The sequence below is a fragment of the Urocampus carinirostris genome, chromosome 5 (genome assembly GCF_059441175.1).
Source record: "Urocampus carinirostris isolate Australia breed hairy pipefish chromosome 5, RoL_Ucar_1.0, whole genome shotgun sequence".
Lineage (NCBI taxonomy): Eukaryota > Metazoa > Chordata > Actinopteri > Syngnathiformes > Syngnathidae > Urocampus > Urocampus carinirostris.
This window is the reverse complement of record NC_142353.1, coordinates 18,286,952-18,344,489: the sequence shown is the minus strand read 5'-3', so window position 1 is coordinate 18,344,489 and position 57,538 is coordinate 18,286,952. Positions and strand designations below refer to the sequence as shown.

General features: G+C 38.8%; 3 protein-coding genes and 1 pseudogene across 6 annotated transcripts; 1 reads left to right on the top strand and 3 right to left on the bottom strand.

The window, feature by feature from the left end:
* Positions 1 to 782: 782 nt before the first annotated feature.
* qng1 (Q-nucleotide N-glycosylase 1) lies at positions 783 to 17,986 on the bottom strand. 2 transcript variants are annotated; one of them, XM_088336058.1, is made up of 7 exons: positions 17,831 to 17,986; positions 16,073 to 16,263; positions 12,329 to 12,479; positions 9,352 to 9,464; positions 5,808 to 5,951; positions 3,015 to 3,210; positions 783 to 1,119 (listed from the first exon to the last, which is right to left on the bottom strand). In XM_088336058.1, exons 2-7 carry the CDS (start codon positions 16,256 to 16,258, stop codon positions 890 to 892), a joined length of 1,020 nt encoding a protein of 339 aa, XP_088192184.1. In that variant the 5' UTR covers positions 16,259 to 16,263; positions 17,831 to 17,986; the 3' UTR covers positions 783 to 889. The 2 variants fall into 2 exon arrangements, with proteins under 2 accessions (XP_088192184.1, XP_088192183.1); XM_088336057.1 differs by having other exon boundaries at positions 16,073 to 16,295; positions 17,831 to 17,976.
* On the bottom strand, positions 7,539 to 7,698 carry LOC148365665 (U2 spliceosomal RNA; annotated as a pseudogene).
* Positions 17,987 to 18,991: 1,005 nt separating the features above from the next.
* On the bottom strand, positions 18,992 to 36,625 carry hnrnpk (heterogeneous nuclear ribonucleoprotein K). 3 transcript variants are annotated; one of them, XM_088336054.1, is made up of 16 exons: positions 36,538 to 36,625; positions 33,832 to 33,968; positions 30,143 to 30,240; positions 29,971 to 30,027; positions 29,251 to 29,294; positions 26,939 to 27,011; positions 26,752 to 26,865; positions 26,295 to 26,423; positions 24,932 to 25,254; positions 24,168 to 24,215; positions 22,713 to 22,752; positions 22,044 to 22,059; positions 21,856 to 21,888; positions 21,405 to 21,463; positions 20,966 to 21,135; positions 18,992 to 19,859 (listed from the first exon to the last, which is right to left on the bottom strand). In XM_088336054.1, exons 2-16 carry the CDS (start codon positions 33,884 to 33,886, stop codon positions 19,829 to 19,831), a joined length of 1,290 nt encoding a protein of 429 aa, XP_088192180.1. In that variant the 5' UTR covers positions 33,887 to 33,968; positions 36,538 to 36,625; the 3' UTR covers positions 18,992 to 19,828. The 3 variants fall into 3 exon arrangements, with proteins under 3 accessions (XP_088192180.1, XP_088192179.1, XP_088192181.1); XM_088336053.1 differs by having other exon boundaries at positions 18,992 to 19,638; XM_088336055.1 differs by lacking the exons at positions 29,251 to 29,294; positions 36,538 to 36,625 and having other exon boundaries at positions 18,992 to 19,638; positions 33,832 to 33,882.
* Positions 36,626 to 37,530: 905 nt separating this feature from the next.
* Positions 37,531 to 52,964, top strand: rmi1 (RMI1, RecQ mediated genome instability 1, homolog (S. cerevisiae)). The gene is made up of 9 exons (XM_088336052.1): positions 37,531 to 37,668; positions 39,202 to 39,380; positions 40,730 to 40,840; positions 43,802 to 43,951; positions 44,021 to 44,091; positions 44,176 to 44,299; positions 47,756 to 47,843; positions 47,920 to 48,139; positions 49,638 to 52,964. Exons 2-9 carry the CDS (start codon positions 39,225 to 39,227, stop codon positions 50,362 to 50,364), a joined length of 1,647 nt encoding a protein of 548 aa, XP_088192178.1. The 5' UTR covers positions 37,531 to 37,668; positions 39,202 to 39,224; the 3' UTR covers positions 50,365 to 52,964.
* Positions 52,965 to 57,538: the final 4,574 nt, after the last annotated feature.

Sequence of the window (57,538 nt, the reverse complement as noted above, 5' to 3'; positions counted from 1 at the left end):
CTTGGTATATGCGATGCCGGCTCATATGCAAGTTTGTTTTTGGAAAAAAAGGTGATTATATTTTACTTTTGTTTTATTGTACTATTTTTCTTAATTTTGGGTCGATTCCATAACACAAGGTAACATTCTAAAATGCAATAGGAAGTATGAAAACGCAGTAGAATTGCAAAGACGATCTAGTAGAGGGTTATATGCCATGTACATTATAGACAAAAATGCACTTTTTGTAACATCTATTTGATTAAAAGAGAAATCGAGGGCTTTTTAGCACTTATACCTATTTATACATGAGTCATTTTAATTATAATCATTAGTTATTAAATAAATAATTATTAAATTTATTACATTTTTTTAGTGTTTGTGTAATTTTACTTTATGTTGACAACATCTGTGTATTATTTGCCCTCATGTAGGTTTTACATCAGGGGATGGTGTCATAATAGTCTGTAGTTTGCAATAGTCTTTGATCTGTGAAGCCCTTTGAGACTCTGTGATTTCGGGCAATACAAATAAACATGACTTGACTTGACACCCTGGGAAGTTGGGTTGAATTAATACTATTGGATCCGTCTCAGCTTTGGATCCCTTAACCATTTCCTGAGGTGGATCTTGGGCAAGTAAAGCCTGGTGGCGCCCATCCCTCTCCAGGCCAACAAATGTTTCCACTCGGTCTCTGCAATAAAATGCAGTTTTTGCAGTGTTTTGCACAAAACATCAACAGGGTGGCACGGCGGGTCATCAAGTCAGAACAGTAAAGAACAAATGCTTTGTATCACAATAGGTTAGATAAGATTTGTAGATTTATTGTTATGACCAACAGTTAAAAGAAAGATTTGAATGTACATACAGGCTGCTGGCTTTTTCCCGGGCACTAGCGTCGTCTATCTCGTCAATAGTAAACACAGCGTGTGTGGTGAATGGGAATGTGGGCCATCTCTCTGTGGTGCCGCTTGGCGTATGGCCACAGGTAAAAGTCGATGAGCACCGAATTGATGCCGTGGCTGTCGCTGCCCTGTTGCCGCACTAGCTCGTCCAAGCGGGCCTTGATGCGTTCCACCGCCTGGATGGAACAGGCCCGGATCTCCACCTCCCTACGGTCTCCTGACGGCAAAAGCTCACCTGTGGGTTAAAAGCAGGATGTCAGCAGACTAGATGTAAGATCTTAAGCCTAAGCCTGAGCCCGAGCCCGACCCTAAATTCCGGCCGGGTCGAGCCTAAACTGTCAATGATTACGTTCGGGTTTGGGCCGGGCTTCTCTCTCGCTGACTTTTTCTATTTATTGTGCACCCGTCAATGTTCTTTGTTTTATTTTTATTTTTGCTGCGCATTGGAGGATCTACGCGATGGATTCAGTCCACCTCTCGCGCAACCCGCTTTGCGGCGCTTGGCAGCGCGCTTGGCATTCATCACGTGTATCTTCCTCAGCGCGACACAAAGAAAACGAGACAAAGAACAATGACGGGTAGAACATTTTATTAAAAAGTCAGCGAAAAAAAGACAGCCTGAACTTCAGAGATAAAATATGAAAATTTGGGTTCCCTTCAGACTCGATCCCTCATATGAAATTAATTGGTCGTGCTTGGATTGAGTCGGGCTTTAACACCCGCGAGCTCAGGTAAGGTTAGGCTGGATTCTACAGTGGAGAGAGCAAGTGCAGATTACACTGTGGCAACCTTAGACAATTGCTGCCCTTATTAATGATTGCAATTCCCCTTTTTAAGCCATAATAAACCTTCAAACACAAAACCGCTCTTATTTATTCACAGCAAAACATAGTATGCAGAATAAAAAAGATAACTTGTTTTAAGTTTATTTAATTAACCAAAATAAACAACCAAAAAAATCTTTCTTTTTACTTTCCCCAGGGTTTGTACACCTTTTTATGGCCAAAAATATTGATTTAAATGATTATCAAACATATATGAACTATCACATAAACATGTGGTTTTTAAAAAAACTGACAATCTAGAATTTTCTTTAACATAAAATGAGCCTCAGGCTGACATTATTGGCCACCATCTTGCTGCAAAGTCTTTTTTTCTTGCACATATTTTATTTGTTTTTTCATTAGTTCAAAAAGGTTTCAGTGTTTGTAATTTTTGCTCATTCTATTACTTTTGTCATTTTCTTTTTACTTCTTTTATTTTTCCCCTTTTCTTTGTCTTTTTCTCTCTTTCTCCTTTCCCCTTCATGTTTTTCTATTCATATTTTGTATTTTTCTCTTTTCCTTTTTTATTTTCAATATTTATCCCCTTTTTCTTTTTTTCCTTCCTTTTTTCCTTTTACGTTTTTCTTCTCAAAAGGCAAGGCGAAAAATAATGTTGTATTTTAGTCACATTGAGTCTCCATAGTTTGTATTCTTCGTTGCGCCTATTAGCACTCGTTGTTGCTTGCACAAAACCATGCAGAGACATGTAATAGTGAAATATTAACAATATTAAGGACTTTCAAAGCCAGATTTTCAAATTCTCTAGTACCATTATAGAAGAAATACGGAGTAAATCATGTATTTAAATGATACACAATTATATCTGCGATTTAATTTTGAAGTTTTTAATATTGCGCGTGCATTTATCAAGACATCGTTTTTAGATCTTGAGTAAATCGCAAATACAGTATATTTTTTTGGGAGACAAATCTCTCCCCATAAAGGTCTTGGGTAAAATGACGGTAATCTGTAACTTACATTTTCAGTTGCAGGAAGTTCTTATTACAATTTAACACTGGGAAACGCTACCTTCATTTTTGCATGGCTCATAATACATATGCATAATTGATATGAAATCCCTGCACTAATACATTTTTTAAGGTTTAGCATGCGCCTGTCCCCTTTAGAACAATGCCAAACAAACTAAAACCAGCTTCCGTTAATCACAAGGGAAGAAGATATGCAATGCCAAAGCAAAGCCACCAGAGAGCAGTGATGGCATCATTTTCAAGCAGACTTGTTGCGAAACAAGGTAACATTTTTGAGCATTATGGAAAATCAAATAAGTGGACTGGAATGCACGTACCACTTTTAAGCGTGCGCATCAAAGGATCGGAGTAGCGCAGTGCGCCCAAGTAGACGAGAGCCTGCGGGACTCGGTAGTCGGCGAACATAGTGAGCCAATCAATGTTGAGCACGTCCGCTTCTCCTCTGGCTGATGCCACGGCCCAGAAATCTGCCACCAGGATCTGAGCCCTCTTATACAATGAGATCTTCTTTTCCTTGAGAAAATTCAAGCGACAAAAAGCATCATTAAATATGAGAATTTACTTTGTATTTTTTGGTATTTATTTACTCCAAATGTTATTGTTACAGCGGGGTTGTGTTTGTCTTTTAAATCATATCCAATCTTTCCATTGCAAAATGTTAAGCCTAAAGCATGTAAAAAGTTTCACATTCCACGCAGCACCTTTAAGGATTATCCGAAGTAGAAGCAAAACTTTTTTCTATTTAAATTATTTTGGGGCAATGCTTGTTAGGTTAGGTTGTTAGTGTACTTAACTGGTTGAGAAGATAAGTAGTAGTAGTCATCACATAAAAATAAATAAATACAACTCCACAAGTCAACCCTCTTAAGTCTGTTTTAACAAATGAAAAACACTGGCTCTGGAAAATGTAGTTTAAAAAAAAAAATAAAAATCTTATGTATGGAACTTTAAAGGATCAGTGTGTATTATTTAACTTCAACTTTTATTGGGGGGCAGTGTTGGAGAGCAATGTCATGCTCGTCCTCACGGGTTTTGGTTTTAAATTGAATTGAATGCTCTTTATTGTCATTGAAATCAACATTGTGAAACACTCGATTTCACCAGATTGGACATGACACTCCAGGGTGAACATGTAATGAAGACTTTAAAGAGAAATAAAAGATAAAAGACCTTTAGGAAAAAAATATATTTACAACATAGAGACTGGCATAAGTTACAATTATAATGCAATGTTTGTCGATAAATAGTGCATTGTAACATTAGTGCAATGAAAAGAAGTGGAATAGCATTTACCAACAACAAAAAACTCAATAAGTCACAAGGTATATATTTTCACAGTTTTGTGCAATATCTTTTAGCAGCAACATTATTTCTATTTGTTAGCGCAGAATTAAATTGGTGAAAAAAAATTCCTGCTTCAATGACAGTCTAAATGCCAATCCAAACACCAAGAAAGCGGATAAAAAAGTCAAAAATTAATTACAGCTCTTTAATTATGCAATACGTGTCCCACCTAATTGAACCTGTATTAAGTAAGAATCCAAATTTCATTTTTTGATTGTCCCAATATTGTAAGAAAAAAACAACTTAACAACTTTGTTACTGTCAGCCGCCATCTACTGGCTTAAAGTCATGATTGCCGCCTAAGTCAGCTCATTCATGATGCGCGTGCAGTACTTGCATTTCTCGGACGCACTCAAGTTATTTTTCCTTTTTTCACATATATTGGAGTTTTGGTTGGACTGTACTTGAAGAAAGCCTCACTACTTTCACCACTTTAACACTACACAAAAAATGTGAGGACTAGCCTGACACTCTCTAGCACTCCCCCATTCCTCTAACCTAATGTGTTTCGCCCAGAACAGCTCTGACAAAAGTAAGATTAAAGCAGATAGGCGCACTGGAAAATAAAGCATAAGTGCTCTTTGAAGTCAGTTGGGCATTGTTAACACGTACCTAAGAAAAAATATTCAGATTTCAACTTTTTAAGGACACGTTAAATGACACACCTTACGTCGGCGTGAGAAAATACATGTGAAAAATAGGAATAAATGTTAGTAATATTAATTTATTGAATGAAAACTTGTAATCATGTGATTTGATTTAGATAGATAGATAGATAGATAGATAGATACTTTGTTCATCCCCGAAGGGAAATTCACATTTCCAGCAGCATCCCTGAGCTGAGAACAATCGAGAACAATCGAAAATAACACGGGAGCTGCTGGAGTGGCTGCCATTCGTGACGGCGCCGGAAGAAAAGATTCAATTTGAATCATGTACAAACAAACAAACAAAATATTCATGTTTCAATAAGTGGAGTGTTAATATGATTAGAAAAATGGTACAGTTTGGTCACATTGAGTCTCCGTACTTTGTATTTTTCACTGTGCTTTGTAGCAGACGTTTTCAGTAGCACAAACAATACAGCTAGATCTATATTATATTACAGTGTCACTTTAAAGGGGTAATTTTCTCTTATGCTCCGGTCCGGAGCCTTCGGGCTGAAAATGCTGGTCTACTGGTGATCCCAAGAGCCAAGAAGAGATCTGCAGGTTCGGCCCCAGTGCTGTGGAATGCTCTGCCATCTGAGATTCTATATGCAACCTCAGTGGAAATGTTTCAATCTAGGCTTAAAACACACTTTTATTTTACAGCTTATAAATGACCTATATTTCAGGTTGACAATATCTATGTATTATTTGTTATTGCAGCCTGGTCGTCCTGGTTACCTTCTCAAGGTTTCTTCATCATGTTGAGGTTTTTGAGTTTTTCCTTTCCCTCATGTAGGTTTAAGATCAGGGGATGGTGTAATAATAGTCTGTGGTTTGCAATAATCTGTGGTCTGTGTAGCTCTTTCAGACTCCTTGTAATTAAGGACTACACAAATAAACACGACTTGACTTAATCAATCCAATCCAAAATAAAATACAGATGTGGCCAGCAGATGGTGCGCTCACATCACAGACTCTCTACTTTAGCATGCTGAATAAAGAGCTTAATTAGTCATGTGCATCAAACCAAGCAGCTTCTCCATTGCGTCCCAATTTTATCTGTTTGAGAACAGATGCTAAACATAAAAACGTGATCATCCGTCCAACCATGGTCACCTGGTAGACGGCCTCATCTCGGTAGGAGGGTATCTTCTCCACAATGAGCTCCACCATCTTGCGGGCGTTGTTCTCCGCCTGGCTGATGAAACTCTGGAAGCTTCCACCATGTTGCAACAGCACTCGGCCGCCCTCAGTCAGCACCTGCGAAGACAGACGGACAAGGCATTTTAATTAGATCGGCAGAGCGCTTTCCCTGGCAACCTGTTCTTCCGATTGCGATATACACCTCATATCAACATTGCCTATAAATGGGTGGCAGAAGAGAGTACAGAGAATTATGGAGATGATAAAAGATCACGCCAAAAACACCAAAATGGGAATTTATGCTGACACAGTGCCAATGGGGAGCCCTAGAATTAGCATTCGAGGACTAAACCAGCATTAGATGACATCAAGCAAATGAAAGGTGGCATCATGGAAAGAATAGGCGACATCGTGTTTCATCGGTCAGAGCGATTACCTATAGGATTGCGCTGATTTAATTCCTTAGGCGATTAAAAAGCTGTGATGTGCTCTGATGTTCCAACATGCGCACGAGTCATTTCCTATGATGGAAAGACGACTCCCTGAGATCATCGCATGAGTCGCCGTATGTCATCTCTTGTTTTGATCGGTTTGATGTCATTTATTCTTTTAACACATTATTGACATCCATTTTCGGCACGTTAGTTTAAAAAATTAAATAGTTATGGTTATTCAATGTTGCATCAAAAAAGTAACTGAGTTGGTAGCTGAATTACTCTATGGCAAAAGTAACTAGTTACCGGGGGAACTAACTATTTCCGTTACTTTAAGTTGCTGTATGTCAAATAATTTGAAAGGTTCTGAGCAGTATTTGAGTCAGTTTAATAGAAAAACAGACCGGTAGTTATAGAGCCTTGTACTATGTATTGCACCTGTCCAACAAAAGATTTATCCAACACTTGAAGTACAACAAATATAAACAGTAAACAATATAATAAAATAACAATCAGCAGTAAATAATATTAAGTGAGTTTAATAACTTGAATGAAAAAAGAAAAAAAACATAAAAACAATAACAAAAGGAAAAAAGGAGAGCTAAAAGAAGAAAAAAAGAATAAAATTTTTTATATCAACAGCTTAACATTGAAAAAAAACAGGAAACATAAGATATGTATAAATTTACAAAAAAAAGATAAAATACCAATTTTAACCTCCTTTATGCTCATATTTATGCAACATATTTTAAGTCAACAATAGCATATTGACGAAAAAACGTCTCAAAGGGTCGGGATCCGACTCCCTTCGAGTCGGTTGCCGCTGCATTCACCAATCGCCTTTTCTTTCGGCGCATTAGTAAATACTGAATTTGTAATAGCCATCTAACTATATGATAGTCGCTATTTTGATGACATGATCCTAAAAGACGTGATGTAAACAACTCGGGGGGGAGTGAAAAATCACGCCGCCGTTGGCGTTCTGCAGCCAAAGTAACGCACCGTCAGTATTGGTCACGGCATTGTAACGGCAGATAAAATAACAAGCTAGATTACGCGGATAATGAGAAAAAAACGCCGTCACGTAATGGCATTATTTATAGGGGGGGGGTTTAGGGGTTTTAAGGGTTATTTAGCTTGTTCATAAATCATTATCCATTATCCGTTATCGGTCAGTTCATAATACGCTACAAAGCCTAGGAGCCGGGACACTTACTCTCAGCCAAAAGGCCAAGCTAAGGTCCTAGCCCTAAAGCCTTGCTGCGATCATTGCGAATGCACCGTTCCCGGAGGTACTGCAATACCGGGCCGTTGCGTGGAGTGGACAGAGCAAGCTCCTATGCCATCTCCGAGTTGCAAAAATCAAAGATCATAGCTTTATGACATCTTAAGGCAAAGTTAAGGGCCTAGCTTTAAAGGCAAGCTCCTATGCCCTAGCTTTTCAGCCAAGAACTAAGTACACAGTCCAAAAGGCAAAGATAAGGTCCTAGCAAGCGGTGAAGATGAGGTCCTAGCTTTATTTATAACGGCATTATTCCCAACATTGTTGACATTAGGGGTGTCGACCTCATTTTCACTGAGGGCGAAATAAGCATAATGGCTGTCCTCAAAGGGCCTGGTGTATCTTATAAATTTGACTAAATGTCATTGAATGGTATGTAAACTAAATGCAACCACTTTGTCATGTAAAATTACTGAATTCATTCATTATTAAGTCACAAGCATTACAGTTGCACTGAAAAATTGTTCCTACACACATAAGGTTAAGTGTTCTAAACTAAATATAACAAAACAACAAAATATTTTAGGGGATAATTGTTCTTAATTCCACTTATTGACATTGATATGGAAACATTGCCATATTGTGGGGTATCATAGTATATGGGAATGTAGTTTTTGGTGAAATAATTATTTTGTCCCATATATTTTGGGACAGAAACATTTTAAGCTCTCCTGGCTCACACATAATGCTATCGCGGGCTTCATTTGGCCCTCGTGCCATGAGTTTGACACATGTGTTTTACATTGTTGCCATGACTCTCTGAAAATAATGTTTATTACATTGTTTAGGCTGGAAGAATTTTTAAATGTGCATTCCGTTCAGATTAATCTGCTGATTATTTTGTCAATTAATTGAATAGTTGGAAATACTAAAAATGCTTTCATTTTAATCACAGTTTTTTTAAAGAAAACATGAGTTCACGTTAACATTGTAGAAAGCGTGATTTAATTGTAATAGTCCATGTCAGGTTAGAAATGGCAAAACCCTTCTAGCTTCTAAATAATAATTTAGAATAAACAAAAAGGGCCAAAAATCTGCTAGAAATTTGAAAACAACCAATAAAAATCACATGCTCCCATTATTAAGATTTTTTTTTAATTATTTGAATTTGATTGTGATTTATGAAGATACATTTTTTATTTCGATGCGTTGCTCTGATACAAATTGGAGAATATATATACTTTTGAGAGGCTGAAATTTGGAAGATTCCTCAATTTTGTTTTCTAATCCAAAAAAGTAATCAATTATGAAAAACATGTTATACTTGGTAAATAATTTGGCTGTTGCCCTTGAAATAATTATTCTATTCACACTGGAACACATTGTTTCATTTGTAATAAAACTGAACACATCAAGAGACAATGCGCATGTCTACAGGAACAGCGGTGACATCATGTTGTATCTTAAAGGCACAGCATGTTTAAGAGCAGTGACAACTGCAGTGGGGAAAATCCTATGATGAATGATTTATGTATTTATTTCCTTATACGATATTGTCTGTGCAGCCTTTTGAACTATACAAATCAATGTGACTTGACTAAGTATTTTAGCAAAATGTCATAAAAAATAGGACAAAATTGTATATATTGACAGATATTTAATCTAATAACATGACCTGTGAAGTTTGTTACAATTATGTGATAGTTGAATTCTTATTTTGTAATGTTTTTCATCTTTTGTTATGGGAATCCTTTTACAAAACACACCTCCCCCCACGAAAGAAAAGAACAGTATCTAGAAAACGGGTTGAATTTAACTGGAAGGGGTTAAAATGTTCGTTTGAAAACGATCGTTTTGGAACCTGATGGCGCTCCTGAAGCATTGGCATAGGTGTTGCGTTGTCAGACCGGAGGATGTGCACCAGCTCTTCTTGGGATATTTGGGAGAAGTATTTGGGGTCTGTGATGGGCACACCTGATAAACCAAGACAAGAAAAGTAGAGTTAGACAAGGGGTCGTGATCAGGGCCGCCAACGGATTTATTCAATGCCAGGAAAAAACAAAAAAGAAAAAGTAGCCACTTCACATAAATGACCTGCAGTTTTAAATATGTACACTGAATGTGCCACTCCCAGAGAAAACCACCCACTGTAGCTGGATTTGATGACTATCATTTACTACCAGAGAACAATTGAGGAAACACCTATCCTGATATTCATCCATCCATCCATCCATCCATTATCTACATCGCTTATCCTCAGTAGGGTCACAGGGGTGCTAGAGCAAATCTCATCTGTCTTCAGGCAATGGGCAGGGGACACCCTCAACTGGTTGCCAGTCAGTTGCAGGGCACACAGAGACAGACGACTCACTCGCTCATTTAGACAGGCCAATAAACCTGACATGCATGTTTTTGGAATGTGGGAGGAAACTGGAGTGCCTTGAAGAAACCTACACAAGCACAGGGAGAGCATGCAAACTCCACACAGGAAGGTTTGATCTTTTGACCTCAGAACTGTGCTGCACACGCGCTAACCAGTACGCTGCCGTGCTGCCACCGATATTCAGCGATCCATTGATTTTCTGCACCGCTTATCCTCAGTAGGGTTGTGGGGGTGCTGGAGCCCATCCTAGCTCTCATCTAGCAGTGGGCAGGAGTCACCCTGGACTGTTTGTCAGCCAGTCGCAGGGCACACAGAGATAAACGATTCACTCGCTCATTCACACCTAGGGACAATTTAGACCGGGCAATTAACCTGAAATGCATGTTTTTGGAATGTGGGAGGAAACCGGATAGACCAAAGGAAACCCACGCAGGCATGGAGAGAACATGCAAACCCCGCACAGGAAGGCTGTGGTAGCTGGAATTGAACCTGGGACCTCCGCACCATGGGGCGGCGCGCTAACCTAGCAGTCGTGCCACCCATCCCAAAATTATTTTACTTAAAATAAAAGTCATAGACAAGACAATTGCACTCACGTGTGCTGCGTGCATGTCTCTCTTAACCACGATATTTGCTATAAACTACTCGTTTTATCCAGTGATTTTTATTATTTTCGGTTAGCCGCTGGATTAAAAAATATAAAATTAAAAAGAAAATAGCACCAGGGTGTCTTTGCAGAATTTGAAAGAAGCTTTAGCTCCCTTCTATTATGTATATGAAATCTAACTTATCTAACTAATTCAGGTAAAAAATGTCATCAAAGAAAAAAAAACGCAGGAAAAAAAGACTTTCAACTTATCTAACCGACCATTTCAATCATTGGCTTAAAAATTAGTGTTTGTGTGCTATTTTTTTTGATGAGTTTCTGTCATGATTACCGATATGCTTCACCTGTGCCCGCTCCTTTGGCGCCAACTGCCTCGGACTCTGATTGGCTCTCTGTCCCTATTTAAACCCACTCCTATCTGTCCCCTGTTGTCAGTCCGTCTGCGAACCTCAGTTTACACTAGGCAAGCCTTTTTTTCGACCCTGACTCCAACCTGTTTTTTGCTCCTGTCCGTCCACCGGCTTCGACCCGTTTTTGATCCTGACCACGTCTACTCTCTCGTCCCGGCTATCGACAATTTTTGCCCCTGACCACATCTATTCTCCTTTCCTAGCTTACGACTCGTTTCTGACCCCGACCACGTTTTTGCTCTCCTGTCCCGGCTAATGACGCGTTTTTCCGTTCCCGACACCGCCATCGCTGGCAACGAAAGCTCCACTTCCGTGTTCAGAGCGACCTGCTTCCCGCGCCCAGCGATCATTGGATCGTGGGGGCAACCCTTTTCTTTCTTCCAATAAAACCGAGAGAAACATAAAGCAAGTGGGTCCTGTCTCCGGTCTGGTCCTGACAGTTTCCCTGAGTTAAATAAACTGTATCGGATACTAATTAAATTATTGTTTTATTTATTTTAACAAATACAGAGTTGATAAACACGACTAGAGAGTAAATCTTAGAGACAGAAAAATATTGAGTAAAAATAAACCTCAATACTGTTTTTATAATTGAATCTTATACCCCTGAAAATATAGCGTGATTTAATTGTGAGCCTCCGAAAAGGCCACCAGCCCTCCAGCTAAGAAACCATTTTTGTACAATTAATTTATTAGATTGGCCCGCACGAGAGGGTTTTTTTCTACCATGTGGCCCTAGAGCTAAAATGAGTTGTACACCCCTGTGCTAGGGGTACCCCCAAAAACCAAAGACCTTGCACAAGGCTTGACATTAAATGAGGGGGGGAACTATACGGTTTGGTTTCTTTGAGTCTCTGTGATTTTTATTCCTTCTTGTGCTTTGTAGCACTAATTTCTAGTTGCACTACACAATACAGGAACATCTCGTGGTCAAATTTTACACAGTGTCTGAATAGTAAATTCTGTTTTTAATACTGGACACCTGCAAAGGAGAATGCATAAAAAGCCAGGTCACTGTTTATTTTGACTATTTTTGCACAGTTGTTTGTTGTTTTGACTATTATGAACTGTTTGCATCATTACCACTATTGCTAATCTTTGATTCCCACACCCTTTAGGGATGATCGGCTTTTGTAACCTAGGCGATTTAAAACAGAGAAAAGGGTCAGGGGAGGACTTTGAGAATCAGTTCAAATTTCTTAAACGAAGCTTGGTGTCTTCCCTGTTCTGCTTACAAGTTTAAAATCCATTGATGTCTTCTCTCCTTATTTTGAGTGTCTAACTAAACTATTAACTTATCAGTGTCGCTTAGAAATCTCACAAATCCACAGGGGGACACATATAGTACCTCCATTTAGGAACCCTTGGTTTGCATACACAATGTGTGGCTTGTGACCCTAAATGCAATACAAATATTTCAATAAACAAAACATCCCACCTTCCTCCATGGCTCTGGTGATGGCGGCACATAAGGTCATGTAGCCTGTGTGCTTGACTCCTCGAAAGGTGACTTCACACTGCTGCGTTTCTTCATCGGGCCAAAAGGAGAAGTTCATGGTGTCCACCACGAACAACCAGTTGTAGGCCTGCTGGGTTGGAAACGTTTAGGGATAGTTTGGTTCGGTAACGGGAATTGATGGGTCTTTAATTGTTGTACTTACAAGTTTTTTCAATTCACAAAATATAAATCCATACCTACTGACACTACTGCTTTACGTGTGAGAACCCGCTTTTCTCCCCTTAGACGCCATCTGATTTAGAAAAAAATCTGCAGCTTTTTCAAATTGGAAAAAAAAAAAAAATTCTTAAACTTGTGAAAAGAGTTTTAGTCTACAGTTGCTTTATTTTGAAGCAAAACTTAAGTCTTGCATTAGATTTCCTTCCATTATCTGGACCGCTTATCCTCAGTAGGGTCACAGGGGTGCTGAAGCCCATCCCAGCTATCTTTGGGCAGTGGGCAGGGGACACCCTCAACTGGTTGCCAGCCAGTCGCAGGGCACACAGAGACTGACAACTCACTCTATCATTCACACCTAGGGACAATTTGGACCGGCCAATTAACCTGACACGCATGTTTTTGGAATGTAGGAGGAAACCGGAGTGCCGGAAAGAAACCCACGCAGGCACGGGGATAACATGCAAACTCCACAAGGGGAGGTTGCGGTAGCTGGACTTGAACCCTGAACCTCTGCACTGTGGGAATGCGCGCTAACCACCCAGCCGCAGTGCCGCTTAATCTAACGACGATGGACCCTGCAGACACTGAGAGGGAATGCAGGCTCTGTGTGGGGAGGTTTGCCGATCCTGGGATTGAACCATGGATATTGAACTGTGTGCCTGCTTGTTGAACACCAAGCTATTGTCCCACCACCATCCACATTAGATTTCTGTTTTGGTAAGTTTGCTAATTTTGGTTTTACACAAGCACATTTTATTTTCATATTATGGAGACGTAAAAATAGAGTGTGCAATAACATCCACCATTTTTTAATGTCAAAAGGTTTGCATGTATGCAAATTGATTTTGTTTGCATAAAAAAGCATTAAAAAAACTGGTTGAATTGTACGCTTTGGTTCATGGAGATCATTCCTGAAACAAGCTAGAGCACCACAAGGTATTTGGGGGCTTTTATCAAAATAATCTTTACTTTAAGGGGCAGGGTTCGTCATTCAGCCCCTCCTAGTGGTTAAAAATGTATTGAAATGATGAGTAAAAATATATGCACAATCCATCCATTTTCTGGACCACTTATCATCACTAGGGTCACATGGGGTTTTGGAGCCAATCCCAGCTACCTTGGGGCAGCGGGCAGCGGACACCCTGAACTGGAACAATACAACCCATAGGTTGAGAAATGTGCATTTATTTTAAATAAAATGAGTTTCACTAGAGTGATTTGACATATTTGGTGGCCATTTTTGAATAGAAATTGTCTTATTGACATTGATAACAATCTACTGAACATTGTTAGCAACAAGATTAGACATGGCAATACAGGATAAATTAAAAAAAAAAACACAAATTCAGGCTAAAGAATAAAATACAAAATTAGGTAAACAATGTCAGGATAAATAGGCAAAACTATTCCCAGGCTGTTATTTGAAGACTAGCTTGAGTTGGAAGTGTAATCGTCAAAAAGTTGAAATCCAGCCCACGTTAGTGTCTGGCCCCTATAGGCACTATTAGCCAGGCTTGTGTTCAATGTAGTAAGTAGGAAAGATTCAAAATCGGCAAAAAATTAAAAAAACGAACTGCGTGCCACCATCTTGATGTTAAAGGAACCCAAAAAGACAAAATCTCACAAAAGTGCTGGGCAAAATAAAGAAGAAAAAATGTGCAGTTTGGTCACTTTAAGTCTCCTAAGTTTTTAATCTTTCTTGTGATACTCATTTTTGGTTGCACGACACAATACAGTGACAGCTAATGGTCAAGTAATACACACTGTCCCTTTAATTGGCCGAAACAAAATACAGGTACATCTTTACACAACCACCTCTAAACCTAAGAATTTCGTTGTCTGAGTTGTATTTGCGCCAAAAATCTTGGTCGCTGTACAAGGGAAAATCTAAGTCACAAGCAGTCCCAGAAGCTACCACCAGAGGCTAACTCAAGAGACCGCGGAAGATCACCCACCACTTGTGACTACTTACCGCAAGCATCAGCTCATCCGGTTTACGCATCAAAACTACTACAGGCCAAATAATTAAAATTGTGCTGATATGTTATTTTTGCATGCGTACGTTCATTTATACAGTAACTTTAATTCTAAATGCACAGTAAGTGCCTACGTTTTATCAACAGTATCTTGATCACATTCCTGTCAACCTCCACCAATTGTTCCCTATATTAACAATTGCAAATCCTTATTGAGCGTTAATAAACCTCACAAACACAACGAGGCACCTATTTAGTCACAGCAAGACAGACTATGGAGTGTACCACGACAATTTTAACAATCCAACCCAAAAAATTCGATCAAAAAAACGTTTTTTGTCGACTTTGTAACCAAAACAATGATGCTATCTTGCTGCTAGCACATACTTTGTGCTATTTTAACTATGAGCTGATTTATTTTCGTGTCAATGGCCTGCTATAGGAAGACATGAATTCTGCTTCAACAATGTGTGCCCAGCTTGGCTACGTCACACTTGTTTACAGACAGGGAAAGGGCTCTATAGGTGTTGGGGAATAATTGAGTTCAATACGGAAGACAAAAAAAGAAAGTTCTGTATGTATAAAAAGCAGGAAAATGAGCCACATTTTGACTCATTTTAATGATATTGATTGCTCCAAAGAAATGGTTTTCTAAATAGAGTTGACCACTTCACTTGACAACGCCATAATGACAAGCCACCAGAGCAGGCACGTAGGCATTATTTTCACGCACTTTAAAAAAAAGAAAACTCCATTTATTGCGTGGTCTATAGTCAGACTTCCAAGAAACATTGTCTATGGCAAGATTTTGAAGCAATTTCAAGCACTTCACCCAAATTTTAAGAATTTTTAAGGATTTCAAAAACCTGTACGAACCCTGGGTAACATCTGCTACCAGTGACAGAGACGATCCGGTGCGGATCAGAGCCGAAATGGGCAAGATGAGATCGGTCTTTTTCTTTTTTCCCCCATACTAAAATTGTTATACAGCGTACGCAATGTTAAATAATTGAAAAATGTATAAAATACTAGGAAAACGAATAAATTGACTAGTATCTAAACTCTGTGACTCCTCCTTTTCACCGCACCCCTCAATGTTTGCAGCACACACACACACACATTTGATACGGTGCTCATAATAACCTCAATTTTTTTGGTGTTAATATCATCTTATTAATGTACCATTTTACGTTTAATTACTATTTGTTTTTGGTGATCAGGAATGGTGTTTCATATCTTTTTAAGGTTTATGTGTAGGCTTTTAGGAGGATGAGCGCACCCCAATTATTTTTTAATATTTTCACATCACGAACAATCAAGCTACGAGAGTACGATTCTGGAACGAATTAAGCTTGTAGGAAGATGTACCACTGTATGAGTAATCTCAATAGAAGAATGAAAACGGGAGAGTTGGAGAGCATGCTGTATGCCCCGAGTGAACTTGTGCGTTTTGAATTTGAGTTTAAAGGCTCGATTTGTGTGAGAGCATTTGTGTGAGAGCATTTGTGTCGCGGCGCTGACTCCCCTGGTCCGAGGTGGGTGCAGGGGCCAAGGGGTTGGCCTTCTTCCAGCTACAGGTGCTCAGCTCATCACTGCCCCGCAGTGCATACAGCATCTGTGCAACCTTGCAGACACCTTCTTCTTCCACAAACACGTCCTGACTTTGCTCTGCTACAAACTGGCCGGACTCTCGAGGTGACAGGTGAGGCTCCATGGAGGCTGAGAAACACGTCATGCAGATATATTATTTCCTGAAAACAATGTTGAGAGTAACCCGTTACTTTTCTCTGCAACGAGTACAACAGGGTGTGTTACTTTTTGATTGCAGATAATAATGATTATGATTTTTCCTGCTCTTTAATCGTTCTTACTTTGTTCTCCAAGTAGCATACGACCCTCAATACCCCAGCAACACAATGCTCATCACTATATTTTGTGAGGGTGAGTATGTTTATATTTAAGTACTAAATACAACAAAATACAGGTTCGGTCTCAAGCTCAGAGTATGAAGTCTCGTAATTTATCCCTGCTGATATTCTCTCTACCATATATACTCGGATCTAAGCAGTATTTACAACTAGAAAAAACAGATTTTAGGGGGTCACTTCATCAGTAGGGGAATCGTAAGCACCGCATGGGGGCCGGGGGTGGATTATACAAGAACAACAAAATCTCATCTCATCTCATCAGCCGTACCGCTTATCCTCATTAGGGTCGCAGGGGGAATGGAGCCCATCCCAGCCATCTCCCGGCAGTGGGCAGGGGACACCCTGAACTGGTTGCCAGCCAATCGCAGGGCACACAGGGACATACAACTCATTCACACCAAGGGACAATTTGGACCGGCCAATTCACCTGAAATGTATATTTTTTTGGAACTTGGGAGGAAACCGGAGTGCCCGGAGGAAACCCACGCAAGCACGGGGAGAACATACAAACTCCGCACAGGAAGTCTAGAGCTGGATTTGAACCCACGACAGGTTCCCATGACATGAACTGTGCCGCACAAGCGCTAACCACTGCGCCGCCGTGCTGCTAGAACAACAAAATCTATGGGGCAAAGGTGAGCACATAATTCACGGTAAAAAATATCAGAATTTTGGTCATTGTATTTGTAAAATAATTTTTGCTATTCACAATTCCTTGGAGAAACAAAGGTCTTGGACATTATCGAGTGTTTTGAAGTCAAAATGGATATGAAGTGTTCATGCTGTGTTGAATTTGCAAGCTCTCCAGATTGCACAAGCCAAGAAATGTGAAGGCTCCATTGCTCCCATAGGTTACAGGCTTTCTTCGATTTCTTTCATTATTTGACTATTTTAAGCAGTTTTACGTGGTCGGCTCAATGTGAGTGTATAAGGTAATTTGTAACCAAATAGTTACTTTCAGAGTAACGCACACTACTTTTGGGTGTCAGTAATCTGGTGGGTAACGCAATGACTTTGTAAATGACTTAACTACTATCGATCACTAAATACTGCCTATGACATAAAATAAAGAAAAATACAGTACGTTATTGCTTTTGATCACAAATAGATATGTTCACGTGAAAAGCAGGCTGGCTTCTGAAAACGTACATCAACGTTGGAATGAAATCTTACATTTTATTTCTCAGATTTGACAAAATATCGAATTTAGTACAAATATTCGACCAGGCGAAGCGGTCTTAACCACGTGGTAGCGTTTTAAATATACATTAGTGGTTTGGCTTTTTAACAATGCTGTGAGGACATAAATGTTTGTTTTACAGTATTTGTTTTATTTATATTTAATAAAATGGACCAACCAAATAAGGAATGTTGACTCTTTCGTACAGTCGTCGTTAGGTTTTCGCTTCCTGTTCCTACGGGTTCCAGCCAATCCGGTCTCTGTTGTCGATCCACGGCCAATCAGGGAGTAGTCAGTGGATGTGACAGGCAGGAAGCCCGTATGTTACTGATTAACGTGATTTGTTTATTGATGGGAGATACAAAATTGACAGAAACTAGATTGAATATGTGACTAATTGCGTATGCATGGGGAATTACGATTATGCCCCAGGGAAGAAAATAAATCACACAATTTGATATTGGAACAAGCCTCAATGCTTCTAGGAGACCATGAAAACAATTCTACATCAAATGTTTACGTACATGAAAACGAGGCTTACGAAGGTATCCCTTTTGTGAAATGACCAGGCCGGTAGACTAAGTAGAACGTTAGTAAATATGTCTAAATATACCTCTTAAATCATTGAGAAGTAGAATAAAAAGTTAATAATTTATGACTAGGTCAGTTTATAGCAAAGTATTAGATATTTTTTAGTGATTTCATTGACTTTTTTTTAAACTGCGCTATCAACATTTATAAACGATTCCAGCAGTAACAACAAATAATGTTCCTCAGACAAGAAACATTTTCAAAAGGTGCATGTTTGCTTGCAATTTATCAACCTAATGCAAGACTGGAAAAGCTAATATCTAAATGTATAGCATCAGCCATGCAAGGCAACCTGCTTATCGAGGGCATTAAGGATTCCGTGTCTTGCCCAAGGACACAGAGGAGCTGGGAATCGAACCTGCAACCTATTGCTCCCAAGACGAGCGATTTCACCCCGAGCTACTGCCGCCCAGCTTATCACCGGGATCAGTTCGTCCAGTTTGCTGATGCAAACTACTAAAGGCCAAAAAAAGACCGTGCGGTTTAAATGATTGCATACTCAAAAAGTCTTAAGTTACAGTAAATTACATTTTAAGTGTACACTAAGAGCTTACGTATCATCAAGTCTCCTGATCTCATAGCTGTCAACCTTCACCATAATCATAGTATTACTTTAAGATCTCTTTAAATTACCCGAATGGAAATAAAATGAAGCACACCAATCAACTTAACCAATGTACCAGTACCGGTACTCATACTTAAATCCCAACTCAAACAGGGAGAGGGGAAACAAGAAATAACAAGACAGTCAGAGTAAAAAGTTGCAACTTTATTCATTTGACAAACGTATTACATCATGAACATCAAGTGAAGAGCACAAACATGAGGCTTTTATTTGTCAGTTCAATTTCCACCAAACAAAACTACGATTCCAACAGGATTAAATTAACTGAATGTAAATAACATGACAACACCTAATTTCTTTCTCTTCAACCATTAGCCAGTGTATCCTGTTGCGCATCCCAACACACCCCAAACATGTAAACAGAAAGTCTTACATTGAGGTTGATATCAAGCAGTAGTTGGGATTTTTTTAGCCTACATTATACACACAAAATAAAAAATTTCACAAGTAAGGTTATAGTCATCTGCCGGGAGAAATTCATTTTATCTTTTAACTCTTTTCAACAGCAAGCAAGCAAACTTAAAAAGTCAGGTGGGGGGAAAACCCTACATTTTCTTTTCAATGCAGAAAGAACATCTTTAAACAGGAATGTTTGACATTGCATTAAAATATAAAAATAAAATTACCCCAAAAGAGGACCCACGAGTCAGATTAATGATCTGAGGGGGCTGTATATAGGTAAGGAGTTTAGGTATTAGGAGGGGCGGGGATAATCTGCTGATTCAATCCTGGGGGGTGTCTACATCAATTGACCAGAGAACTGCTTCACACTGAAATAAAGAGTAAAATGCACAAAAATATCAATCAACAATTTTGTCCCAAAAAAAATCAAATTAACATTTAAACATCGGGATAAACTGCGGTGGTTGTTGGGTGGGGGGCAAGTGATATACAATTTAAGTGGGCCAAAAGTAATAATAAAATTAAAAACGTCAGTTTGGGGAGGGATGAGGGGTCGGGTTAGTTCTTGAGTCCAAGCAGGTGCAGCACACTGAAGGGAGTGCAGAGGGAGGAAAAAGGGAGGCAGGGTTAGTTACCATGGCAACACCGGTGCTAATTAGACAGCAGCAAGCAGCAGGTTGTACAGCTGATTTGCGTGGACGAAAAAGAGGAAGTGGTGTGTTGTATACGTGCCTATTGGTTGCCAAGGGAGACAGAAGAGGAGGAGCCCCCTGCTATTTGGCAGACTGTGATTTGTTGTCGCTTGATCTAACTAAAAACAACAAAATCACTAGTCTTCCACACAGCAGCGGCCAGGGGAAGAATCACTCCACTCCCTGCTTCACACTCAAACGGCTTTGGAGAGGATGGAGATCGTTTTGGTTTTGTTTTGCTTATCCAAACATTGGAATCTTGAGTCCAAATGCAAACCGAACAAATTGGCCTCTCTGTAGCCGTTTAATGCAAGAGGAAGGATAGAACTACTTGCAGAGATTGCATAGGGAAGAAAGGAAAGGTGTTAGTGGAAAGACAGCAGGCAGGAAAATTACAAATAGATTTCTAAAACAAGGAATTGATAAACGGCCTCGATCACATAGTGTATGTCTGCTTAAAAGACATGCAAGCACACTCTTGAATACAGTGATCAGCCAGTAGCGCTGGTGCAGGGAACCTTTTTTTTGCTTGCCAATTAATAGCCCAAACCATATGAATACGCTGAACATTCATCTTTCTAATCTTTGTGAAAAAATGTTTGGGAAAAATTGAAAAATTAGGATTTGACTGTTTAGAATTTTAATAATAAATTTCGTGTCGTTAGCCGTTCCCCCCCTCACATTTTTAATGGAAACGTACATAATGTGACGAAAATATGCACATATTTAATATATATCATTATTATTTTGTTCTTGTTGATGTTTTATCATTTTGCACATGTTTACCTTTTTATTAGTTTTACTTGCACTAAAAGGAGAAGCCCTCCAATTTCGTTATACATGTATAGAGACAATAAAGGCCATTCATTCATTAAATTTTTCACCAACTACCCCAAGGTATTTGTAAAATAATCCCTAGATTCCCTTGCCCCAGCACCAGGGAATGTGAAAAAAAAAAACAACAACTAGTAGTTTAGATCAAGAGGGTCAGAGCAGAACTTGCCTGTTCTGAAGAAGGTACTGGGCGTTCTGGATCTGATCCTGGGTGCCCACAATTGTAATGATACGATCCTCTGAGCCCTCAAGAGGTTCGTCAATCTTGATTGACGCTCCGGAATCATGCCGGATCTGCTTGATGCGCTGGCCACCTTTACCAATGATAGAGCCCGCCAGCTAACAGGTGGGAAGGAAAACAACAAAAAGTGCACATGTCAGTGACCACAACTCCAGTTTTCTGACACATTGTACGGACGAGACTAAAAAGAGGTTTTTGGGACACAGAAATGTTTTATACATGGGATGCAATGGAAGGCAAATTCTGTCTGATTATTTTCTTTATAATACTGACAACTAAATTATATAGGTTACTAAATTTGACATTATTTGTTTCATTTTAGTTAAGTTTATAAACCTAGATTGTACACATCAAGCAGTTCACTCACATCTTTAGGGATGGTCACTTGCGTAGTGATGACCGGGTCATTGTAGGAGCTCCGTCCACCTGACAGTGACAGATACAACCGTTACAAAATATATCAAAAACAATACAAGAGAGGGGGGGGGGGAACAGCTGGCAGTGATTATGAACCACAGCAAAAGCCACAACACGCATCTGCTCGTCTTTTACACAGTGTTAAAACTTCATGCCGCAATTATGGTATCATTGTAATAGGTCTGATATTGTCTGTAAATACGTAATTTCAACCAAAAAACTTCCCTTCTGTCCCAATTATTTATTTCAGGCATGAAACTATCGCACCTTTCAGTGAAAGTTGTTGACATCAACCCTTGTTTTATATAGAGTAATGATTTAAAAAGACTCTCTGAAAGGCAAGATATTTTCATGCATGTCCAAACAAGTGAGGAGGGAGAAAATGCTAGCTTTCCGCTCACCTGATTGGTAATTATCCCAGGAGGAGCTGTTGTCTGCACAGGAAAAATAGAAGCAATGTCAAAAAAAAATTAGAACAGCCTTCTTTTGTTGCATTCAAACCAAATGTATTTGACAGTTCAATTATATATATAATAAACACTCTTAAGTAAACATAGAAAATTTGGTAATAAAAACAGGGTTCACTTACCATATCCCCCTCCAGTCTGTGAGTAAAGAGAAAAGAACAGAGGTTATCAACAGGCAGCATATCTCTGTACGCATCCCACACCAAGAGTGTATGCTAAGACCAGCGTGTACATACATCGTCAATAGACTCGACTCAACTAAATGCCACCCCGTTTTCCTCCATATGACTGACTCCTCCTCCTTCCAGCCCCCGACCCCCTCAATTCAGCCCCCATTTTCACCTGCTATTCAGTGGCTGCTGTCGTCAGGGCAACAGGCAATTCAAATGCTGTTGCTGGGCAACGGGGGGCAGTATCCTACCAGCTTTCTTTGGAAGGGGGTGGGGGTGGGGGTGTTGGGAGAGAGTCTGTCAACAAAGCACTGTCGCCTAGCAACCAATTGTGGTCACTGCAACGCTCTTTATACAGAAAAACAAGCTGGCCATGAAAAAGTACACAGTAAGAGGGCAATTATAAAAGATTATTATGGGATGCCTCCAGCTGCGGCGATTACAGTCATTTCAGAGGGCTAGTTGCTATGTTAGAACGGAAGAGTTGGGTTTTAATGAACCTCTGGCCTGAATGGAACACAATCACATCTTGTCACTAACTGGTGGCGAGCAGCATGCACTAGCCTCAGGATGCCCCTGCGCCCCCCCGCGAGCCGCATGTATTTAGAAAGGGTCACTAACCATGTTATCGCTGTAGCGATCCGGTCTACCTCTTCTGTCACTGGTGATGAAGAGAGAAGCGAGATGAGAGATGGTTTGGGTGGGGGAGGCGGGTGGAGGACATAGAGAATGCTTAAAAAAAATGCTTGAAAACGTTCCAAGGGGAGGAAAGAAAAAGAAATAGCGGGCCAGGTCAACCTGCACACACACGCTGAGCAAGATTACAGTATAAACACATTTCCTCCCAGCCATCTTCCCACACAGTCACAGGAACAGCTCTGACAGTGTTATGGTGAGAAGAGTGACAGGTGGTGGTGATGAAGATCAGAGCCAAGGGCTGCCGCTGCTGCGTCCACCTCTCATAATGCGTATTTATTTGCTAGCCTTGTCACTACTGACCAGGACATTTGTTTGGGATCTAATTTGCTTCCCATGATTGCCATATGTTGTTTTGTTAAGAATAATTTGGTGAATCGACAAAGTAGATTGGCAATAGAAAGGCGGTGTAAAAAGGTGTTTTAAGACTCCTACGATGTGAAGAAATCTTTAGTCATTTTCTTGTGACGTCCTACTAGTATTTGCTCACAAATTAATATGGTGCTAGTAATGTCAAATATATATGATTTAAAATCAAGCTATCTTTTGTGGACCAATACCAAAGTCATTAATTTATGTTTATCCATTAATACGTTTTGACAAAGGTTTTCATAGACTAGTTAAGATCGCTAGAGTATTATTTGATGTCTTATGGTGCTTTAAATGCATGTTGTTGAAATGCTTTACAATAATGAATTTGTGCTTTCAAGGCACCTATCCCGAAAAGGTCCACAGCTCTGCATTTTTCGAGATTTTCCTTTACACATACACCTGATTCGTTAGCCATATTAGCAGAAACTTGGGTGGCAATCTTGCTAGTGTGATTCATACAACCTGAATAAGGGATAACCCAGCTATGGTCCTTTGGGGTTGGATTCAGAGATGTGTTTCCAGAGATGTAATTTACATTTTAGGTACAAATTAGGTAGATAATTATTTGTCAACTGCTTCAGAAAATGGATGGATGCATATATGCTCCTAGGAAATGTCTTCACAAATAGAGTGCTGGTACCACGGAAATGTGAGGGTCCTACAGTTATCGACATTGATTTGTATTTGGCCAATAGGCATTGCCTTCTTGGGTCAAAGAAACAAACAATCTTACACCAGTGCAAAAAATGGTAAGCTCATTGTGTGCAGGTCAACACTTGTGTCAAGAGTTTTGTAAACAGTTGTCACAATTAAAGCAGTTGTGTATTATTAGCACCTGACACCACCTACACCACCCACACATTAATAATTGCAAAGTAGTGATTGTACTACTGCTCATTCACCATTCAGAACTTGCTGAAAAGGGGAATTAAGAGGGATCAAAGACTGACAATGTATGAAAATTGAACAATGAAGGGGAGCAGCTGTTTGGGGGTGGGACAAACTTACTTTGACCTTTCATCTGAGCCACGGTATGAGTCATAGTAACGATCATCTCTGTGGAAAAAATGGCGAAGGGGGAGGGGGGAAAGGATAAAAACGATCAGACCTAAGGCATGATTACATTCGGTTCATGAAATTGAATACTAATAAATACATCCCTGGGTACATAGTACAGTAGCGTTTAGTGTCAATGTATGTGACTTAGGTTTGCTATCCTTGGCTGAATTGCGCAGTTGGCTTTAGTGCACGCCATGGCGTCTTCTTTCCTTGTTAAGCAAAACTTTGTTTAAACTGTTGGATCCCCGAAAATTTACAAATTCGAATTATTTCAATCTTAAACCGCTACTATATTTTTGCAGGTTTTTATATTGACGCATTTTCTTCACAGTTTCAGCAGTTGCTATTTGGTCAATCTTAGATTACAATATCAACTATGTAGTTACATGATTTTAGACTACTGTTAGTTGTAGCACTTGTACTATTACTGGTTTGAAAACCAAATGTATATCATATGATATCAAAAGTATATCCGATATCAAACTTAGTCCGTATGAACAACATTTTCATTGTAGTATATGAAGTTATTCTTAAGACACCTACAGATGGAATATCACTGTAAAACTACCCCAATCAATTGCACGTCATTGACATTCAGTCAGAAGAAATCGTGTATCCAATGTAAGCGAAAAAGTAAAATAACTTAAAATAGAATAAACAAACATCTTGTGTAAATTCAACATGGAGAAAGAAAGACAAAACAAATGTCTTACCCGCCTCTGTGTGAGCGTCCCATAGACATAGTGGGGCCACGATTCCTGCTCTGGTGATGGGGGGGAGGACCCCTTCGAGGACTAATGTCATCGTAATCTCTGCGAGAGGGGGGAGGCGGTCCCCGCGATGACCTGCTGGAGGACATTCGATCGTAGCCGCGGTCACCGGCACTGGTTCTGCTCCCTCGCATTGAGAAGCCACTCACTAGCCGGCGGCTAGTACCGCTTCCCCTGTCCTCGTAGCCCATTGTGAAGCCACCATATTCATAGGTTTCGTCGTAGAAATTGGGATCATATGGCTGGGAGCGGCCTTTGATAGGAGCCTGGAAAAATATGTGTTTATTTTTTACTCAGCGATCCGACCTAAGATACAAAAAGGAATCTGTAGACTCATAGGCTCGCTATGGTGAGAAAAAATAAATCACTAATTTTCCAAAATCATTCAGCTTCAAATAACATCTATTAGAATATTTCAGTTTTTCCTAGTTTAATGAATGACAATGCCACGTGTGTAGTTTATTTAGATAATATTCCATAGCCTTACTTAAAATATATAAACCGGGGCTGGGAACATATGGCTCTTTTTTTTGGAGTACATCCAGCTTAATATTCTTTTTACCGTTCAAGTTGTTGTAAATGCAAAGCTAAAGCGTTACATTTGTGATTGGTTACACCAACAGACCCTGTTTTGGCTGTGCATCTCTATGGAATCCTGTATGTGAAGGTTCATTAAATGATGTCAGTTCATTGTTGAGAGAGAGATCTCTCTCTCTCGCTCTCTCAAAAGGTAAATTAACCGGTATCCTTCTCGATTACATTATTAGTGACATTTTTTTTCAAAAGAACTTTACCTGCACTTAGAATTTCTGACTTCATTTCCTACACAAATGAAGATCAAAATGAGCCTCAACTTAAATAACTAAGGGAGCGAGACAAATTAAAAAAACAAATTCTGTGGAACACAGGCAATATTACTTCAGAGATTTTATCAAATCAACAAACGCCACACAGTAAAATAATATGCGCTGAAGAATTACCATTTGACTGGAGAGCAGGTTCGGCGGTTTTAATTGAATTTTGTCTTAAAATATAGGGTGGCTTTAAAAATAATCATCTTTCATGGCAATGAGTCAAAAAGGTTCCTGACTCCTGTTTACAGGTCAACGGTGATTGCTTTTGGATGCATATTAATGTTGAGTGATAAAAAGCGATACATGTGTTCGACATGAAGCTAGCATAAATGCAGCTTGCAGTGTAAATGTGTTGGCACCTATTCAATAAGTACCAGATTGGAGCCTTGTCTAGAACTCAGACTCATCTTGTGTAGAAAGTGCCGCCAAGCAAATTTGTGTTTCTCACTTACGACAGCGATGAGCTCCAGCATAGTCTTGATACACTCAACCACACGCTCCATTTTGCCGCCAACCAACACAACACGGTCTGTTGACTGAGGACAACACTCCTGATACAGCTTGATACTGGTCTTTGTACTCTGAGGGAATATACACATAACATGATCTTTACAATGCAGCATCTGATTATAGAGGGAGGGAGATTAAATTGGCAACCCTGTTTCAGAAATAGTTTGTTCAAATGGCTACACGGCAGTATTTTCCCAGGTTATAATACAAATATACATAATACACAAAGCGCACAAGGTAAAAATTGCATAATTGGGTAGGATCAAATCAGCACCGAAAGTGCATAAAATCAGATTTTGGTGGGCTGTGGTTTGATCAATTCCCCTAAAAAGTATAACTATTAATCAAAATTGCATAATATTTTTATTCCTGTATGATTTGTTTCTTAATAACGATTACCTCTCTGAGCTCCTTTATCTTGGCTCCCTTCACTCCAATGATTGAGCCAGCCAGGCTCTGGTGGATCAGTAGACGCAGATCACATTCAAAATCCACACCATTGTACTGCTGGTACTGGGGACCATGGATAATCTGTTTCAATGGTTCATCTATTTGCCCACCATGTGCAGAAAAGTATGGTACCTACCTCTTCCAGTGTGGGGATGATCTTGAGCAAAATCTCCCCAGCGGTCTCCAAGTCAGCGCAGATGCACAGGATGCTTTGTGTTACACATGCCAACGACAAGGCAGTGGGTAGGGGTTTAGGGAGCCCAAGAAGCATCCCAAAAGGAAAGGGTGCGAGGGCAGAAAGCATATTAGTTTGAAGTATTAAACAACCGAAATAATCAAAGTCTATTTATAACATCTAATCAAAATTATTTGAAAGTTAGGTCTATTATTCTAACTTTAGATGGTAGAGCACTGATAACGCCACAGTGTAGCTATGAAAAAGCTACAAAAACACAAGATGATTATCAAGGTATGTCTTTTGGGTCTTTTGCACAGATCAGATTAAAAAAAAGTAAGACGAAAAACAGGAAACCAAAAGAAAGTGACAGCAATCAGTGACCACTGGAGGGGCAAGACGGGAGAGTTAAACCTGGGAACAATCAAACCAGCAGGGACAAATAAAAAGGCACCGCTGCATACTAAACAATATTTACAAAACCAATCTGGGATGTTTACCACAGCAGTTATTTATATTTAAATATATATATATATATATATATATATATCAATAAATTCCAGACTACATACATCAAACAAGCTATTATAGACCAGGTCTAGAAAAGCAAGTTTGACTATTGATGTCTGCAACTAAGAAGCGAGAGACTAAAAGTCATATGATGAACATGAACGCTAGAAGTAACATAAGTATTTCCACTACTATTATTTGTAGTAGGTTATAATGGGAGAAGCCGTAATCTATAACCAAATGATTCTGCACACGAAAACCTTTGAACAAGCTAAAATCTATACGGAGATAAAACGAAAGGCAGTGAAATAGTACTTAAACGAGAATGGGTCGGCGCCTATGACTATTCTTAAAATTAATTAAATCAAGAATGGTGCAGCACAAGACACATCTACAGCTCTAAGGGACTAACTCACAAATAAGGCACCCAGAACATTCACTTTAACGGAAGGTGGAAGACAGAAAAAAACATTGATGGGAAAAAAATAACAAGCATTTCAGCTGGCACCCAAACAAAAAAAGCAGATTCTAACAAGACTGAAGACAAAGACCAGTGGCAAAAAACTGATGCAGCATTTTTTTAAATTAAGGCACGCAAAGATATAATATCAAACATTAAAGGTATTCCCATAGAGAATTGTTTTCAATTAGGCACAGAACGTAGAGTGTTGGGTAAATACATTCCAAAATATTGCATGCGCCGGGGCACTCGAGAAATTTAGTCTTAAAATTGACGAGTCTTGTTTCCTTTAGAGCTGTGACATAATTGAATATGACAAATCCCATTAACACAACATGTTAGCCTGCTCCGAAACCGACAGCCACTGTCATAAACAGCGATTGATAACCACTCATTTCTGCCCAGAGAAATTGGAACCTTGCTTACCCTGTCGCTGGGGGCCTTATGACCGATTTGCCAGAATTGCGTGCTTTGACCCCCAAAAGCTGCGTGGGGTATGTTAACTTGCCTCCGTTACACCGTGTGAGTGTGTCCCTTGTTCATCTTCGCCTCCTATAAGGAAGACGATTGTAGCTTTTTGTGTTTTTTGCCATGAGTGTCGCGGTCAGTATAGTTTTGTCTGGTTAGCTCCCTTTTAGCGTCAAGGCTGCCAAATGCTTTCCTGTTTTGTTTGCCCCCGGTTGGGTTTCGTTGTTGTTTTGCCGGCTGGCGCCGGTTCTGCCGTTTTCTTGGTTTTGCCACTGAGGTTGCGGCCACCTTTCGATGATTAGTCACAGTTAGCCCTCTGTTGGTGGCTCTGTGTTATTTTTGCCAGTAACCCACCCTTTGGCTGCTCGCCCTTTATTGTACCATTGCAACATCCACTCGCAACTACTACTAGGCATTCTCCACAAAAATCACCAAAATGTCTCAACCTCTTCGATTGATTAACACATTAAGCAATATGGTGACTGCCTTTCTAGGTTGCTATTGTTCCTCTCGGATGTCACAGCCCAGGATGACAAAGACAAGACATGCCGTCTTCAGAATGCATTATCTCGGAAAATAATTGGAATATAAAGATGAAATATATAAAGTTTTTATGCAAAAACCATGTACTTTTCACTCACATTTTGTATGTTTTAGAATTTGGGAATACCTTTAAGGCTTTTATAGAAAAAATAAAACTGTGGCTACAGTAAATTGAACACAAGTAGGTTATCAAGTACAGTGAGCTGAAAAGAGGTAGGATGACTATGACTGATCTTCTCTTGTCTGTTTGACCTGTAGTCAGGCAGTGAGAGGGAGGAGCTTAGGGACATACCGCTCGGGGCCACTGCTGTCTGGGACTGACACACTGGCATTGAACTGGGCGTGGTGGCATGGGCAGGGGTACCAGGGCCATTTGAGTGCGGATGTCATTCGAGTAAGGCGCCCGTTTAGGGAACGGGGCGCGATTATGGGCAGGGCCAACCGGGGTGTCAGGTGAGCGGGCGGGCGCAGGAGGGGCCGTCCAGAACATGGGCAACAGAGGAGGAAGTGGGCAAAAAAGTCAACAGCAAAATAATAAACAAGGGATAGGGGAGAGGGGAAACAAGTTTGAATATACAGGCTCTACACTGATTCATGTTTGCTGAATTGTCTCATCGATTGGCTTGGCAAAGAGAGGAGAAAAGGTGACATTGAATAAAAGAGTTTATGGCATATTACAAACATGACGAGGTTAAAGTTTGGGAACAGACCAGAAAAACAGGGATATGAGAATGGGAAGAGCAAACCGAAATAACGCTTGGCCAGGTTAGCTGAATGTCACACTGCACTTTCTCAATGTTATCATTTAGTGGTACAAACATTTTAACAGTACTGAAAGGTGTATCTTAAACTAAATCAACAGTCAACTTAAATCAAGAGTTACCCGTGGACATGGCTATCAGAGTAATACCTGCCTGCTCATTAGAGGACGTTATAGAAGGCTGTGGAAAAGGTTTGGGGAAAGAAGGGGTAGAACAGAACAAAGAAGAGCAAAACTTCTAGATGTACTTACATCTGAACGTAGTGCTTTGATATTTTTGCCACCCTTGCCAATGACAGCTCCTGCATTCTATTGAGGGGAAATGTATGAATGTACAAAATTTACCAAGAATGAGAAAACACAACCAACATTAAGATGGTATTTTAACATATTTCTCCGAGGGTAAAAAGAATGGCTTGTTTACTTTGCTCTGCAGGAGGATGCGGAGCTCAATCATCTCGTCCGAGCTCCTGGAACGCTTAAATGATTTCTGCTGATCTGCATCCTCGGCGGGACGCTTACCTGCCGCAAAAGAGATAAACAGACAGCATGAACCATTGACTCCACTTAGAAGTAGCATTGTAACCGAAGAAATCAAATGCCTTACAGCTTGCCAATTTTGCAGGCAGCTTATAATCAACCTCAAATTCCAAGCATCCTAAATTAAGTCCTTATGCGCAACATCAGCAATGCAAGTTGTTGACGCAACTCCTTTGAAACCTTATTTAGGGACCAATATTTTTTCAGGTGAACCACACGAGAAAATGGCAAGTTTGTGGCAAAACATGCATGAACAGAACAAACGAGTTTACTCTTGGTAATGAAATATAATTAGTGATCAGATACAATAATATGGGAAGTGTAAGTGTAACTGATCACAAAACTCACGGCTTCAGATAAGAAAAAAAACTATTAAGTCTTTTGTCTATTATGTAATAACAGGGATGTGATTTGACCAAAGTGAAATTATCTGAAAATTAGGCGGGGGTCTGGGGGCCGCGGGCACCCAGCTAGGTCCAGGGCAGTGCCCTGGTGGGGGGAGAAGTGGGGCGAAGCCCCCCGGAGGTCATGGGTTTTCCGTGTTTTTAAGTACTTTCAATGCACTCAGATGACAAAGAAATAGACAAAACAACAGCATACATTTTCAATGTATTTTGAACTATCCCATATAAAATTACAGTTTAAGTCAACTCAAAATCAGTCACATTAAAAAACATTGGACTGCCTTTGCTATTAAAAACTATCACTGAGAATATCATCATATCTAACTCATGTGATTACTAAGTTAACACATAAATCATGTTGAAGAGTTCAAATTTCATGAACAAATAATTGTATCATGACCAAATGAAAAGTAACTCATATTAGAACATACCATAAATGTCTTTGTTATAGAAGAAGATGTTATCTATAAATGAAAGTACTGTAGTGGGTTGTACATAATTCACCCACGGAACCATTGTTTAGTTAGCGAGTTCCTAGGGGGACTCTTAATTCGGCCGGTTCTAGCCACTCTCGTGTTTGTTTTGTTATCGCCAGTTTAAATGTCATTAAAGCAGCTTTCGTTGGCACCTTTGTTTGACACTCCGCTTACGACTCCCGTCTCTGCTCGCTACATTGGATCACGTCGGGGTCACCAACATTTGTAGATAATTCCTTCTCTAACCAGTCCGATCGAAACTTGTTTTTTTACGATCTTAGCAATTTCTTTAACTCGCGGAGCATCTTTGCGTTCGATCTCGGACATCTTTCTTTAAACACTCGGCAAAAACGTGTGAGAAATGAACAATGGCATACTCCTACGCCTTTATAAGGAGCGCGTTTATTGGTCAACACGGAGACTTCAACCAATCGCAAGTACGTTTCATTTCAGTTACGGAAACACTAAAATGGAACGCTGTCGAGACGAAATCGTTTTTTTTACCATTTAAAAGAATCGGAAATTTTAAAATTTTATTTTTGGAGCGAAAGCGGAATTCCGCGAATTAGCGGAAAAATCACATCCCTGGTAATAAGTTTTTAAAATGATAATGTGGATGATAAACTTGAACTAGGAGCATGGGAATAACTTGCAAACAGGTAAGAGTGTATATTTTTGCTATCAATAGGGAGATTGTGAGATAGGTACCCAAAGCGCATTTAAAACCGTTAAAGCCTAATCATAATTAAATTGCTGCTTGAACATTGCTCCATACTAGAAATATAGTTTGACAAGGGAAAAAGCATTGCAAAGAAGAGTGCTGTGAACACACGAGGCACCATGTGAGGACAATGTCTTGTACAAAAAGAAAAAGCCAGGTGGCATACTTCTACAACAGCTCTGTGGATGCACTAGCGAAAATAGGGTCCTTCCACAAGCGTATTAATTTAGAATAAAAATGAAGAAAGATCAACAAGAGGCATGATACACACTTAATAAAAAAAACAGGTTAAAAGGACTTCAAAATCCCCTAGTCCGCCGCAACGATATGAGCAACTATTACATGGCTCTTCATTTGGCGAGATGACTACCGGCCGCTATGAGTAAAACCCATGAAGCTTAAGATAATTCAGCAACAAACATGGTCATTTTCTGCGGAAACATGTTAACCTTTGTTGTATAAAAAGGTGATATTACTTTAAATGTGTGGCCATAGCGCCAATATCACGCAGATTGCTTTTGCAAGTGACACTTAAATCTGGGTGTATCGACTAACTTCTTCACATATTTGACAGAGAAAGCCAAAATGCCAACATTTGTGATTTAAAGGACCCGGAGGTTTCTGAAGGGGATCCATTCCTCCACTCGCCACATGGGGACACGTGCCCTAAACAGATTATTACCTTAAAGCGATAGAAGGATACAGTGCGAACTTTCAAAATTGACAAAATAAATTTGCACTAAGGCTGCAACAACAAATCGATCAAATCTATTAAGACCGATTATTATAAGCGTTGGCAACTAATTACAGCATCAACTTATCGTGTTGCACAATTTATAAGCGACTAAGCGCGTTAATCAACACGAATAAGTGCATTGGATCTTGTTGTGAAGTTGTAGTACAACTTTAGTCTGGCAGAGGGCGCCTTGACGTGGTTTTTATAAAAGTATTTTACTTTTTAAAATCTTTTTTTTTAATTGAACATTGCGTCATTATAAACACATCTGGCACTAAACAGTCAAACACTACACATTTAACAAGGAAACAAAGTGCTGCAGGAATACCGAGAAAAAAATATATAAAAATAAATTAATAAAATAAGAATGTTTAGTTAGTTAGTTAAAAGGAAGTTAAAAGGAAAAATAATAATGATGACATGTCTATCGCAGCACAAGGGGTAGCCCTTTGAGCATACTGGGAGGTCGCTGGTTCGCGCCTCGACCGAGACATACCTAATTGGTATAATGGCGGCGCCCTCTGGCTGCATCGACTCGCTACAACGGGTCAGGTGTATCGACATTTCGTTCTTTGTACATTGTTACAAAGAATGACAATACAAAGGAAATTATTATTATTATTATCATATTGTATATTTTGGTTAAAATCTTTGTTTATTGTTATTTCTCAAACACTTGTGTTGTTTACCTTTTTACATTATAGAATATTCTGTTGTGTTATGCACTTTTTTCCATCTTTCCAATACTTCAGTATTTGAATGTAAGAGGAAATTAAAAGTGTTTTTAATAATCAGACTAATTGATTAATCAAAATAATAATTGACTGATTCATCGATATTAAAATAACTTAATTGCAAACCTAATTTGCAGCACTACTTAATAGGTACTTGTAATAAACATGAATTACTTAATTGTGATTTTTTTATTGCAGTAGCTAAATGTAATAAAATAAATTGATTCGGTATTTTTAAACCTCACAAGAACTGCATTTTTACATGTACCCAGATTTTGCCGTGTGTGTGCGTTTTAAATGAAATTCCCTTCGATCTTTAGTGGATTGGTAGTAACGCAACCGAATGAGTTAAAATAAAACGGGATTTGGTTGCTTTGAAATAATTTCTTTGAGTCTTTTTAAAGTTTAGTAACATAGGCATTAGGGCAATGAAATCTTTATAGGGTGGGAGTTTCCTTTACCCCTGCTTGCATTCTTAACTGCCACAAATAAGAATTATTACCGTTTGTCTCTGTGCTGAAAGAGGAATCGTCTTGCGAATCATCTTTTAAATCCATGATCTTCTCTTGTACACACGAGGAGCACACACGGCCCGATCCAGACAACAGGAATAGACAAGAAAGCTGTTCTATTGGTTATCTGCCAACATACCAAGAGAAAGTGGTGGTTGGGGGAGAATTGTTAAGTCCAACTTTGAGCAATGTTCATATATGACAAAGAGCAAAAAAATAATCTTGTTCAACAAAACAAAACAACTACAATTTGTAAATTCATTCAAGCAGTATTTAACAAAACACTCACAAGACATGACTTTAGATCATTTTTATTTATTAACAGCGAGCTTGACTACAACGCGCATGTTTAACAGTTAATGGTAGACAAGCACTAGACAAGTATTAAGGACAAGCATTGCAAACCTGGCCACTAGAATTAACAGCTAGCACCAGAGTCGGATGCAAAAGATAGACAGCTATCATTCTTACAGGGCCAATCCAAATACTGGTCAAAAAGAAAGCTTTTTCCACCCTGATTTTTGGATATATAGCACTTATGAGATGAAAGTGGGGATGGGCACAACGGCAAAAAAATAATAATAATCATGCCAATATTTTGGGGAAAGAAACCCGTGATTTATGTTTTAAAATCACCATTCCCGGAATACACTATTTAGCCATATTTGTTATTTTGTGATCATTTTCCTTGAATGTTGTTATACTAAAAGGATATACTTGACACTAATAGAAAACCGTGCATTCGGAACAGGTTTTGATTTGAATAGTATAAACTTTCAAAATGTGCAATAGGTTTTTTTCCCTTGCCCTCATGTAGGTTTTAGGTCAGTAGATGGTATAATAGTCTTTAGTTTGCAATAGTCCGTGGAGCCCTTTGAGACCCCTTGTGATTAAGGGCTATACAAATAAACATGACTTGGTGTCTGTAACTTTAAAGTATTCTTGTTGCTGACGCCATCTTCTGGTTGATATCATCATTGCAGGCTCTATCAAGCTTCTTTTGTTGCGCGTACAAATCTGCAAAATTCTCAGATGCGCTTGAATTAACTGTTCATTTTTCATCTTTTCTTGGGATGGCATTTTAACTGTTATAAAAAAAAGGTTTTCTTAGTTTCACCATTTTCATTCTGAAATAAAAGAAAACCGCGACCACACGCGTGAAATAACTACTTCCACCATCAGCTCAAACAAAGCTTTGAAATTGACAAATGTTGAATACATGTGACCATGGCTCAAATTACTTATTGACAACTATGGACACTACATAATATAGATCAGGGCTGCAACTAACGTTTAATTTCATAATCGATTAATCGTTCTTTTTTTTTTTTTTTTTTTTTTTTTTGATTAATCGATGAATCCAATTTCTAATTTCCCTCCTATTTGTTCAAATATTGAAGTCTTAGACCAGTGTTTTCAACCTTTTTTGAGCCAGGGCACATTTAACATTGGAAAAATTTAGCGGCACACCACTAACTAAAGATGCTGTAAAATGACACTGAAAAGTATGTTTGATTACAAAATTATTTGTAAAACCCCGTTTTTACAGCACAGACACTTGACAATGACATAATATTTGCAGGAAATGATTCATAAAGGTTTTATAAAATTTTAAAAAGTGACATTGGATAATTTATCACGGCACACCTGACGCTCTCTCACGGCACTGTGGTTGAAAATCACTGTCTTAGACAATAGTGCACAAAACATATATCTACGATATAAAACAAATAATAAGTGATTGTCAATTAACCTGGTAATAAAAAGAAATGCATAGAAATGTATGCTATACACCTGAAATATCCAAGATACTCTTTTCCTACCACCTAATCCAAAAATCCCATTATATTTGGACTTATCAAACAAAACAAAAAAGAAAAAGCAATACATTTCAATTTGTGTAGAATTTTTGAATCCACAAAAATAATCAAAAAATGTAAACAAACCCACTGTTCAAAATGTTGTCAATAAATGTGTTTTGGGGGGTTACATTTGGGAATATGATAAACATTGTCAATATAAAAAGGATACATGCATCTTTAAAGTCTTAATTACACATTTACCCCCGAGTACCAAGTCTAATCGCATTGCACATTGATATCAATGACAATAATGAAAACGCAAATAGATAGTACAATTATAAAACGGCTATCAAAGATTAAAAAAAAATCAAAGCATGCATTGACAAGTATGAAATAGGTCATGCGCTAACGGCATAGAATGCTAATAGATCATAGAAATAGAAAAGAGACAAGCCAATGCAAATACAGGATATGCTACCAAAGTAGCTATCTCCAATTAACGTCGTAGTCAGACGTTTACTACGCGCTTTGTTAAAAAGCCCGCTATTAAACCAAACCACAATTCGACACCAGTTTCCCCGGTTAAGCAGTACAAATTTTGCTTCGTGCACAAAACTCCCCAAAAATATCTGAAATTCGTGCGGCGTAAAAGAGCGACGAAATAGCATGTAGAAAGGGCGTATACAACGGCTAGCTGTTAGCTCCCGAAAGCTAACTTCGCCATTTTGCTATCAAATCAGTTGTGACAAGAGCGGCGCTAGCCATGTTACAATTTCAGCCCACGGTGGCTCACTTTATTCACGTCCGTAAGGTTTAAGACGACGAATAAAGCCTCCTTGGTATTATATAGCTCGACATTTGCCCCTAAAACGTACAAGTAAAATATTTACGAACCCAAACGTGGCGAATCCAAACGCAACCGCTTCCTTTTTTCTTGCTAAAGAAAAGAAAGTAGTGATGTGTCTTTCGTGAAGGAAACGGCTTAATGAGACGACTCTCTCCTACTTAAAATTTGTCGAGGAGATATAATTGGAAATTGTTTTTGATTTGATCTTTTTAGTGGATCTGTAAATATTCTAATTGTCGTGTCCTGTTTTTTTAGGGATCGTGTGTTTCATAAATCTTTTTTTGTTAAATGATAGAAAAATATTCTTGCATTTTATAGTTTATTGCTTGTTGCTCTGAAAAGTCAAAAAAGTATCTTTAATTGACATTTTGTTTTGTGTATTTCAGAGTTGCATAGTTATTTACTTATAAAAATGCAGAGAGTTAAAAGTTCACTGTAGAGTGAAAAATGTAATGCAATCATCATTTAGTGGAATCATAGATTTAAAAAAAAATGATTCGTTTTGTGCATAATATTACATTACTATTGGTAATATATCAGTTAAAGAGACCTGTTCAAAATAAATCTTTTTTCCCCCCTGTATTTTTTGTGTGTGTCTTTTTTCCCAGAATTTTACTTATTTTTTTCTTGCCTTATTCTTCTCTTTTCTATTTTTTTCCCCTGTTTTCTTTTCTTTCATTTTCTCTATCATTTTACTTTTCTTTCTTGATTTTTACTTATTTGTTCCTCTCCTTTTCCCCTTTTACTTGTATTTTTCCTCTTCTTGGGTTTTTTTCCTTTCCCCCTCCATCTTCATCACCCCCCCCCCCCCCCCCCCTTTTTTTTTTAATTGTTACGTGCGTTTGGTTCCATAATAATTGGTCATTTAAAGGCTCTGGTTTTCTGGATTAAAGCATCAAAAACAATTAAAGATCAATATCGAAGCCGAAAGACCGGGCTGCCAAGAGTCGAGCCGAAAAAGCCAGTTCTCAAAAAAAGAGCTGGAATTCCCAGCCACCCCTAAAAGAAACTGCGCGGTTTAACCCGCGAGGCAATTGGTTAAGGCAAATGGCGAGAGGCGCCTTTAAGAAAAGCTCTAATTGGCTGTTACTGCCATCAGTCACAATAGGCGTTTTCACACCCCGGAAGTTGTTTGTTCTGAGAATTAGTGGCGCTATTTTTCTGCGTTTCTACTCGAGGTATGTATTTTTGCTTTAAGTTTGAATGACGTGTCAGAAGATTATATACCTCTCTTTATTGATACGATTTAAACATCGTATCGTGTTCATTACTGGAACATACAAAGTCTGGTTTATTTATAGTTTTTGCCTCAAAATTAAAATGTATGTTTCAATGTCATTCGACCAACCATTTTTTACTGCTTGTCAAAAGCATGGCAAAATACACTACAAACTACATTACAAAATACCTAACAAAATAAATAATAAAATATAATAATTAATAACAAAATGTCATATTGAGGTACTACGTGATTAATGGTGTTTTTATTGCATTGCATATCCATCCAACCATCCATCTGCACCGCTTATCATCAGTAGGGTCGCCGTGGTGCTGGAGCCCATCCCAGCTGTCTCCGGGCAGTGGGCAGGGGACACCCTGAACTGGTTGCCAGCCAGTTGGCGGGCACACAGGGACAGACAATTTGCTTGCTCATTCACATCTAGGGACAATTTGGACCAGCCAATTCACCTACTACGCAAGTTTTTGGATTGTTGGAGGAAACCGGAGTGCCTGGAGGAAACCCACGCAAGCATGGGGACAACATTCAAACTCCACACAGGAGGTTCGATCTCATGACCTTGTAACTGTGCCGCACACGCGCTAACCACTGAGCCGCCGTGCTGCCCTGCATGGCATATATTTGTGAAAAATAGGTAGACATTATTTTCAAAAATGGCAGGATCAGTCCTCCATAGATGTACACTTATGTAGGGTTCAAGTCAATCGCAGGGCACATTTGCGCAAGCAAATATCCAAGTTCACACCTATTTATATACATGCACATGTTAAAAAATATGCATGTGTATATACATATACATTATATATATATATATATATATATATATATATAATTATACTTACTGCTGCTGAGTAGCACAAACCACAGTGCAAAATAATAGTCAAAACAAAAAACAGTGAGCCAAAATAATGAACAAGTGTACGCAATAATAATATACGTAAATAACGAACCGCAGGGTGGCGCGGCGGATGAGTGGTTAGCGCGTCTGCAGCACAGTTCTCAGGTCATGGGATCAAATCAAGGTAGCCTCCCCGTGCTTGTGTGTCAGTGCACTCTGGGCTCCTCCCACATTCAAAAAAAACCAATGCATATCAGGGTAATTGGCCGGTCCAAATTGTCCCTTGGTGTGAATTGAGGGAGTGAGTTTTCTGTCTCCATGTTTGCCCTGCAACTGGCTGGCCCACCTGAGAACATAAGGTGTACATCCGGCCCGAAGCCAACCGAAGATTGACATGCCTATCCTAATGCAAAATTTTCCTGCAAAAAAAATAAATTTATAAATAAAACAAGTGCAAGCAGTGAAAATTGGGGTTTGCTGAATTTAATCCTTAAATAGCATTTCTGACGTAGCATTTCTGATGTGTTCTTTGTCATATAATTGTTACTTCAATCTTGTTACTTACGTTAATAACTTAGCATTGTAGCAAAGCTAATATTGATAACAAGACTAATGTTTCCATTTGTGTGGAAGGGGTTTTATCATAGAAACTCGGTATGACTCCTCAGGCTGCGGTCCAGGTCACCCAAGCCTGGTTGCAGTCCTCTTGGCATGTCCGCGTACCTTTTGGCTGGCTCGAGGCTTGTGTTGAGTGGCTACAGGAAGAGGCAGGAGGAATTGGCAGGCTGACGCAGCAGCAAATAAACCAACAGGTAAGTAGAAATCTTCTGTACTGACAATAATAAAGCAAAACTGCCTTCAACTATCCATGTAGCATTTCCTGTCTTGTATATAATGATGTTTGTGTATTGTCAGTGGGTGCCATTGCAACATCCATTGCAACCTAGTCATCCTAAAAGGGGGCATTACCTCATGTGCAGACCCATCTCAAGGTTTCATCCTGAGGATTTTGCCCTCATTTTGGTTTCAGATCTTGGGATGTTTTAATAGTGGTCTGACTTTTTTGTGATTAAGGGCTATACAAATAATCACCACTTGTCTTTACACATTATTTTCCTTAAACACTTACGTTTTGATTGTTTCCATTTTTGCAAATGTTTTATGTTGATGTACATCAAAATACAACCACTTACATGTCATAGACTATTACAAATAATATAAAAATACGATCAGTCTAATTTAATCCAAACCAATGGTGAGCAAACCTTTTTAGTCACGGGCTTCATAGAGTAAATTTGCAAGAGGGGCCGGGCCACGAGGGGGAAAAAAATGCGTTAGATTTTTTTTTTTGTATTTGCTTATACTCAAAATGGAATGGCACCAAAACAGGATGCAAATTATTTGTTCTGGATTTTGTATATACAATTATTCTTTTTGGCACATTTATTTGGATGGTCGTATGAAAAAGCATAACAGGCTGTAATATGCAAACCCTATTCCCTAAACTCCAGGGCAGGGGTCTCCAACCTTTTACAATCTTAGAGACACGTTTTTTTTCTTATTGGTGCAAAGGGCACCCCAAGTTATATGCATTACTAAATGGTAAACTGTCTGCATTTATATAGCGCTTTTCAAGTCAATGAAGACCGTATTTGGGGCATTAGGGATTCAGTGTCTTGCCCAAGGACACTTCGACATAACACTGAGGAGCCGGGAATCGAACCTGCAATCTCTTGATCCCAAGATGAGCGCTCTAACTCCTGAGCCAATGCTAAAATGACTCTTCAAGTTATTACTATGTTGTTGCTATGTTACTGCCGAGATAATTATTGTAAGTACAGTTAAATACTCAGTCAACTACTAAAATATATATTGTACTACAAAATAACAATGACCCAGCACTGGTGTGCTGTTTTCGGAATAGGTTCGCACGCACCTCAGCTGTATATAGGGGGCACCCTGATGCCCACAGGCTCTACGTTGGAGACCCCTGCTCTAGGGAATATTTAGAAGAGTTCATTAATCTCTTAATATTCAATTGGGCTCACAACGGCGGGTTGGATTTCAGAACAGAAATTCCAAAATGTACTAGGAATTCTGTATTTCATTATTCAGACGCAGTATTCAACACCAACAAAAATAGTGTTCCTTATCACACTAGGCTTTCGACCAGTGGCTCCTGACTGACCTGAAAGATTTGGACTACCCGGTTCTCCCTGAGGGACTTGCACAAGCCCACAAGACTCATCTCAGTGGTACTTTTTGTGTTCAGGTACAAACTATGCAAGTGGCTTGTTTTTGAAAGTATACACTTGTTGTAAGAGACATTGGCATATATTTATTTGCAGAATGCAATATTACTATTAAGTGCCAAAATATTTCAACAATAGTCATTACCATTGTGATCTCTCAATGCATTTCAATCATGAATCCTCTCTTCTCAATTGGAAACATTCCCATTGTTTATTCTGCAGCTACTTTCAAAGGCTCCAAAGTAAAACCTAGAGCACAATGTCATAAATGACCCTCACTAGATGACAGAGAACTGAATGCCATGTTTGTCGAGGCGCTTGATCAAGGTAGTTTTCGCGAATGCAGCTCCTTGTGTATACACTCCGCCACTCTTGGGCATGGCTGTAGATTCGTTGAGCATTGTGAGGGCTGCCTGCACTAAAGCAATGGGCGTGGCCACATTCTGGCCCTTGAACTATAGTGCATATTTTGCCGTTTGGTTTTCCCTGGGTAGGGTCCAGGCCCTCTGTATAACTTTCTCCATAGAAAACGAACCCAAATAATGATGATTCCATCTGCTTCCGGGTTGGTTTAGCCTTAGAGAAGAGTCCAAAGGAAAAAAACTCTGGGTGCTTGACAAGGAGGTTACGTCCAAAACTGAACTTGATAAAGAACCAGAACAGCATGCCAGCAAACATCAGTTTGATCACGTTGCCAATGCCGCCAACACCAGCATAAGCTCCATACTGGACCGGAATGTCTTTATATACCTCCACCAAGAATCGCTGAGTTCTCTTTACAACTGACGGATCAGAGACATTGTGTATTATTTAGCATCTCCTAGTCGTAAAAACTTCTATCATTAAAATAAAAAAACAATATTGAGATATAGTCTGATTGTCTTTGTTTCTTTACACTTTGATGTTGACGTATGCCAGCATGTTAAATAAAATGTTGTATTTGTAACTAATAACAGAGTATCACCACTGCTGTTTTTATTCATGTTTATATAATCATTAGGCTTTAATATATATATATATATATATATATATATATATATATATATATATATATATATATACAGGACTGTCTCAGAAAATTAGAATATTGTGATAAAGTTCTTTATTTTCTGTAATGCAATTAAAAAAACAAAAATGTCATACATTCTGGATTCATTACACATCAACTGAACTATTTCAAGCCTTTTATTATTTGAATATTGCTGATTTTGGCTTACAGCTGAAAAAAACTCAAAAATCCTATCTCAAAATATTAGAACACTTCCTCAGACCAAGTAAAAAAATAATTTTATAACAGCAAAACTAAATCAAACATTTGAAAATGTCCATTGATGCACTCAGTACTTGGTTGGGAATCCTTTTGCACGGATTACTGCATCAATCCGGCGTGGCATGGAGGCAATCAGCCTGTGGCATTGCTGAGGTGTTATTGATGCCCAGGATGCTTCGATAGCGGCCTTCAGCTCATTTGCATTTGTAGGTCTGGTGTCTTTCATCTTCTTCTTAACTATACCCCACAAATTCTTGATGGGGTTCAGGTCAGGGGAATTAGCAGGCCAATCAAGGGCAGTGATGCCATGGTCAGTGCACCACTTAAGGGTGGTTTTGGCACTGTGGGCAGGTGCCAGATCATGCTGGAAAATGAAATACTCATCTCCATAGAGCTTTTCAGCAGATGGAAGCATGTAGTGCTCTAAAATCTCTTGGTACACAGTTGCATTTACTCTGGACTTGATAAAACACAGTGGACCAACACCAGCAGCTGACATGGCTCCCCAAACCATTGCTGACTGTGGCAACTTCACACTGGATTTCAAGCAACTTGGATTTTGCTCTTCTCCAGCCTTTCTCCAGACTCTGGCGCCTTGACTTCCAAATGAAAGGCAAAACTTGCTTTCGTCTGAAAAGAGGACTTTGGACCACTCTGCAACTGTCCAGTGCTTCTTCTCCATAGCCCAAGTCAGACGCTTCTTCCGTTGTCTTGAGTTCAGAAGTGGCTTGACCATGGGAATACGGCTATTGTAGCCCATTTCCCGGACACGTCTGTGAACTGTGGCTTTTGATACCTGGACTCCAGCTTCAGCCCACTGTCTTTGAAGCTCCCTCAAATTCTGGAAGCGGCTCTTCTTCACAATTTTGTTAAGGCTGCGGTCATCTCTCTTGGTTGTGCAGCGTTTCCGGCCACATTTTTCCCTTCCAACAGACTTTTTGTGGATATGCTTTGAAACTGCACTCTGTGAACAGCCTGCTCTTTGAGAAATTTCTTTTTGTGTCTTACCCTCCTGATGGAGGGTATCAATGATGGTCCTCTGGACAGCAGTCAGATCAGCAGTGATTTAGTTTACTGAACCAAGCTGAGTGTTTTTAAGGCTCAGGAAACCCTCGCAAGGTGTTTCGAGTTAATTAGATGATTCAGGTGATTAGTTGAATAGCCTACTTGTATACTTTTTCATGATATTCTAATATTTTGAGATAGGATTTTTGAGTTTTCTTAAGCTGTAAGCCTAATTCAGCAATATTAAAATAATAAAAGGCTTGAAATAGTTCAGTTGATGTGTAATGAATCCAGAATGTATGACATTTTTGTTTTTTTAATTGCATTACAGAAAATAAAGAACTTTATCACAATATTCTAATTTTCTGAGACAGTCCAGTATATAGTTTTTTTTTTTTTTTTTTTTTTTTTTATTATTATTATTGTTATTCTTAATTTTGTTTGGTGACCTTTAGTGTTTTGAAAGGCTCCTATGCGTTAATTATACTGATTCTTAGTTATGTTTTCAATATATTCTATGAGCAATTATTGTTTATGAATGCAGACAAAAAAAATGATGGTTTTTTTTTTTTTTTTTTTGTATTGCGTTGTAGCATCTGCTTGGTCACACTCAGCACTTTTAGATGTCACTATTGTTTAGGGCAATATTGTGTCTCTCAGCAGGCAAAACTAAACGCACTGAGCATTGCAGCTTTCTCTTTTGTAGGTTGACTCATTACTAGACATTAGTCAGCCGGCCTATAGTCAGCTGCAGAAATGGAAGGGCACAGACTGTGACAATGAGAACATTTCAGCAGTCACACAGAGCACTCAGAGGCCGTGGGAAGCCAAACCTACACGTATGCTCCTGCTTCAGGTAAGCGGGAAATTGATGATCTAAATGGCTTTTTAAATCTATGGATTATGACCAACACCTTTGTCCAAGGTGACAGATGGTGTCCAGAGCCTAGAGGCCATGGAGTATCAAACAATACCTGCACTAAGCACTGCTCTTAGGTGGAGAACCTACACACTCACTAGCATTCTTATTTTTTAATCAAGACAAAAAACAAACAGCTGATTTAAGTTTTTAACTTCCAGGCCTGGTGTGAAGCTGCAGCTGCAAGGGCAGATGAACTGCAGACTCGGAATGCTTTTGTTGGGGCAGGACAATGTAAGGGTCCTCGGTGGGGAAGTGGAAGATTTGGCCCAAAGTAACAACCAGGTATGGTAGATTTATGTTGTTTTGCATGTGATTAAGCTCTTGTGGGATACATTCTATAAAACAGGTTTAGTGAGAACCCCTCAAATGTGTAAACGCTGAGTTGTCCTTTCGACAAAGCAGTGGTAACTCAAACCATAGAAATGGAACTCAATTGAAATCTCGACCAGTTACCATAGTAACCATGCCTTCCAAACATACCTGCTTGGTAGAACGTGTTTTACAATAAACCCTCAGTTGTTCTCTGCGTATGTTCAGATGCAGGGACTGAGATCGTAATTTTGTGTATTTTTTATTTTATTTTATTTTTTTGTCAAGGGTTACCAGTCCGAACAATCAATTTACATTGGAGATCAAAATTAAAGAATAACTTTTAAAGAATGGAATTATTTTAAAATAATTACCACTTTCACTGCTCAACAATTTAAGGACATCTATCCCATGCTTCTACAACGCTTTTTTACAAAATGGATAAGGCATAACAAAGAAAAGAACCTGTATTTTTCAAAAATGCACTGATCAAAAATAGAGAAAACTTCACGTGTCCCCAACTTAATGACTCTAATCAAGAACATGTTGCTCATTTCCCTTAATATCTCTTAACCCCTATTGAACTGGCATACTAACTGCCAGTTTCACTGACTTTGCAAGATAGTGGGCCGTTTTAAAGTGACTGAAAACCTTCAGCAGAAGGTTGACCAGCTGAAAACGAAAGGCATGACCCTATCAGCTATAGCAAGACAACTCGATTGTTCCAAATTTGTAAATTCAAGAATGCTTAATCTTAACAAAACTACAAACTATTCAAGTTGCCCGTGAAGGGTGGTTGTCCACAGAAAACATTTGCAAGAGATGACAGGTCACTGCAGAGGATGTCAATGGATAATTGTTTCCACACTTCAGCTGGAATTACTGGCCAGTTCAGTGATGAACATGATAAGGATTTGTTTTCGCTGTTAAAGAGTATTTAGACTGAAGGCCAACGCTACAGTGACCAAACCTCTCATTAGCAAAAAATATGTCAAAAATGAATGCAAATGTGTATCAGAACTTTCTTCGGCACATGGTTCCTTACTTGCTCAGTCAGCCTGCAGTCTTCATGCTGGACACGCAGCAAAACGGGTAAAGAATATCCTTGAAGGTGAAATCACTGAATTAATAGCCTGGCCAGAGTCCTGATCTCCACCCAATGGAGAACCTCTGGAAAATCCTTGTTGACAAAGTTATGGTTAGGAAACCTACTACTATCACCAAACTGTAAGAAGCTGGAAGAAGAATGGACTCAAATCTCACCAGACCATTTTGAGAGACTGGTGCTATACTGTGGCTGCAGATGTGCTCAAGTCATTCACAGCAGAGGCCTGTACACCTCTTACTAATTGCTGACTGTTGTAACTGTCGGGATTTTTCCATGCCAAAGTCCTTGTTGTTCTCTAGTTTTGATCAGTGTGTTTTCTAATTTAAATCAGTGTTTTTTCTGAAAAATATTTTTGGGTAAAATGCTTTGAGTCGTTCTGTGAAAAAACTGTTGTAGTACCCAGGGTTGGGTAGGGTTACTTTAACTTGATTACTTTCAATTACTTTTGGATTACTCCAATACCAAATATGCTAATAAAAGACAAAAGAAACTAAATATGAATAAAATGACAAAATTTTGTGCAGGCTTGGGGAGTCACTTAATACATGGAACGGCAAAAATGATGTTGGCCAGCTGTTTGGATTTATTTTCATTTTGTTTCTGTCGCATTTTATGTTAGTTTTGCCGGAGATCAAAGCCAGGAGAGAAATTTTACCATGTGTTGTGAGTCATAATTTTATTCAGATTTAGTTTCTTTTGTCCTTTATTAGCATATTTGGTATTGGAGTAATCCAAAAGTAATCAAGTAACCCTACCCAACCCTGGTAGTACCGTGATATAGACACAATAACATGTAACTTAACTGTGAAACAGTGTAGATGGTATTATTTCTTTTTTTTTTTTTTTTTTTTTTTTTACAACTTGTTCTTTAATTTTGATCTCCAGTGTACATGACAAGTGACCCGAGTGATTCTGTACATGTAGTTTGGGAATAACCTAAATTAAATGAGCCACATACGAGCAATATCATTACGTAAATAGACCATGTTTCCACTTTTAAGTTTGGACATTGAATAATAGAAGATTTTATTTTTGTCACTTTACAGATTCGATCAAGTACTGTAGTTATTTGCTTGTCCCTCCAAAAATGTGCTTCATTGCTGCATCTTGTCTGTTTATGAGTTGTGCATATAAATACACTACAGGTAACATCTGACGTACAACTGGTTCCAACCAACCATACCGGTCATTAATGAATTCATTCCAATGGCTCCATATGTTGCCGCAACTGATTGTAGTAGTAGATTTCCGCGTTGGCCTGCTGCCAAAATTGTCGTAGGCGTTGCCGTGCTACTACTTGCTGCAGTTCCAGTAATTGAACCAAAAAGTAAGCATCTGCAGCAAAATATTAGAATCTCTTGGAAAAAAACATGCACCTGCTGGCAGTTACAAACTATCCAGGTTGTTTTTTTATGAAAGTATACACTTGTTTGAAGGTCGTTTGTACAAGTGGTCGTAAGGACGTAGGGGTCTAGTTGGACAAAATCACCTTCGTCCTCCTGAGTCCTACCAAAAAAAGTATGAAAATTGGGGTTTGCTTCGGGCACGGGAAGTCAAATCAAGTTAATTGGTTGAGCTCGGACTGGGTCGCTTTTTAGTTTCGGGGCTTGATTTTTTTTTAGGCCCAGTCTTACCTCTAGAAAGTACTATCTTCCTAATCTGACTAAAAGAAGTCCAAATAAAGCCATTTATTATTTGAGCGAGGGTTTAAACAGCCTTACAGTACTCGTATTTGATCAATTTTGTGGTCTTGATCTGACCTTTTCCCGCATGTACTGTCAGACTATGTTTCTCCTTAAACCTGCAAGCAAGATTTAATTTCATTGTACATTTATTCACCTTGTAAAAGTAGGCGTACGTATAGTGTCACACAATGCTGCCACCTTGTAAAAGTCAAAATGCCTTTATTAAAAGTCCACTATGTTTACGCAGGATTGCACAAAAAAGGGAAAATGTTTTTATATTCAATTCAGTAGAATACCCCCATAAACCTGGTAGACTTTCTTCAAAAGTAATAATAATAATACATTTTATCTAGATGTGCCTTTTAGGACACCTACGGTCGCTGCAGACAGATTATAGAACAGTGGTCTCAATAAAAATGAAAACAAAGTACAGTAGAAATATCCCGTCTATTGCTCTGTATAAAACTTACATTTTGTTCAGGGGGATTCATAGACGGCACCCTTAGCTTCTCCAATGCCATGTTGACTCTTGAATCAGTAATCACTAATGCTGTCTTTTTAGAGCACTGATGAGACAGTTGAAACTACACTGACTTGACTTAACGCAACATAGCCGCCCTGGTACTGTTCTGACAGGGAAGCCTTCTTTGTCGAGTATTGAGATTGCCTGAAGAGCAGCAGCAGGAAGCGGAAGTTGGAGAAGAAGCTTCATCACTGCACCAAGGTAGAGAAGATCCATAGTCATTGTATCAACTCCATCATTTCTTTTACAAAACACTCCCTCTACAAAACTACCAAAGGTGATGCTAGCAACCAGGGAGAGCACGACCTGGAGTTAGATGATTTAGAGCTGTTGGCAAGTCTCGAAGCTGTTGAAGAGGTGGAGCAGCAGCAGGAGGTTGTGCCGGCGAGGCTTCCCTTCAATTCAATTCAAGACAGCGGCTACAGGACGCTCAGCCAGTTTTCCACTCCTTCCTCCGGAAGCTCCGCTGTCAGGCGCCTGAGTGCCTCATCTAGCAGGTGGGTGGTTGTCATTTTGATGCCTTGACATTTTGCACAAAAACTCCTCTCCTCAGTTGTAATCACCATGACATTTTAGATTTAAGCTTCTGGTTGTCATTTGCTGCTTGGATTTAAAACATTAGATGCCACACATTAAGTAAGAAACATTTTGCATCTTTGCAAAATAAATGTTTTTATTTCTTTCTTCTCCTAAATTAAAATGGCTTACTTGAAATATATAAGTATGCCAAATTTGAACATTATTTTTTCCGTTTCTTAGGCACGACAAATTGGCCAGAAATTTGAAAACTTCGGTCAATGATCAATCAGATCGCAATACATCGTATGAAAAATCATTCGAACCCGGGTCATATCAATGAGGGTGCCGACACGTTTCCACTACATCACTAGTCATACAAATGTCATATGACGAGGCGTTAGACCATATCTTAGTATCACCCTATTTTACCTTGCGTTTCCAAAAACACAAATTTGCATAGTGTGTCAAAATTGTTGCGTGAGACATAAACAAAAAACAAAGACTTTCAACAAAATACTCTAAAAAGTCTTCAACTACAGCAAAAGCTAGCCAAAAATGATTTGTATATATCCGTTGCCCATCTTATATACTTACGGCATATTATAGTGCAATAATTGATCAGTTGAACAATGTCGCTGACCCAAATCTCATAATATTTTATGCAACAGTATTCAAACCAAGATCACGGCGGTGAGAGCGCCAATCCAATTCACTAGACCACCAGCGTTAGAGATGACATAAGAAAATGTGTTCGATGTTATCGTATAACATTATTTTTACCCATGGTGCCATAAACAATTGTTGGAGAATGGAGATGATGCAAAGTCGTCCTGAAACGTATCAATAAAAACAAAAAAGCATGATCAGGAAAACTCTTTGGTGTATCTAATAATGAATCTTACTTTGCATTTATTGATATCTTTCGGGATGAGTTTCGGTTTTCTCCGTTCTCTAACTTGTTTCTGGCACTGTAAGTAAAAAATTATGTGATAATGAGATACAATTCAATGTCTATTTGTATGTCATCTGTATCACTGGTTTAGTGTTTAGGTTTCTCATTCTCACCGCTGCGGACCTCGGCTTGATTTCAGTTGCATTTATGTTTTGCGATTTTGGTGGGCAATGTTCATCGATTGATCAACAATTGCACAAATATGGTAGTATACCATGAAACCGTGTTGTATCGCACATGAATAAATACTTTATGCATTTACAATTTTACCCACCTTACTTTCCTGACTACTGTGTAAGCCGCAACACTTTCGAAGGTGTCCCTTTTAGTCCAGAAAATACAGTAATAATTTTAACTTTAATTATTGTTTACTCTTCGGTTGTGGCCGCATGCCAACGTTGGGTCAAACGTAAACAGTGATATCAACACTTAAAGATGCATTAAGATGATTTAAAATGGAAATTGGTACCTAGTCATGCCTTGTAAATCCAGCTTTTTAGTTCATTTATGACCTTGTCTCATAGAAGTGAAGCCTCTTTGCGCTCCAGTGCAAGCGGAGTCAATTCATTCTCAAGTGGTCGCCCTGGTAACAGGCCAGAGGAACCAGTGCCAGGCCCTGCAGAGCGCAACTCGGAAGGCGCTGAGGAGTTTGCAGATGATGATTTTGTGGACCTGACGCTGGACGATTTGGACGCCGCAATTTCTCAGGGGGGCGATCTCTTGTCTTCTATCTCTGCTCCTCGTCAACCTTCCTTGGAACGGGACGAGGGCGATGTCATAGAGGATATGGAGTATTTAACTGCGGCAGAGACTGATCAATTAGGTGACGTTACCCTTACCTCTCCCCCATTCACATACCTGTGCCTGCTGGATAAAATCTCCGCACCCACCTCCATAACAATCAAAGCCTTTATCGTCACCCTCCTGGACAAATTGAGCGCTCGTGACGGCTTGTGGCGAATTCGCGCTACCCTGTCAGATGGGAGTGGTTACTTGGATGCTGAGCTGTCTGACCGTGTACTGTTTGGACTACTTGGCTTCACGGTAGCCGAGAAAGGGGCCATGAGGCGCGACCCGGCCCAGAGGCCCCGGCTGGATGCCAGTATGAGGCGTTGCCAGGAAGAACTGGTCGACATGTGCTGCCTCATGACTGTGGAGTTGGGTGGCGAGGGAGCAGTGGTGACCCAGGCCCAGCCCGTCACAGAGGAAGTCTTTCTTGAGCTGGAGCGCAGGGTGCGAAACAGGAAATGAGAATGGTGCAGGGAGTAATGAGAACATGGACATTATGGGTGGTCCTTATTTTCGAACGTGTGATTTTTCATCAGCCAAGGCCTGAATCTGGTGAGAAAAAGCTTCCTGTAAGGTTTCACATCACTCGGGCATAATTAAAACATTCCCGAACATCATTTTAGTACAGTATTCTTAGTCTTGTCCTTCTATAAAAGTCGAATTTCCAAAAAGCTTATTTCAATGAGCAAAGGCCTGAATAGTGTGTGAAACCATGAGAATTGTATATCTTGGATCACGCTTATTTACGAGGTAGCCCAAGGCCAATTTGGCCTGGTAATATAAGCAATCAGAGCTGTGCTTTTAAAAGTTTTTTGAAAAGCGAATTTGTGTTCAAAAGACTCACCCAGGGTGTAAAACAGGGGTCCCAAAACTATCCTGTGAGGGCTTCAAACCTTTTACCTTCTCTGATGAGGGGCCGGGGTGAGTTTGTAACAGGAAAAGTGTGACGATTGCAGGAGTGCCTAAATGTAAAAAAATAGTTGTTTTCCAGAAAGTCATAATCAAATAACCCTTCTTGATTCGTTACAGAACCAATATCAGAGAGAAAATCCCAGCACTATTATTGAAATATATACCAACCAAACAACCTATTCTGTATTCCCTATAGAACAAAAGTCAGAAATGAAATAATAGCACTATTTGTGGAATTAAAAAAATAAATTATACTCTGTAGGTTCTTCACAGAAAAAACCTCAATGGAACATAAAATGTCTCCCTCTTTCCCCCGTCTTACTCTGAGATTAGCTGAGTTGTTTGAGAACTGGACCACCAGTGGTATATATGACTGGCGCAAAGGCAGTAAATTGTATCTCATTATCATACCGTTTTTAGTCACGTTAGGGTACCTCAGCCAAAATATTGTGTGCGTTTCACATGTTACAATGGCAATAAATTCTATTCTTAATTTTAAGCATTGTAAATGACAAATGTGTTGTCATTGTATCATTTTAAATGCACAACAAAATTGACATTCCTCTGTTGTATTGTGACAAAAGATAAAGAGATAAAATCTAACGCCTCTTCGTATGTCATCTATATCACTGGTAAGAATTTGGCGCTCTCACTGCAGCAACCCAGGTTGATATCTTGTTAAAACCAAGAAGGCACACCCAGACTCTATTCTTTTTTAGGTAAGAGTGCTCTCTGGTATTGTTTAGGGGGCTGGAGAAAACGTGGTTTTGGGGGCCACTGTTGTAAACATTAAAAAACGTGCATGTCCCATTTGCGTGGTAAACTGTATTTTGGTATCATATATTATTTATCCCTTATTCTGTTCCAAATCGGTTTCATATGTTATTTGTGCTTTTCAAGTGCAAAGTATGGCGACTACGAATGCAGCAAGGAAAGCAATGGAGGTCTGGCTCAAAGGCCAGCCGATGGTGGAAAAGCAGCTGCCCTCCTTGAGGGAAGTGCTTAGTCAATTGTTTCACTTCCACAATCAAGAAAAGAAGAAGGTAAAGGAGGAAACGAGCCTAGTTGTGGAGGAGGTGTTTTTGTTATAAGATCTCCACAAAGGCAAATAAGCCAGAACCTCTTTGCAGTCTCCATACTTTTTCTTCAAAAAGCCCCGATAACATTGGAAACCGGGTTGGAACAAATTTACAAATGAATAAAATGTACTCGAATACAATTCACCAAACAAATGTGAACTGCAGTTTTTACGAATCTTCTACACCCAAAGCTAATTTACTAAACCCAAATGTCAAATGCACGTTTGAAAAAGAAAAATCACCCTACAATCACAACTATGATTGCTTATTACTGGGCAAAATTGGCCTTGGGGCACCCCTTAAATATATCTGATCCACTTAAAACTTCACAAGATGTGTTTTTTCGTGGTTGAACCTCCTATCCAGGCCTTCGCTTGTCAAAATACTAATTTAAGGAATTCTCTCTATATAGAAAAACCACCCTTACGGACAGGTTACATGAGGCAAGATGTATTAATGAAACCAATGTGTTTCTTTTTGTTTTTTTAAATGAATGTGATCATGCTGCCCTTCTGCTACTGATCTTGACGAGACAACGTGTGAATTCGTGTCGCAATGCATACCATCTGCTGCCGGCAAATGTAACAGTCTGTCGTTGGAGTGGCATTTTCATTCATTTATTCACAAACTATTTCTGCCAATGCAATGTCCTTCATTATAGCATGCACATTAAAATGTCAAATTTCTCCTAATGCTGAATCGTAAGGCTTATTTTTCAACTAACGAGAAGAGCGCAGCAGAAGACTCGAGTTGATATTCAAATTGCTGTAATGAATTGCCGGCTTTGCATTCGTTCATTACATCCATTACTTCTCGCCGATGAAATAATTGAATCTGCAAGGCCAGCACGGGTTCTCAATAAAGTCGCCCCAGGGGAGCAAATATGAGGAAAGGGAAATGAATATAAGGTCAGTATTTTTGATTATTTGTCATCATCACGGAGCTCGTCTGTGTTTTTTTATCCAAATAGGTTTGAAGGTGTCACACAAACTGTTTTGTTAATATTGATTGCAATTGTTTGGAAAGTGTTGTGTAAACTTGTCTTTTTCTAATAAACCTTCAATGAGTGTTTGAAGTCAAACAAATATTTCAATAGTTTATTGAATGCTGCCCATTGGTTCATGCGCTACGGAAAGCAAAAGCAGGAAGATGAAATTATTGTAATTGCATTTGTTTTTTGAGGGCTGTCGCACAATTGTGTGTTGCTGTTTCCATAGACTCATACAACTCTCGGCCATAGTCAAGTCATGTTTATCTGTATAGCCCTTAGTAACAAGAAGTCTGAAAGGGCTGAACAGATCACCATTTCAACATCCTCTGATCTGAAACCTGCATGAGGGCAAGGGAAAACTCAAAAACCTTAACATGAGGAAAATGCAACCTCGACAAGGAGATAATTAAATCTTGCTATAGTATGCTGCAATGGGTTCTCAAAATTATGTGAGATTGGAGGATGAAATGTGTTGCGGGGAACATTTAAAATTGGTAAAAGTGCAATCCAATGACAGTCATCAAATATACGAGATGAAATAAAAATACTTGTAATTGTTATTAATGAACATATGATGCATTATCAAACCGCTCAACCACGAGGAAAGCAAATCATAACTTGACTACTGCTCCTTTAATGTTTGGTTTATGTCTTACTCTAATTGACAGAAGTTGTGGCAATAGTTCATAAATTCTGCAATAGAAAAGGTCATTTAGAAACAACAATCCAATATGCAAATTACAATCAGTAATTGCACAGCCCTAAGCTTTTTTTTGTGTATTCCTTGATTATAGTGACCTTACTCTTAATGTTTCCATTCTGCTCTTAAAAATGTTGCTACCATAGTCAAAGTCAAGATACTGAACTGTATTTTAATGAGAACAGACTACAAATATTAGAGGTGGAATTATTAGATTAAGTTGTGTAAAAGTAAAACATGCATGTAATTGTAAGCTCAAATTAACGGTTTTACACCCCAAAAACAGTACATTTTAAAAAGTCTAAATAGTGAGATTAATGTGCAGGTTTCAAGAACACATACAAATAGACGATGTAAGATACAGAAGTGTAATTACTATACTAGTAACATACACGTTTTATTTATGTCATGAACTTTAAAGTTGTATGTCACTGAAGTCAAAAGATATACTTATTAGGACTTGTCGAATTTGAATTAACAATTATTTTGGGAAGTTCAATATTTTACAATATACGGATAAATTATCAGGCAGAGTCTAGGTGCTAATTTTGTAAATAAACAACAGAAAAAAGTCTAAAGTGCACATGGAAAGCTCCATATTTCAAACAAATTTAATTTTCAAATAAAACTGTTTATTATAATTAAAAACAGAACAAAAAATGGATAATCTAGTTAAGGCTCTGTTTGATCTGATTTGATTCAAATGAATAAACAAATATATGGTTAAAAAAACAAAATGATTCCTTCAAAAATTAAAAACATCCGTCCATGTGCAGTTCCCAAAATTGCCCTCTTAACAGCAAGTGATAGAATCGTCTTTGATCCGATTTTGATATTGCACGCATGGCTGATGAAGTGTGCATTAAATATATGCGCCTTACATGGAGTGCACTGCTCTGCACGTCTGTGTGTACTTCCATTCATGTCATTAGTCTTCCTCCATTAGGGCCTAATCGGGTTGAGCATCTAAATGCAGACCCGACCATGCATGTTGATAGCCTGTTTGGTGCTAATGAGGCTGGGTGGAGTCTAATGGGGGGCACAGACTAGTTCACTGATGAAACGAGGGAGGGGGCTTTGTCTCTGATATGTATGCTATATCTAATGAAGGATATGTCACTGAGATGGTGACACCATACAATTTGGTTAGAAAGAAAAATAAATAACACTTACAGAGCTGTCTGAATAATACTGGAAAGTTTTTGTAAGATGAGGTACTTCTGTACTTAGTATGGTAAGCACCTGAGAGGTGAAAACATTTTTTGTGTTTGCATGTGTTGTTCTACTGTGTATTTCAAGGGTTCAGAAAACTAGTGTTCTTCTATGCCAGGGGTCAGGAACCTATAGCTGTCGAGCCAGATATGGCTCTTTTCATGAGTACATATGGCTTGGGGATAAAATGCTACCTGTGCTAATTTGCTCAATTTTGAAAAGCTCAAACTCGGGTTTGGTGCATGGATAGCCAAAGCAACGCTTATGATACAAGCTGTTCTGTCCAGTACATAAAGGGCAGAGTCTCAACTACAGTTTACAAAAAAATGAACTCTCTTATGATTATGCATTTCTTTAAATACTCTTTACCCAATATGTCTGTACATCGTGAAGGAATCCTCTATTTGAAACCTCATTAAAAATACATGTTCATTGTTGAAAGATGTTATTATAAAAACCCACAGAACAAACTATTATCACCCCAAAACGCCAACCTAGCACACAAAGAAATTTGATTGGGTGAGCGATAGGGGTGGACGGATCTACTCACACATGACACACGCTCCTCCTTCTCATACCCGCCCAGTGCACTGCACTGAATGGAAGTATATTTGTTAATTTTTCGTTTAGTTTTTTGAGACTTTTTTTACCAAAGAACTCTGCGAGCACTTTGTTCTGAATCCATTATTTATGGAAAAGAAATGAAGGTCATAATGAGCCTTATATGAGTTACAGGCTATGACATTATTTAATACATTTTATCAAATCATCCAACGTCAGACAATGAAATAAAATGTGCCGAAAAATTAGCTTTTGTGCGGGGAGCGGGTTTGTCTAAAAATATATGGTATGGCTTTCTTCAAAAAAAAAAAAAAAAGTGAATCGCTATTATTTCTCATTGGGTCAAAAAGGTTCCTGACACCTTTCCACGCTGAAAACAAACGTTTTCTGCGCATGAAGCTATTCGTCTTCTTTGCCTAAACCTGGCATTGCAGAAAAGACCTTAGTTTTCTGCCCAATTGTTTAGAATAAACCTTTTTAATTATTTAGTCGTATCCTTACTTGAAAGGACATTGTGTACTATTAGCCTAATCCAAGTGGTAAAATAATTGTGTCGAATTTTCCAGACAATAAGTAGTTTGTGTGCGACTTATACTCTGGTGAGACTTGTATGTGAATTTATTAACACATTCTAATATAATCACTGACTTTTCCATTCTTATTACCGGTACTGTATATCACTTTACATGTTATTTTCAAACCAAACCGCAAGAGGGCGCTCTAGGCCTGTGTTGATAATTTCAACCAGCAGAAAGATGAAGCGAAGCGGTTTATCGTCTTCCCCACAAATTGGAGTTGTTTACCGGTAAAAGTGACACAGATGATGAATATTTCATTGGATTTGAGAAATGCGACTTAAATGACGAGTGCAACTCATACAAGTTTTTTCTTTCATAATTATGCATTTTTTGACTGGTGTGACTTATACTCCGGAGAGACTTATAGTTTGGAAAATTATGTAATTAAAGAAACCTTGATTTAAATCATAAGCAAAAATACATGAACTATCACATAAAAGTGCATTTTTTATTTATTTTGCATACTGTAACATATGGCTCGCCTAGAGGGAGCTGACACGATTGTCTATCTTGCTGCTACGGTCATCCCTTCAAGTGAAAAACCGTGCAAGAGGCTGGGCAAAAAAAAGAAAAAGAAATGATCTGGTTTAGTCACTTAACGTCCCTGTAGTTAGTTTTTACCCCTGTACTTTTTAGCACTGTTTTTTCAGTAGAGGTCAAATATTACACAGTGTCCCTTTAAAACTAAACTAAACAAAACCCTTCAGATATTTAACTTAATCATTGTCAGCTCTGTTAATTCACTGCCGGGCTTCTTCAATTGTATATAACTTAAAATTGATATTGAAGGCTGATAGCAGTCATTGGTAGTATATAAGTTGAAGACAAATTTTTCCATGTAAATATTTTTATGCCCGAATTAAAACAAGGAAATTAAAATGAAGTCCCTTGTCTAAAAGAATTCAGGACAAAGATACTTAAAGTATGGTTGAAACACTTAAAGGGGCATTGTGTGTTATTAAACGCCTCTTAGTTGTAAAAAAATCATTTTAATAATAAACAAAAATCAATGAACTCTCTTATGATTATGCATTTCTTTAAATACTCTTTACTCAAATAAGTTGTATTCATTTTACATAACGTGACACCCAACTAGAGGGAACTGACATGATTTTGCGTCATCTTGCTGCTTAGGGTACTCTCAAAAACCATATGACTTAATACTCATACCTCACATAGCAGTCGAGATTATATTGTAAAGATTCTGTGGTGTGCCATATATTTTTAACAATGTCTCAAAAACGTGACATAAACTTCAGTGTGATCTATGTTTTTTTGTTTGTTTTTATCTAAGTTACGTCTGTATTTTGGCATAAATATAAACTTCGACAGTGAGCTCAGGCTAACACAGAAATACTGATGACTTCAGCATGCAATCAGAACCCATTGGTAAATAAAGGCATTACACAAATTACTGTATTTTTTTTTTTTTAACTCAACTAGTAAATCACAGTCAAATATAGAGTTCCCTCACTACTTCGCGCTTCGGTTATTGCTGGCTCACTCCTTTGCGGATTTTTAAATGAATTGATTCTGTCCTCGTTGTCATTAATATCATTGTATCGTGCATCGTGTTCAGGAGACAGTTTAAGGTGAGCTCTCT

Bases quoted from the DNA above. Each gene is read 5' to 3' on its own strand.
- qng1 (XM_088336057.1), bottom strand. From the start codon at position 16,279: ATGACGTGTTTCTCAGCCTCCATGGAGCCTCACCTGTCACCTCGAGAG. The intron at 9,465-12,328 runs GTGGGATGTTTT...TTGGTTTATCAG, and splicing joins CACCAGAGCCATGGAGGAAG to GTGTGCCCATCACAGACCCC. The intron at 1,120-3,014 runs GTACGTGCATTC...TTTAACCCACAG, and splicing joins GATGCGCACGCTTAAAAGTG to GTGAGCTTTTGCCGTCAGGA.
- hnrnpk (XM_088336054.1), bottom strand. From the start codon at position 33,886: ATGGATTTAAAAGATGATTCGCAAGACGATTCCTCTTTCAGCACAGAG. The intron at 21,464-21,855 runs GTGAGCGGAAAG...TGTCACTGTCAG, and splicing joins CTGGGATAATTACCAATCAG to GTGGACGGAGCTCCTACAAT. The intron at 19,860-20,965 runs GCAAGTTCTGCT...CACTCCCTTCAG, and splicing joins CAGTACCTTCTTCAGAACAG to TGTGCTGCACCTGCTTGGAC.
- rmi1 (XM_088336052.1), top strand. From the start codon at position 39,225: ATGACTCCTCAGGCTGCGGTCCAGGTCACCCAAGCCTGGTTGCAGTCC. The intron at 39,381-40,729 runs GTAAGTAGAAAT...TTATCACACTAG, and splicing joins AGCAGCAAATAAACCAACAG to GCTTTCGACCAGTGGCTCCT. The intron at 40,841-43,801 runs GTACAAACTATG...TCTCTTTTGTAG, and splicing joins GTGGTACTTTTTGTGTTCAG to GTTGACTCATTACTAGACAT.